Source organism: Triticum dicoccoides, chromosome 3A, assembly GCF_002162155.2.
Source record: "Triticum dicoccoides isolate Atlit2015 ecotype Zavitan chromosome 3A, WEW_v2.0, whole genome shotgun sequence".
Taxonomy (NCBI): domain Eukaryota; kingdom Viridiplantae; phylum Streptophyta; class Magnoliopsida; order Poales; family Poaceae; genus Triticum; species Triticum dicoccoides.
In genome coordinates this window covers 527,352,262-527,421,956 of record NC_041384.1, presented here as the reverse complement: position 1 = coordinate 527,421,956, position 69,695 = coordinate 527,352,262, and the positions used below count along the sequence as shown (strand labels likewise).

General features: G+C 43.4%; 4 protein-coding genes across 5 annotated transcripts; 2 read left to right on the top strand and 2 right to left on the bottom strand.

The window, feature by feature from the left end:
- The first annotated feature begins 25,736 nt into the window (after positions 1–25,736).
- Positions 25,737–30,488, top strand: LOC119268992 (probable sulfate transporter 3.5). Its single transcript, XM_037550728.1, has 12 exons — positions 25,737–26,420; positions 26,540–26,747; positions 26,859–27,030; positions 28,004–28,069; positions 28,183–28,296; positions 28,417–28,533; positions 28,627–28,753; positions 28,887–29,173; positions 29,296–29,486; positions 29,559–29,641; positions 29,724–29,800; positions 29,903–30,488. The coding sequence occupies exons 1-12, from the start codon at positions 26,084–26,086 to the stop codon at positions 30,071–30,073; spliced, it is 1,950 nt and encodes a 649-aa protein (XP_037406625.1). The 5' UTR covers positions 25,737–26,083; the 3' UTR covers positions 30,074–30,488.
- Positions 30,489–38,966: 8,478 nt separating this feature from the next.
- LOC119271997 lies at positions 38,967–39,629 on the bottom strand. The gene is made up of 2 exons (XM_037553609.1): positions 39,360–39,629; positions 38,967–39,224 (listed from the first exon to the last, which is right to left on the bottom strand). The coding sequence occupies exons 1-2, from the start codon at positions 39,601–39,603 to the stop codon at positions 39,073–39,075; spliced, it is 396 nt and encodes a 131-aa protein (XP_037409506.1). The 5' UTR covers positions 39,604–39,629; the 3' UTR covers positions 38,967–39,072.
- A 2,437-nt stretch (positions 39,630–42,066) lies between these two features.
- On the bottom strand, positions 42,067–42,922 carry LOC119271998. Its single transcript, XM_037553610.1, has 2 exons — positions 42,612–42,922; positions 42,067–42,490 (listed from the first exon to the last, which is right to left on the bottom strand). The coding sequence occupies exons 1-2, from the start codon at positions 42,856–42,858 to the stop codon at positions 42,348–42,350; spliced, it is 390 nt and encodes a 129-aa protein (XP_037409507.1). The 5' UTR covers positions 42,859–42,922; the 3' UTR covers positions 42,067–42,347.
- A 2,436-nt stretch (positions 42,923–45,358) lies between these two features.
- LOC119271996 lies at positions 45,359–50,648 on the top strand. 2 transcript variants are annotated; one of them, XM_037553608.1, is made up of 12 exons: positions 45,359–45,500; positions 46,219–46,443; positions 46,564–46,999; positions 47,112–47,279; positions 47,406–47,699; positions 47,825–48,572; positions 48,666–48,906; positions 49,021–49,420; positions 49,530–49,652; positions 49,856–49,961; positions 50,071–50,143; positions 50,239–50,648. In XM_037553608.1, exons 1-8 carry the CDS (start codon positions 45,373–45,375, stop codon positions 49,226–49,228), a joined length of 2,448 nt encoding a protein of 815 aa, XP_037409505.1. In that variant the 5' UTR covers positions 45,359–45,372; the 3' UTR covers positions 49,229–49,420; positions 49,530–49,652; positions 49,856–49,961; positions 50,071–50,143; positions 50,239–50,648. The 2 variants fall into 2 exon arrangements, with proteins under 2 accessions (XP_037409505.1, XP_037409504.1); XM_037553607.1 differs by having other exon boundaries at positions 47,825–48,584.
- Positions 50,649–69,695: the final 19,047 nt, after the last annotated feature.

Genomic DNA, 69,695 nt, shown 5'->3' with positions numbered 1-69,695 from the left:
TTATGGGCAGCCCTATGCCTCACTATTTATAGGGGGAGAGGGGGCTGCGCCCCCCTCTAGGGTTTCCCACCCCCAAGGGGTGCGGCCAGCCCTAGATGGCAAAGGGGGCGGCGGCCAGGAGGGGGAGAGAGGGGAGGCGCCCACTAGGTGGGCCTTAAGGCCCATCTGGACTAGGGTTTGCCCCCTCCCACTCTCCCTTGCGCCTTGGCCCCTTGTGGGGGGCGCACCAGCCCACCTAGGGGCTGGTCCCCTCCCACACATGGCCCACGCAGCCTTCTGGGGCAGGTGGCCCCACTTGGTGGACCTCCGGGACCCTCCCGGTGGTCCCGGTACAATACCGATATCGCCCGAAACTTTTCCGGTGACCAAAACAGGACTTCCCATATATAAATCTTTACCTCCGGACCATTCCGGAACTCCTCGTGACGTCCGGGATCTCATCCGGGACTCCGAACAACATTCGGTAACCACATACAAGCTTCCTTATAACCCTAGCGTCATCGAACCTTAAGTGTGTAGACCCTACGGGTTCGGGAGACATGCAGACATGACCGAGACGTTCTCCGGTCAATAACCAACAGCGGGATCTGGATACCCATGTTGGCTCCCACATGTTCCACGATGATCTCATCGGATGAACCACGATGTCAAGGACTTAATCAATCCCGTATTCAATTCCCCTTGTCTAGCGGTATTTTACTTGCCCGAGATTCGATCGTCAGTATACCGATACCTTGTTCAATCTCGTTACCGGCAAGTCACTTTACTCGTTTCCGTAACACATCATCCCGTGATCAACTCCTTGGTCACATTGCGCATATGATGATGTCCTACCGAGTGGGCCCAGAGATACCTCTCCGTTTACACGGAGTGACAAATCCCAGTCTCGATCCGCATAAAACAATAGATACTTTCGGAGATACCTGTAGTGTACCTTTATAGTCACCCAGTTACGTTGTGACGTTTGATACACCCAAAGCACTCCTACGGTATCCAGGAGTTACACGATCTCATGGTCAAAGGAAGAGATACTTGACATTGGCAAAGCTCTAGCAAATGAACTACACGATCTTTTGTGCTAGTCTTAGGATTGGGTCTTGTCCATCACATCATTCTCCTAATGATGTGATCCCGTTATCAACGACATCCAATGTCCATAGCCAGGAAACCATGACTATCTGTTGATCACAACAAGCTAGTCAACTAGAGGCTCACTAGGGACATATTGTGGTCTATGTATTCACACGTGTATTACGATTTCCGGATAATACAGTTATAGCATGAATAAAAGACAATTATCATGAACAAGGAAATATAATAATAATACTTTTATTATTGCCTCTAGGGCATATTTCCAACAGTCTCCCACTTGCACTAGAGTCAATAATCTAGTTCACATCGCCATGTGATTAACACTCACAGGTCACATCGCCATGTGACTAATACCCAAGAGTTTACTAGAATCAGTAGTCTAGTTCACATCACTATGTGATTAATACTCAATGAGTTTTAGGTTTGATCATGTTGCTTGTGAGAGAGGTTTTAGTCAACGGGTCTGAACCTTTCAGATCCGTGTGTGCTTTACAAATCTCTATGTCATCTCCTAGATGTAGCTACCACGCTCTATTTGGAGCTATTCCAAATAACTGTTCTACTTGGAGCTATTCTAAATTATTGCTCCATTTTATGTATCCGGTCTCTCTACTCAGAGCTATCCGGATAGGTGTCAAGCTTGCATCGTCGTAACCTTTACGACGAACTCTTTTACCACCTCCATAATCGAGAAAATTCCTTAGTCCACTAGTTACTAAGGATAACTTTGACCATTGTCCTATGAGCCATTCTTGGATCACTCTTGTACCCCTTGACTGACTCATGGCAAGGCACACTTCTGGTGCGGTACACAGCATAGCATACTGAAGAGCCTACGTCTTAAGCATAGGGGACGACCTTCGTCCTTTCTCTCTATTCTGCCGTGGTCGAGCTTTAAGTCTTAACTTCGTACCTTACAACTCAGGCAAGAACTTCTTCTTTGACTGATCCATCTTGAACACCTTCAAGATCATGTCAAGGTATGTGCTCATTTGAAAGTACCATTAAGCGTTTTGATCTATCCTTATAGATCTTGATGCTCAATGCTCAAGCAGCTTAATCCAGGCTTTCCATTGAAAAACACTTTCAAAATAACCCTATATGCTTTCCAGAAATTCTACGTCATTTCTGATCAACAATATGTCAACAACATATACTCATCAGAAATTCTATAGTGCTCCCACTCACTTCTTTGGAAATACAAGTTTCTCATAAACTTTGTATAGACCCAAAATCTTTGATCATCTTATCAAAGCGTACATTCCAACTCCGAGATGCTTACTCCAGTCCTTAGAAGGATCGCTGGAGCCAGCATACCTTTTAGCATCCTTAGGATCGACAAAACCTTTCTGATTGTATCGTATACAACCTTTCCTTACGACTGGTAAGGAAACTCGTTTTGACATCCATCTGCCAGATTTCATAAATACAGCTAATGCTAACATGAATCCGACGGACTTAAGCATCGCTACGAATGAGAAAATCTCATCGTAGTCAACTCCTTGAACTTGTGAAAAACTTTTTGCCACAAGTCGAGCTTCATGGATGGTGACATTACCATCCACGTCCGTCTTCTTCTTAAAAGATCCATTTATCTCAATGGATTGCCGATCATCGGGCAAGTCCATCAAAGTCCATGCTTTGTTCTGATATATGGATACTATCTCGGATTTCATGGCTTCTAACCATTTGTCGGAATTCGGGCCCACCATCGCTTCTCCATAGCTCGTAGGTTCATTGTTGTCTAGCAACATGACCTTCAAGACAGGATCACCTTACCACTCCGAAGTAGTACGTGTCCTTGTCGTCCTACGAGGTTTGGTAGTGACTTGATCCGAAGTTTCATGATCAATATCATAAGCTTCCACTTCAATTGGTGTAGGTGCCACAGGAACAACTTCCTGTGCCCTGCCACACACTAGTTGAAGAGACGGTTCAATAACCTCATCAAGTCTCCACCAGCCTCCCACTCAACTCTTTCGAGAGAAACCTTTCCTCGAGAAAGGACCCGATTCAAGAAACAATCCATATTGCTTTCGGATCTGAATTAGGAGGTATACCCAACTGTTTTGGGTGTCCTATGAAGATGCATTTTATCCGCTTTGGGTTCGAGCTTAATCCTGAAACTTTTTCACATAAGCGTCGCAGCCCCAAACCTTTAAGAAACGACAACTTAGGTTTCTCTAAACCATAATTCATACGGTGTCATCTCATCGGAATTATGTGGTGCCCTATTTAAAGTGAATGTGGTTGTCTCTAATGCCTAACCCATGAACGATAGTGGTAATTCGATAAGAGACATCATGGTACGCACCATATCCAATAGGGTGCAACTATGATGTTCGGACACACCATCACACTATGGTGTTCCAGGCGGTATTAATTATGAAACAATTTCCACAATGTCTTAATTGTGTGCCAAAACTCGTAACTCAGATATTCATCTCTATGATCATATCATAGACATTTTATCCTCTTGTCACAATGATCTGCTACTTCACTCTGAAATTACTTGAACCATTCAATAATTCAGACTTGTGTTTCATCAAGTAAATATTCTCAACATCTACTCGAATCATCTGTGAAGTAAGATCATAACGATATTCACTGCATGCCTCAGCACTCATTGGATTGGACACATCAAAATGTGTTACTTCCAACAAGTTGCTATCTTGTTCCATCTTACTGAAAATGAGGCTTTTCAGTCATCTTGCCCATGTGGTATGATTTGCATATCTCAAGTGATTCAAAATCAAGTGAGTCCGAACGATCCATTTGCATGGAGTTTCTTCATGCATATACACCAATAGACATGGTTCGCATGTCTCAAACTTTTCAAAAACGAGTGAGTCCAAAGATCCATTAACATGGAGCTTCTTCATGCGTTTTATACCATTATGACTTACATGGCAGTGCCACAAGTAAGTGGTACTATCATTACTATCTTATATCTTTTGGCATGAAAATGTGTATCACTACGATCAAGATTCAATAAACCATTCCTATAGGTGCAAGAGCACTTATTCAGGTTTAATACTAATCTTGATGGTAGAGGGAGCGTGCGATGTTAGATCACATCAAACTTGGAAACACTTCCAACACATATCGTCAGCTCACCTTTAGCTAGTCTCCATTTCATTCCGTAGCTTTTATTTCGAGTTACTAACACTTAGCAGTCGAACCGGTATCTAATACCCTGGTGCTACTAGGAGTACTTGTAAAGTACACATTAACATAATGTATATCCAATATACTTCTATCGACCTTGCCAGCCTTCTCATCTACCAAGTATCTAGGGTAATGCTGCTCCAGTGGTTGTTCCCCTTATTACAGAAGCACTTAGTCTCGGGTTTGGGTTCAACCTTGGGTTTCTTCACTAGAGCAGCAGCTGAATTGCCGTTTCATGAAGTATCCCTTTGTTCCCTTGCCCTTCTTGAAACTAGTGGTTTCATCAACCATCCACAATTGATGCTCCTTCTTGATTTCTACTTTCGCGGTGTCAAACAACGCGAATATTTCAAGGATCATCATATCTATCCCTGATATGTTATAGTTCATCACGAAGCTCTAGCAGCTTGGTGGTAATGACTTCGGAGAAACTATCACTATTTCATCTGGAAGATCAACTCCCACTTGATTCAAGTGATTGTTGTACTCAGACAATCTGAGCACAAGCTCAACGGTTGAGATTTTCTCCCTTAGTTTGCAGGCTAAGAAAATCGTCGGAGGTCTTATACCTCTTGACGTGGGCACGAGCCTGAAATCCCAATTTCAGCCCTCGAAACATCTCATATGTTCCGCGACGTTTCGAAAACGTCTTTGGTGCCTCTACTTAAACCATTTAATTGAACTATCACGTAGTTATCAAAACGTGTATGTCCGATGTTCGCAACATCGACAAACGACGTTGGGGTTCAGCACACTGAGCGGTGCATTAAGGACATAAGCTTTCTACTGATCGCATAATCGCTACTATCAACTTTCAACTATATTTTCTCTAGGAACATATCTAAACAGTGAACTAAAGCGCGAGCTTACGACATAATTTGCAAAAGGTCTTTTGACTATGTTCAAGATAAATAAGTTCATCTCATGAACTCCCACTTAGATAGACATCCCTCTGGTCATCTAAGTGATCACATGATCCGAGTCAACTAGGCCGTGTCCGATCATCACGTGAGACGGACTAGTTTACGTCGGTGAACATCTTCATGTTGATCGTATCTACTATACGACTCATGCTCGACCTTTCGGTCTCCGTGTTCCGAGGCCATGTCTGCACATGCTAGGCTCGTCAAGTTAACCCTAAGTGTTTTCGCTGTGTAAAACTGTCTTACACCCGTTGTATGTGAACGTAAGAATCCATCACACCCGATCATCACGTGGTGCTTAGAAGCGACGAACTGTAGCAACGGTGCACAGTTAGGGGAGAACACTTCTTGAAATTTTGTAAGGGATCATCTTATTTACTACCGTCATCCTAAGTAAACAAGATGCATAAACATGATAAACATCACATGCAATCAAATAGAGTAGTGACATGATATGGCCAATATCATATAGCTCCTTTGATCTTCATCTTCGGGGCTCCATGATCATCTTGTCACCGGCATGACACCATGATCTCCATCATCATGATCTCCATCATCGTGTCTTCATGAAGTTGTCACGCCAACGACTACTTCTACTTCTATGACTAACGTTTAGCAATAAAGTAAAGTAAGTTACATGGCGTTCTTTAATGACACGCAGGTCATACAAGAAATAAAGACAACTCCTATGGCTCCTGCCGGTTGTCATACTCATCGACATGCAAGTCGTGAATCCTATTACAAGAACATGATCAATCTCATACATCACATATATCATTCATCACATCCTTTTGGCCATATCACATCACATAGCATACCCTGCAAAAACAAGTTAGACGTCCTCTAATTGTTGTTTGCATGTTTTACGTGGCTGCTATGGGTTTCTAGCAAGAACGTTTCTTACCTACGCAAAACCACAACGTGATATGCCAATTGCTATTTACCCTTCATAAGGACCCTTTTCATCGAATCCGTTCCGACTAAAGTGGGAGATACTGGCACCCGCTAGCCACCTTATGCACCAAGTGCATGTCAATCGGTGGAACCTGTCTCACGTAAGAGTACGTGTAAGGTCGGTCCGGGCCGCTTCATCCCACAATACCGTCGAAACAAGATTGGACTAGTAACGGTAAGCATATTGAACAACATCAACGCCCACAACTACTTTGTGTTCTATTCGTGCAAAGAATCTATGCAATAAACCTGGCTCTGATACCACTGCTGGGGAACGTAGCAGAAATTCAAAATTTTCCTACGCGTATCACCAAGATCTATCTATGGAGAGACCAGCAACGAGTAGAAGGAGAGGAGAGTTTGCATCTACATACCCTTGTAGATCGCTAAGCGGAAGCGTTCAAGTGAACGGGGTTGATGGAGTCGTACTCGTCGTGATTCAGATCACCGATGATCAAGTGCCGAACGGACGGCACCTCCGCGTTCAACACACGTACAGCCCGGTGACGTCTCCCACGCCTTGATCCAGCAAGGAGAGAGGGAGAGGTTGAGGAAGACTCCATCCAACAGCAGCACAACGGCGTGGTGGTGATGGAGGAGCGTGGCAATCCCGCAGGGCTTCGCCAAGCACCATGGGAGAAGAGGAGGAGGGAGAGGGGCAGGGCTGCACCAACGAGAGATCAAATCATGTCTTATGGGCAGCCCTATGCCTCACTATTTATAGGGGGAGAGGGGGCTGCGCCCCCCTCTAGGGTTTCCCACCCCCAAGGGGTGCGGCCAGCCCTAGATGGCAAAGGGGGCGGCGGCCAGGAGGGGGAGAGAGGGGAGGCGCCCACTAGGTGGGCCTTAAGGCCCATCTGGACTAGGGTTTGCCCCCTCCCACTCTCCCTTGCGCCTTGGCCCCTTGTGGGGGGCGCACCAGCCCACCTAGGGGCTGGTCCCCTCCCACACATGGCCCACGCAGCCTTCTGGGGAAGGTGGCCCCACTTGGTGGACCTCCGGGACCCTCCCGGTGGTCCCGGTACAATACCGATATCGCCCGAAACTTTTCCGGTGACCAAAACAGGACTTCCCATATATAAATCTTTACCTCCGGACCATTCCGGAACTCTTCGTGACGTCCGGGATCTCATCCGGGACTCCGAACAACATTCGGTAACCACATACAAGCTTCCTTTATAACCCTAGCGTCATCGAACCTTAAGTGTGTAGACCCTACGGGTTCGGGAGACATGCAGACATGACCGAGACGTTCTCCGGTCAATAACCAACAGCGGGATCTGGATACCCATGTTGGCTCCCACATGTTCCACGATGATCTCATCGGATGAACCACGATGTCAAGGACTTAATCAATCCCGTATTCAATTCCCCTTGTCTAGCGGTATTTTACTTGCCCGAGATTCGATCGTCGGTATACCGATACCTTGTTCAATCTCGTTACCGGCAAGTCACTTTACTCGTTTCCGTAACACATCATCCCGTGATCAACTCCTTGGTCACATTGCGCATATGATGATGTCCTACCGAGTGGGCCCAGAGATACCTCTCCGTTTACACGGAGTGACAAATCCCAGTCTCGATCCGCATAAAACAATAGATACTTTCGGAGATACCTGTAGTGTACCTTTATAGTCACCCAGTTACGTTGTGACGTTTGATACACCCAAAGCACTCCTACGGTATCCAGGAGTTACACGATCTCATGGTCAAAGGAAGAGATACTTGACATTGGCAAAGCTCTAGCAAATGAACTACACGATCTTTTGTGCTAGTCTTAGGATTGGGTCTTGTCCATCACATCATTCTCCTAATGATGTGATCCCGTTATCAACGACATCCAATGTCCATAGCCAGGAAACCATGACTATCTGTTGATCACAACGAGCTAGTCAACTAGAGGCTCACTAGGGACATATTGTGGTCTATGTATTCACACGTGTATTACGATTTCCGGATAATACAGTTATAGCATGAATAAAAGACAATTATCATGAACAAAGGAAATATAATAATAATACTTTTATTATTGCCTCTAGGGCATATTTCCAACAAATACGTGCCTTGCTTCCCCTTCTGTCACTGGGTAAGGACACCGCAAGATCGAACCCAAAGCTAAGCACTTCTCCCATGGCAAGAACTACCAATCTAGTTGGCCAAACCAAATGGATAATTCGAAGAGACTTGCGAAGATAACCAATCATACATAAAAGAATTCAGAGAAGATTCAAATATTATTCATAGATAGACTTGATCATAAACCCACAATTCATCGGTCTCAACAAACACACCACAAAAATAAGATTACATCGAATAGATCTCCACAAGAGAGGGGGAGAACTTTGTATTGAGATTCAAAGAGAGAGAAGAAGCCATCTAGCTACTAACTATGGACCCGAAGGTCTGAGGTAAATTACTCACACTTCATCAGAGGGGCTAGGATGATGTAGAAGCCCTCCGTGATGACGGCCCTCTTCCGGCGGAGCTCCGGAACAGGCCCCAAGATGGAATCTCGTGGATACAGAAAGTTGCGGCGGTGGAATTAGGTTTTTGGCTCCTGTTCTGATCGTTTGGGGGTACGTGTGTATATATAGGAGGAAGAAGTACGCCAGAGTAGCAACGAGGGGCCCACGAGGCAGGGGGCACGCCTTAGGGGGGCGCGCCCCCACCCTCATAACCGCCTCTTTTGTTTCTTGGAGTAGGGTCCAAGTCTCCTGGATCACGTTCGGTGAGAAAATCACGTTCCCGAGATTTTATTCCGTTTGGACTCCGTTTGATATTCCGTTTATCTAAAACACTGAAATAGGCAAAAAACAGCAATTCTGGGCTGGGCCTCCGGTTAGTAGGTTAGTCCCAAAAATAATATAAAAGTGTAAAACAAAGCCCAATATAGTCCAAAATAGTAGATAATATAGCATGGAGCAATCAAAAATTATAGATACATTGGAGACGTATCAGGGAGTACATATTTCTCACCGACATTACATTCATGTTCACACACTCATGCCAGTTGTCAGTGCTCATACTTTTTCATTGTATCATCCATGCTAGTTTATTTTCTTTTTAAGCTTTCTTCTTGTGTGTTTGAAAAACCTTGAGAAAAAAACAAAAAAATTAGTTGTAGCTTGTAGTTAGTTTACTTGCCATGCATGTAGTAGTAGTAACTAAAAAGAAAACCCAAAAACATTTCTCGTTCTTATTTTGCTTGTTGGGAGCTTTCCCATGTAAATAGTTTTATTTCCTTTCTTTTCTTTGGGGGTCGAGAGGAGAAGACCATGATGAAAATGTTGAGTGGCTCTCATATGCATTATTGTTGATCTAACAAAGAGCCATATTACCTTGTCTTCTCCCATGTATTGAATGCTTGTAGATTCTAGCTTAGTCCAATGCACGTGCACTCTTATTATTATCCACACCATTTGGTCGTGCAAGTGAAAGGCAATAGCGACAATATAATATGAACTGATTGAGATGAAAAAAGTTGGTATGAACTCGACCTCTCTTGTTTTTGTAAATATGATTAGTTCATCGTTCCTAATTCAGCCTATTATGAATGAAACATGTTTGCAATGAAAATTAGAGATCATAGTTGCTCATGCCATGCTTAATTTGCTAGGAGTTTATATTGGTTTACCTTGCGTGCCAACATGCTATTACAATGGTTGTGATGTGGTATGATAGGGTGGTATCCTCCTTTGAATGATTCAAGTGGCCTGACTTGGCACATGTTCACGCATGTAGTTGAAACAAAATCAACATAGCCTCCACGATATTTATGTTCATGGTGATTTATATCCTACTCATGCTTGCATTCAGTGTTGATTAATTTTAATGCATATTCATGACTATTGTCGCTCTGTAGTTGGTCGCTTCCCAGTCTCTTTCTAGCCTTCACTTGTACTAAGCGGGAATACTGCTTGTGCATCCAACTCCATAAACCCCAAAAGTTATTCCATATGAGTCCACCATACCTCCCTATATACGGTATCTACCTGTCGTTCCAAGTAAATTTGTATGTGCCAAACTCTAAACCTTCAAATAAGCATTCTGTTTTGTATGCTCGTATAGCTCATGTATCAACTAGGGCTGTCTATATCTTCCATGCTAGGCGGGTTATTCTCAAGAGGAGTGGACTCTGCTCCTCACTCACGAGAAAATGTCTGGTCACCGGGATGCCCAGTCCCATGCTATAATCAAATCAAAATAATTGCAAACAAAACTCCCCCAGGATTGTTGTTAGTTGGAGGCACCCGTTGTTTCGGGCAAGCCATGGATTGATGCTTGTTGGTGGTGGGGGAGTATAAACTTTACCATTCTTATTGGGAACCACCTATAATGTGTTTAGCATGGAAGATATCGAGATCTCTCGGTTGTTATGTTGACAATGAAAGTATACCGCTCAAAATATTATTCATTTCTATTTCAAAACCGAGCTCTGGCACCTCTACAAATCCCTGCTTCCCTCTGCGAAGGGCTTATCCATTTACTTTTATGTCGAGTCATCACCCTCTTATTAAAAAGCACCAGTTGGAGAGCACCCTGCCATTTGCATGTATTATTATTAGTTTACATTGAGTATGACTTGACTGGATCTCTTTTACCCTTAATTACAATTTCGAGTCAGCCCTTGATCTTTAAGGGTGCTCTGCATTTATGTTTTGCGGTCTCAGAAAGGGCTAGCGAGATACCGTCTTGTTATATCATATTACGATTGTTTCGAGAAAGTGTTGTCATCCGAGATTTATTATTATTGATCGCTAGTTGATTATGCCATTGATATGAGTAAACATGAGACCTAAATGTTATTGTGAATATGGTTAGTTCACAATCTTTGCTGAAAACTTGAATGCTGGATTTACATATTTACAACAACAAGAGCAAACAAAGTTTGTAAAAGTTTTTCTTTATCACTTTCAGTTTATCAACTGAATTGCTTGAGGACAAGCAAAGGTTTAAGCTTGGGGGAGTTGATACGTCTCCATCGTATCTACTTTTCCAAACACTTTTGCCCTTGTTTTGGACTCTAACTTGCATGATTTGAATGGAACTAACCCGGACTGACGCTGCTTTCAGTAGAATTGCCATGGTGTTATTTTTGTGCAGAAATAAAAGTTCTTGGAATGACCTGAAAATCAACGGATATTATTTTTGGAATATATAAAAAATAACGGCGAAAGAATCAAGGCCAGGGGGCCCACACCCTGTCCACAAGGGTGGGGGCGCGCCCCCCTGCCTCGTGGGCCCCCTAGTGCTCCTCCTACCTCAACTCCAACTCTATGTATTCATGGTCGGGGAGAAAAAACCCAGAGAGAAGGATTCAGCGCGTTTTACGATATGGAGCCACCGCCAAGCCCCAATCTCTCTCTGGAGGGCTGATCTGGAGTCCATTCGGGGCTCCGGAGAGGGGAATCCATCGCCATCGTCATCATCAACCTTCCTCCATCACGAATTTCATGAGTAATTCCATCATAGGCTTGCTGTACGGTGATGGGTTGGATGATATTTATCATGTAATCGAGTTAGTTTTGTTAGGGTTTGATCCCTAGTATCCACTATGTTCTGAGATTGATGTTACTATGACTTTGCTATGCTTAATGCTTGTCACTAGGGCCCGAGTGCCATGATTTCAGATCTGAACCTATTATGTTTTCATGAATATATGTGAGTTCTAGATCCTATCTTGCAAGTCTATAGTTACCTATTATGTGTTATGATCCGTTAACCCCGAAGTGACAATAATCAGGATACTTACCCGTGATGACCGTAGTTTGAGGAGTTCATGTATTCACTATGTGTTAATGCTTTGGTTTGGTACTCTATTAAAAGGAGGCCTTAGTATCCCTTAGTTTCCAATAGGACCCCGCTGCCACGGGAGGGTAGGACAAATGATGTCATGCAAGTTCTTTTCCATAAGCACGTATGACTATATTCGGCATACATGCCTACATTACATTGATGAACTGGAGCTATTTCTGTGTCACCCTATGTTATAACTATTGCATGAGGAATCGCATCCGACATAATTATCCATCACTGATCCATTGCCTATGAGCTTTTCATATATTGATCTTTGCTTTTTTACTTTTCCGTTGCCACTATTACAATCACTATAAAACCAAAACTATTACTTTTGCTACCGTTACCGCTATTATCATACTACTTTGCTACTAAATACTTTGCTACAAATATTAAGTTTCCAGGTGTGGTTGAATTGACAACCCAGCTGCTAATACTTGAGAATATTCTTTGGCTCCCCTTGTGTCGAATCAATAAATTTGGGTTGAATACTCTACCCTCGAAAACTGTTGTGATCCCTTGTACTTGTGGATTATCAATGTTGCACAATCATGGGAAAGAATGAAACTTATCCTTAAAAATTGTCCCACACACTCTCCCACACACAAATTAAGTCTTTGGATGGTAGCGCAAAATTTCTATGCAGGACTAAACTTTGTATCCAGAAACCTTCTATATGTTGCAGGTGGAAAATTCATGGGGATTACACCGGTGAAGCCACCAAGCTTCTCGGCAACAAGACGACAAATTATTCCCAATGGCACACCGAGCGCACTCCAATTGGTAAGAAGGTAAATTCTGTCGAGGAAATTTCCTCTCTTAATGATAAAGTTGATGTTATTATGTCCATGCTTGCTACTAAGAGTGGTACTATTGATCCAAATCATGTGCCTTTATCTACTTTGATTGAGCAAAATAAGGATAATATTGATGTGAATTCTTTTTCAAGGAGAATGCTTATAGAGGGAACTTTAATAATAATCCTAGACCGTATCCCTATAATCCCTCAAATAATTATGATAATTCCAATGGTAATTCTTATAATAATAATAATAATAATAGGATACCAATTGAACTTGAGAATACTATTAAATATTCCAATGGTAGAAGCGAAATTGAGTAACTTTGATACTATGTCTAGAAATATGGATAGCTTGTTCGTGATGTGGATATGCTTAAAATTAAAATTTTGCCACCAAATAAGGATGAAATGCATGAATCATTGAAAGCTAGTAAAGTCTCCATTTATTAGAATAGAAGAATGATTGATATGCTTAGAACTAGACAAGAATGAGAGGAAAGAGAGGCTGAATTGCGTTGTCTTGCTAATAATGATGATGTTAAAATTATTGGTGTATCTACTATTGAATCATTATTTAGAAATATTAGAGTTGATAATTATGGTACTAGAGAAGAGTTAACTTATTTAGAAGGCATCCATATTGTTAGGAGGGTGATAATCTTGATGCTAAAGATGATAAAATTGTGTTTGGACAGGTAAAAACTTTAGGTGTGTTGCACCCACTGAATGTATTTCCTTTCTTCAATCCATGATTAATTCACCCAACACTTATGATCAAAACAAGGCTTTTACCAAACATATCGTAGAAGCCCTTATTAAAGCTAACGAGGAAAAACTTGAGCTTGAGGCTTCCATCCCTAGGACCTTGCATGATGAGTAGGAACCTACTATTAAACTTAAATTAATAATTTTGAATGCAATGCTTTATGTGACTTAGGAGCTAGCGTATCAACTATTCCCCAAATCATTATGTGATGTTCTCGGTTTTGTTAATATGAGTGATTGTTCTTTAAATTTGCACCTCGCGGATTCCACGGTTAAAAAGCCTATGGGTAGAATAAATGATGTTCTAATAATTTCTATTAGAAATTGTGTGCCCATAGATTTTACTATTCTGGATATTGAATGTAATCCCGCATGTCCTATTATACTTGGAAGACCCTTTTTGAGAACTATAGGTGCAATTATCGACATGAAGGAAGGCGATGTATGGTACCAATTCCTCTAAAGAAAGGTATGAAACATTTTACTAGAAAGAAAATCAAACCTACTTATGAATATACCACAAAAGCCACATATGATCCATCTCTAAAAGATGATAAAACTTGATAGATTGGGTCATGCCTAGCTAGAGGGCATTAAACAAGAACGTTTGTTGGGAGGCAACCCAATATTTATCTTAATTTTCTAAACAGTGTGCCAGGATGATTATTGCTACCGTACTAATTGTTTTGTATCTTTTTTTTTATTTTTGTGTTAAGGTAGACCTTGAGATGTTATAAATGCTTGTTTATTAGGTTCTGTGCGGAAACATAAACTTTTGCCTCTAGTGCTGAATTTTCATTCTATACTAGAATGTGATCAATTGCTGAAATTTTTGCACAGTACTGATTTGTTAATTGTCCGCATTTTCCTACTTTTTTAGACTTTTTGGATTTACAGAAGTATGCTAATTAATTAGATCTTTATGTATTGTTCTATTTTTTACAGATTCTGTTTTCTTTTCCTTGTTTGCTTGTTTTAAGTTTCCATGGCTTATATTGGGGAATATAAATTGTGGAAATGATAGGATACATTAGACATCATTTGGGAATAATTATGAATCTTGTCTTGACAGTACATGAGTGGATGATTTATTTTTATTATACTAATTTATCTCACGAATTCTGTTAGGTTTTGTGTGAATGAAGTTTTCAAGTTTTGGATGATTGTTTAAAGGTTGTATCTCCTTCAAATCCTACAGTTCCTTAGTAAAACCAGCCTTGTTCTTCGAAACATGTACTCCTAAATCCCACTCCCCCACCCCATCCTATGAGATATTTGCTTAGTTTTAAGCTTAATCTGAAACACCGAAGCAATCCATTGCCTTCACAGGTTTAGAAGAGATTTTAAATACTTTGCCAAAGAAATCATCTCCCTTCACCCAGTTGAGCTCAAATCTAAAGGACTTTGGCTTAGGTTCCATATGTTTCACACTACTTCAGAATGCTGCTAACGCGACACTACAACCAGAGACCCTTTCACGAAACTGTGTGCGATGCATTAATCACAAGCGGGGTGTAAAAACCAGTCAAAAAGGTGCAAGACATTTGCAATGAAGGATGCATCAAACACGGTTCAGATTTTAGTTGCGTGTGCGATCCAAGGCATATGGTTCAGTCCAATGAACTATTTGCGATGAGGCGGAACAAAAAAAATGGGCAGCCTGATGAAGGCGTGTGCGATATAGAGAATACGGTCCACTCGGATGAACTGTTTGTGATTAGGCAACACAAAAGAAACGGGCAGCCAAATGAAGGTGTGTGTGATATACAGCATACGGTTCACCCGGATGATTTGTTTGTGATTAGGAAACACAAAAGAAACGGTCAGCCAGATCAAGGTGTGTGTGATTGAGGGCATACACTTCAGAAGGATTAACCGTTTGCGATTAGGCAACAGAACAGAAACGGGTAAGCCAGATCAAAGTGTCTGCGATTGATGGCATACACTTCACATGGATGAACTATTTGCGATTAGCCACAACAAACTAAAACAGTTAGATAGATCAACGTGTGTGCGCTAGACGGGCACACCCATTCTAATTAAAAGAAGCGTGTGCGATGGTAATAACGAGCGCGCACGGTTGTTGGAACAAGACGTGTGCTGACATTGCCTATTGCGGTGCACCCTATGGTGCAAACGCCACGTACGTGGCCGAGAAGGCGTACGTGCCCATGTTACGCCTTCCGGAAATAGTGCCGCACTTATAACCATCAATAAATTTTGAGCATGCGTCCCATCACATTCCAAATTGCAAACCCGTTCACACCGATCAAAACCTAAATGATTTCCCACTTAGGACCGTATTACTACGCGGTTATAAATACTACTACTCCAAGATGACTGCACATTCCTCCTCAACTCCTCATCCACAAAAAGTCAAAAACAAACAAGTCATTCATCATCGTTCCCTTGCGTCCGCCATGGCCAGTGTGAGTTCTGGGTCGAGAGATTGCCACCAGGGAGAGGCGAACCTGGAAGCAGGAGCACGAGAGATGTCCCGCCTTGCCGTGAAAGCAGTCAACATGTCCTACCGCACGGCAGTAGCAGCAGAGAGGTCCCGCCGCGCCACCGAACAACATGGATGACCCGCCACGCCGTCGATGCAGCATACTCGCACGGCCGCGCCGCGGAAGCAGAAGAGATGTCCCGCCGCGCCACGAATGCGGCAAAGATGTCCTCCCGTTCCGCGGCGGCCTGGGAAAATGCCTCACGGGCAGGCAAGGACTCTTACAGGCGCATGCGTGCCCTCGTCCTTAGGAAGATGGATCAGATCTCTAGGTGGGCGAGGTTGCAGGATGACCAAAGCCTCGTTTGAACAGTCTACCAACGTCATCCGACAACTAAATGAGAGCAATGCGAAGCTCCGGGCCGAGCACGACCTGCTGAGGGCGAAGATCATCGGAAGTGCGGAGCAGCAGGAGCAGACCACTGCCTTGTTGAAGAGGACCGCCGTCATCATCGAGAAACTTATGGACGAGAATGCCATGCTGAACATCAAGCGCAGAAGGCTGGTGGAGGAATCCGTGGATGCTCTCAACCGGCATCTTGAGGACAAGAAAGAGCTCGTCGCCGCCCGCTATGGAGACTAGTTCCCGCGGTCTGCAGCAATGCATCAAGAAAGTAGAGATCAGCGAGCCAGATCGTTGTCTTCCTTCTTCTTTTGCCCTTGTGTATATCGGGCGTTGCCGCATGTGGCTTTTTTATTATGTTTATAAATATGTAAGACAATTATTATCCAATGTCATCGTCCTTATATTCATCATGCTTGCTATAAGTCACAGTCGATGCTATATAGGTCCGTCGGATCTTACATCAAGATCCATGCAAAACTTTCTTTTCAGATTTTCATTTTTCTCTCTTAAATCTCAGTCCAGTGAGACATATAGTCACGCCGTAGAACAGGTGCTCGGGCGCCATTAATAGAGACGTTGGGAGGGAGGTGCGCGGCGGGTAGCGGTCAAAAGGGCTCTCCTTCCAATGAGCACGCGCAGGGGTCTGATCGCACGCCTCCCGTACTCAAATAGCTACCCCATACGGCACCTCCTAGCCAATAAAAAAAGAGGGGGCATGGCCGCACGTAATTGGTAAGTCGAACGCCCACGGTTTCAATAATACTTGTGTTTCCGATTTGTAACGTGACAACGCTTGTTCCAAAATGACTTTGTTGATTGTTAATGTGTGCGCCTTCGCAAATCGGATAGAAAAATTACCACAACATGTTGGTGCCATGTCATGAGACAATGCCAAGTTTCATGATTTTCAGGCGTGTTTTGGAATTACAGGAATTAAAAAACCTAGTTTCTTAATCTTTCCGGTCGAGCCACGACGCCTAGATATTTGAATTTCACTCGCATCTCTTGCATGGGACCTAGAAATTCACCCAAGGACACACATGTGATTTTTCAAACAACTTTGATGCATTGAAGCATGTGCTTGTAGTTCAAATTTGAATTATGCACATTAAATGCTCATAAACTCAATTAATGTATAAAAAAGGCCATACGAACCTGGAATAATTTCAAAATTTAGCACAGTACTTCTATTTGGTCTAATCTGGTTGTGTAAAAAAATTAAGGCGGGAGAAGGCAGTGTACGTATGTCGTTTCGCACACGGAGGTGACGCGTTCCCTATCGAAACCACGAGCCTTCTTGAGGGAAGCTCCGGTTTGCAAGAAGGTTACACCAAAACTTGTCTCAATTCAGCCAAAAAATGATGTGATCACCCCTAGCTATGTAGCTAATATTATTGCACCATCAGAGAAGGTCAGGGCTGAGAAGGATGCATGTGACTCCGGCTGTAGAAAATGTATCATACCAGCACAACATGGAGTAGCAGCTGGCACGAGGAGAACATGCGCAGGTATACTTGGGTCCGTACTGCGAGCATGTCAGTCAATGCTACAACGTTCAGTTAAATATCAATCGCCAGCGACACCACCAACGAAAGATATCAGGCCAAACTTTCGGACTCCACCTTGTTGGAATTAATTAAACCATATATGTGAAGGTCTCCTGGTTATATGGAGAATTTACTATATTAGTTTTGCTCCTCTTAGTTAATTAGTTTTTTCAAGTCCGTTCATGTCCTTGTGAGTTACGGGCTTAGCCCAGGTTGCCTGTGTGCACCTATATAAATAAAGGTCGTGTGGCCATGTAAAGGGAGGTGGGAGTTTGAGAAGAAAACACAGAAACCGCATCTAATGGATGTGCATCTGTACTGCCGCGTCCCTATTTAGGGTTTGATATTTGCGTGTGTTTTGGCGACGTTGATCGCCAAGGTACATGCTTCGTTTTGGTCCTTAATCCGTAAGGGTCGATCCAGCTTCCTGTCTTCTCCATCTACTTCTACTAGTTCTAATCTCCTCTCTTAATTACTACGTCGCCGTCGCCACCGCTGATCATCATTAGCATAATCCATCCATCTAGTCTAGCTCTAGTACTACTACACCACGTCCACCACTCCATATATCTCCGTCTTTCTAATTCATCTGCATGCGCTCAAGTCTAGTCCTCTAGCTGCTACGTATACTTCTCTGTTTCTGTTTTCTTAGCCACTGAATAATTCTTTCACATAAATCTTTTAGCTGTTTGCATGAATGAAAGATCAGGGCCACTACATTAAATTGTCTCAAAGCTACTTGAGGCGTATCAAAAAAATTTACCGCAACATGTTGATGCCATGTCATGAGACCATGCCAAGTTTCATAATTTTCAGACGTGTTTTGGAATTACAGGAATTAAAAAACCTAGTTTCTCAATCTTTCTGGTCGAGCCATGACGCCCAGATGTTTGAATTTCACTCCAATCTCTTGCATGGTACCTAGAAATTCACCCAAGGACACACATGTGATTTTTCAAACAACTTCGGTGCATTGGAGCCTGTGCTTGTAGTTCAAATTTGAATTATGCACATTAAATGCCCAGAAAATCAATTAATGTATAAAAAGGCGAAACAAATCCAGAATAATTCCAAAATTTAGCACGATACTTCTATTTGGTCTAATCTGTCCGTGTAAAAAAATTAAGGCGGGAGAAGGCAGTCTACGTATGTCGTTTCGCACACGGAGGTGACACGTTCCCTCTCGGAACCACGAGCCTTCTTGAGGGAAGCTCCGGTTTGCAAGAAGCTTACACCAAAGCTTGTCCCAATTCGGTCAAAAATTTACCGCAGCATGTTGATGCCATGTCATGAGACCATGTCAATTTTCATGATTTTCAGGCGTGTTTTGGAATTACAGGAATTAAAAAACTAAGTTACTCAATCTTTCCGGCCGAGTCACTACGCCCAGATGTTTGAATTTCACTCCCATCTCTTGCATGGGACCTAGAAATTCACCCAAGATCACACATGTGATTTTTCAAACAATTTTGGTGCACTGAAGCCTGTGCTTGTAGTTCAAATTTGAATTATACACATTAAATGCCCAGAAACTCAATTAATGTATAAAAAAGGCAAAACGAATCCGGAATAATTTTCAAAGTTTAGCACGGTACTTCTATTTAGTCTAATCTGACTGTGTAAAAAATTAAGGCGGGAGAAGGCAGTGTACATATGTCATTTCACACACGGAGGTGACACGTTCCCTATCGGAACCACGAGCCTTCTTGAGAGAAGCTCTGGTTTGCAAGAAACTTACACCAAAGCTTGTCCTAATTCGGCCAAAAAAATTACCGCGACATGTTGGTGCCATGTCATCGGACCATGCCAAGTTTCATAATTTTTAGGCGTGTTTTGGAATTACAGGAATTAAAAAACAAGTTACTCAATCTTTCCGGCCGAGCCACGATGCCCAGATGTTTGAATTTCACTCCCATCTTTTGCATGGGACCTAGAAATTCACCCGAGGACACACATGTGATTTTTCAAACAATTTTGGTGCACTAGAGCCTGTGCTTGTAGTTCAAATTTGAATTATGCACATTAAATACCCAGAAACTCAATTACTATATAAAAAAGCCAAACGAACCCAGAATAATTCTAAAATTTAGCATGGTACTTTTATTTGGTCTAATCTGGCTGTGTAAAAAATTAAGGCAGGAGAAGGCAGTGTATGTATGTCGTTTCGCACACGGAGGTGACACGTTCCCTCTCGGAACCACGAGCCTTCTTAAGGGAAGCTTCGGTTTGCAAGAAGCTTACACCAAAGCTTGTCCCAATTCGGCAAAAAAAACTACCGCAGCATGTTGGTTCCACGCCATGAGACCATGCCAAGTTTCATGATTTTCAGGTGTGTTTTGGAATTATAGGAATTAAAAAACTAAAATTTTCAATCTTTCCGGCCGAGTCACAATGTCCGGATGTTTGAATTTCACTCCCATCTCTTGCATGGGACCTAAAAATTCACCCAAGGACACACATATGATTTTCCAAACAACTTTGGTGCACTGGAGTCTGTGCTTGTAGTTCAAATTTGAATTATGCACATTAAATGCCCAGAAACTCAATTAATGTATAAAAAAGGCCAAACGAATACGGAATAATTCCAAAATTTAGCACAATACTTCTATTTGGTCTAATCTACCAGTGTACAAAAATTAAGGCGGAAGAAGTCAGTGTACGTATGTCGTTTCGCACACGGAGGTGACACGTTCCCTCTCGAAACGAGGAGCCTTCTTGAGGGAAGCTCCAGTTTGCAAGAAGCTTACACCAAAGCTTGTCCTAATTCAACCAAAAAAATTACTGCAGCATGTTGGTGCCATGTCATGACACCATGTCAAGTTTCATGATTTTCAGCCATCTTTTGGATTTACAGGAATTAAAAAAATCAAGTTTCTCAATCATTCCGGTCGAGCCACGTCACCCAGATGTTTGAATTTTATTCTCATTTCTTGCATGAGACCTATAAATTCACCCAAAGACACACATGTGATCTTTCAGCAAACTTCGGTGCATTGGAGCATGTGCTTATAGTTCAAATTTGAATTATGCACATTAAATGCTCAGAAACTCAATTAATGCATAAAAATGCCAAACGAACGCGGAATAATTCTAAATTTAAACACAACACTCATGTACTAGTTGCATGTTCATTGTATGTAAATGTTCTAGCAATTCAAACACCATCCTTTCCCTCCGTAACACCATTTTGTCTTGCAAAACATAATGAAAAAATCAGGTATACCACAAGCAGTTTACTAGAAAGAATCATGTGGGATGCGATATAAAATATCTTGGCGCACCATCTTGTCTGGCTTACGCAGGAAGCTTCATCGTCTACAGTCCACCGCTCCCGCTTGAACCACACTTGCGCGCCAGTTTCTCGCGGCACCGAGCGAAATTTGTTGTCACCGCGGAAATATCTATCTCCCCACCCCCTCCCTCCTACCAAAAGCCATATTTTCACTGTTCCTCCTTACTTTCCAAATTCAAACCTTCACTGCTGCTTACTAGTAGCTCAGCCTCCTCGCCGACGACCCTTCTTCTTGCAGCTTCGTCTCCTCGCCGGCTACCCTTCATCTTGCAGTGTCGCCTCCTTGCCGGCGACCCTTCTTCTTGCAACGTCGCCTCCTCACCGGTGAATCTTCTTCTTGCTGCGTGGCCTTCTCGCCGCCGACCCTTCTTCTTGCTGCGCGGCCTCGTCGATATGGTCAGGTAATCCACACCCACCCACAGCATCCTCCTTCTTTCCTGTCCCACATGCCCCGACTGATGGAGCGACACCTTCCACTGAAATCACTGCCCCCTCCTCCAATTAAGCGCCGCCCACAGCCATTTTACACGCAGTATAACATGGAGCTGAGTAGCATGCGGCTGCACGCACGAACGAGGTCGTTATGGCTGCCATGCGTGTCCACCACCAGATCTTGGAGGAGCACCTCGTCTTCGAGGTCACGGTCGACACCGCCGCGTGGTTGTCTACTTTAAAGTACAGTTCGTGGTGTTTTCTCGAGGCCACCGCCAGTGCCTTGTAGTGATTTGTCCTCTGTAATGTTAATATGCAATCTGATGTTCAGTTAACAGTTTGATCCTCTGAAATGTAATGTTCAGTTAACACTTTGGTCCAACAATTACTTCATTTCATAGTACTACTCTCAAGCATTCTTTATTTTATTAACTGTCTTATCTTCTAGTACATGTTTTTATTCTGCAATGTCGTGCTCAGTTAACTATTTTGGTTCATTTGGGATGTTGTCCATTTAACTGTTTGGTTCAGTTCTGCAATTTGATTTTCATTTGTTGTGGGTACAATTTTGTATTGCTATGCATGTGACACCAATCGAATTTGGCTGTACTCAATACATATTCTACTGATAGTATGGCAACTCTCAGTTAACTTGATCAAGATCTTCCTTATGTGTGTTGCAGGGAAACAATGGGAGACACTAGGATTTACCATCGAGGTTTGTTCAAGCAGGGTCCTTTGGCTAATAGCACATTATTGTGCAGTTGCAGGAATCATTCTAATATTTATGTTTCTTACAATTTGGTCTTGCACATGTAGGTCCTGCTGTTGGAGGCTTAGACCCACTGTTCGACCCATTTTGCATACGGGGAAATGAGATGTTCATGAATATCAGTCAAGTCAAGAAACTCAGAAAGATTGTTAGGATGAAGAAACTTGCGACGAATAACAGCTAGATCTTTGTTTGCACAATGAAGAAGACATCAGTCAACTATAGGATGGTACCAACTCTTTTATCTTGTTTTTACCCCTTGCGTCATTTCAAAATTTACAACAGCGATTTATGCATAGCTTTATTTTCAGTACTTTTCAAAACAGTTCACCGATGATTACCTCTCAAACCACCTGCATGGTCAAGAGGCGAGGAAGGTATTCATTGAACACCCAAGATACAATATTGAAGTCTTGCTAAAGAGGGCGAAGGTTGGGCGGGAAATTATCCATAGCCACCGGCCTAAAGTTACAAGGACATTCAACATCACTGAAGGCTCAATATTTGCCTTCCGCTTCTGCAGTTTCCCAGATGAGATTCATCTGTCTATTTACCGTGTATGATGCTACTTTCCGAAGGTTTTTGATGCTGCATGTGAAACTTGGTGATGTTGTGTAATGGCGTAACTGAGTGCCGAAGCTATCTGATGTAATTCGATTATGAAATCCTGGTTGCTTTTATACGGATATGAAATATCTGGCGTGTTTTATAAGAAATATCAGTTTGATTAGTACATGGATTATCAATAATAGGCTAATTACCCTGCTTATTGGGGTTTTCTATTGCAAACGGTTACTCAGAAAGCACCGTGGGTGATGAACTCAAACAACCTGCACGGTTTCTAGAAAGTAGGAGTGTTCGATCAACTAACAATCCACACGGCTTCCGGCATCGAACTGTTTGCGTTAGGCCACCTTGCACAAATGTTTCCACACAAAGAACTGTGTGAGATGTACATACCTACGGAAATGATTTTCTAGGATTCACCACGTGGGATGTACATACCTACGGAAATGATTCTGGGATTCACCGTCTGGGATGTACATACCTACGGAAATAATTTCTGGGATTCACCGTGTGGGATGTACGTACCTACGAAAATGATTTCTGGGATTCACCGTATGGGATGTACATACGTACGGAAATGATTGGGTTTCCATGCCTCGCCCGATCGCACACGGCCCCAGCCTGGGTCCCAGGAGGGCCTATCCCCGACGATTTCTGGATCGTGTGGGAAGGACCCTCCTATCGCCCACACTCACTTGACGACGGTTCCAAATGCCGTCACGAAAAGGGGTTTTAAAACGTTTGTTTAGGACGTCGCAACCAGTGTCATAACATCTAAAGTTAATGGGTTATGGTAAAAAAATCTGGTTAAGTTATGAACAGTGGCTAAGGGTAGGCATTACTTGATTATTACATCAGTCGCTACATTTGGTTAACCCAAAACAAAAAAAGGTTTGTGCATCCATCGTAAACCTGGTACATGCACGCGCACATGCGGAGACTCCCGGTCGCTTTTGTTCAACAAATAGCTATATTGAACAAGAAATGTGAAACTGTATCACCGTGCCTCACACCCTTTAAACTGCAGAAATTCCTTCCCAATGTATTGTTGATCTTAACATTCAATTTCAGGGTCCTACCCTTCACAACTGTTTAAAACCATTTCATCGTGGCTTCATTAAATTCTCTCTCCTCCAAACTATGAAAGAGGAACTGTGGGTTTACTTTGTCATATACCTTTTTAAAATCCAATTTTAATACGACCTCCCGTTGTTTCTTCCTCGTAGACTCATGCAAAAATTTATGCAAAGACATCACACCATTGATGATGTTTATCCCTTTTATGAAGGCATTTTGACAAGGAGATGTCAGCTTATTCATATAAGGAGACCCTCATAATCATAGCTTTTGGAAAGATTAAAAAGAAACAAGCAGTAGACACATGGGTCTAAATTGGTGGATAGTATCAACATCATTCCCCTAAGACATCAGTGTTATCACACCAAAAATAAATTCTACTGAAGTCCAGCTTCCCTTCGTGGAATTCAAAAAAGCAAGCCATAACATCCTTCTTGATAAAAGGCCATCATGCTCGATAGAACTATAGTAAATCCATCGAGACCAACTGCCTTTTTTCTCCATGCTATCAATGACATATTATATTTCCTCCTCCTTAAAAGGTATACAAAGGTCTCTCATATCATTCTCAGAAAGTTTTTCCATGTCACACCACACATCACTCCCGGGCTTGCATTAAAAACCTTTTGCAGGACTAAGTAGTGTTTTATAATAAGCTGTGGTGTGTTGCAATAGATTAGTAGTCCCCTAGATGACACCATCACCCTCCTTCAGAGAGAACATGTATTTTTTTCCTCTTTTTCCACATTAACAATCTAGTGAGAGTAACTATATTATTATCACCTTCCAACATCTACTTCTTACCGAATCTCTTGTGGCAATATTTGTCCTCTTCTTCTTCCAAAGCCTGGCACAAAGCACCCTGAATAAAGCTAATTCTGGCCATTGTTCATTGTTTAAAGGTTGTATCTCCTACAAAGCCTTCCTCGGTGAAGCCACCTTGTTCTTAAGACCATGTCCTCTTTAATGCCCCCCCCCCCACCCCACCCCACCCCATCCTATGATATATCTGCTTACCTTTTTTGCTTGATCTGGACAACATCTAGGCAATCCCTAGCTTTCCCAGACCAGGCTATAAACACTTTGCCAAAGAAATCATCTCTCTTAAACCAGATGAGCTCAAATCTAAACGATCTAGGCCTTTTCTAAAATACAGTATGATCGAAGATGCTCTCATACACGCTTAGGGTTTTCTATGTTTCGTAGTATCCAGAATTAACGGGTCATGGTCAGGAATAATTCTGGTTAAGTTATGGGCAGTGGCTAAGGATAGGCATTACTTGATTATTTGATCAGTCGCTACATTTTGGCTAACCCAAAACGAATAAGATCCGTGCATCCATCGTAAACCTGGTACGCGCGCACATGCGGAAACATCCCGGTCGCTTTTGCACAGTTACTTGTACAACTTGATCCTAATTGCATGCGAGGGAGTAAACTCTTTTCCGGCCACAACTTCCCCGTGCCGTCGCTCGCGCATCAGGACAATTTCGCCTAATCCTCGTCCAAGTCGCAAAGTTAACTCGCGCACGTACGCTCAGATCCGGTGGTGCATGCAGCGAGCAGTCGCGTCACACATGCATATCGATCCACGGCGCCACCTCCAAAACCGCCGCGCCCGCCCCACGTCGTCGATCGGTTCCCTCCTCCCCCTCCCTCCCCGTCGTCGAGCGCCTCGCACCGTCTATATAAACCGCCATGCGCGCGCCCGATCGGAGCACAACTGACCCGGCGCACGTACGAGTACGAGCAGGGCAGGACACGCACCCGTCCCCTCCGCATAACCCACACTCGCTCCGCCTTCGTCTTGGCCTGCTCTGCCCCGCCGCTGGCACAACCCATAATTAGGCGAGAGAGGAGATCAGCCACACACCGAGCAGGAGCAGTTCCGACTGGACCGCGCCCACCCTCAGACCCTCTGGTTTATCCCCCCCTCTCTCTCCCTCTCTCCACCGCCGTCCCATTGGCGACTCACTCTGCTTCGCTCCCAAGGCCGTCCGACGCGATCTGGGCCTGGGCACGTACGTAGTGACAACACGGTGACATGGGGACGGCGTCCGGCGACGACGACCGGCACGTGATGCACCATGGCGGCGGCGTGAACCTGTCGGCGCGGCGACCCTTCTCGGAGGCGCTGCGGTCGGGCCTCGCCGAGACCTTCTTCCCCGACGACCCGTTCCGCGGGTTCGGCGCGCTGCCGCCCAAGGCGCGGGCGTGGGGCGCGCTCAAGTACTTCGTGCCGGCGCTGGAGTGGGTGCCCCAGTACGGCTTCGACAAGTTCAAGTTCGACCTCCTCGCCGGCATCACCATCGCCAGCCTCGCCATCCCGCAGGGCATCAGCTACGCGCGCCTCGCCAACCTCCCGCCCATCATCGGCCTCTGTACGTTCTTCCCGGATCGCTTCGCTCGTCACGCACGGCCGCGTATATACGGTTGAGGTTTGTTGGTTGCATGCGCGCCGACTAATTCGTGCTCGATCCATCCATGGGTGTGTTTCCAGATTCGAGCTTCGTGCCGCCGCTGCTGTACGCGGTGTTCGGGAGCTCCAACAACCTGGCGGTGGGCACGGTGGCGGCGGCGTCGCTGCTGCTGGCGTCCATCATCGAGGACGAGGTGTCGCCCGAGGACGACCCGGAGCTCTACCTGCACCTCTTCTACACCGCTGCCTTCTTCACCGGCATCTTCCAGACCGCCCTAGGCGTCTTCAGGTATACACCACCGCACTTGGTTACGACCGATTTTCAATTCCCATATCATCAGTCGTTCAGTCATGACGATCGTTTTCAACTAACTGACTGTGGAGAGTTTGGGTGGTGAAGATTAGGGCTGATAGTGGATTTCCTGTCGCGGTCGACGATCACGGGGTTCATGGGCGGCACGGCCATGATCATCATAATGCAGCAGCTCAAGGGGCTTCTGGGGATGAAGCACTTCACCTCCAAGACCGACATCATCTCCGTCGTAGGCTCCATCTTCAAATACAGACACGAGGTGAGCTCACTTTCAATTCGCTCATCCCACCACTGCGCACTTCTCCCTCTGCCGCCGGCCGGACCGATTTCATTTCGAGGCTTTTTCTGGTCCGGTAGCTTCTGCTCCATTTTTAGCGCCCCCGTCTCGTGAATGTGCCAACTACCACAAGGAGCATGCAGCCGCACCCTAAGGAACTAGAAAGGCGTGACTGCGCTAGCATATCGCAAGGAAGTTGCCGCAACCGCCTCTGGAACTTCTCCGAGGAATAACCATGTATAGCAAGAAAAAAGAACTTCTTCCCATGTAAGAATAATAACCGTGAACGTATGAATTTCCTTTTTACTCCCTCTGTACCGAAATACTAATTTCGGTACAGAGGGAGTAGAAAAGAAGGATCGCCGTCGGCCTCTGCATCATGATGATGCATACACCCATTTACTATAGTATTTATTTTAAGTATAAGAGGGTGTTTGTTTCCAGGGACTTATTGGTCTAGGGACTTAAATAAGTCCCTATAAGTCTCATCTAAACCAAACAGGAGGGATTTATAAGGACTTAAAATGGGCATTTAAGACTTATGAAATAAGACTCTTAAGGAGGGACTTATAGGGACTTATAGTTGTAATATGGTCTTATAGAGACTTATAAGTCCCAGGAACCAAACATGTAGAGACTTGGACTTGGGACTTATAAATTGGGACTAAAAAAATCCTAAGACTTATGAACCAAACAAGGCCTAAGTAACCTACGAACAAACAAACAAACAAAAAAAATTAGGGAAACAAAGAAGCAATATTAGCGTGTGCCTAGGAAGCGGCGTGCTCGTTTTGGACAGACCTATGACCATGTTCTACGCCCATTTGTGCGCATGAGAGGTCGACGTGTATCAGTGCCACGTTGTTGCTTTTGAAGGAAACGATCTCTGATGGCAACTGCACCAGCCATGGGATTCTCAACTGAACCATCTGTCTCCTCTTTGTTTTTTTGCTAGTGGAGATGGCAGAGTGCAATTCTCGGCGTATGCTTCATCTTGTTCTTGTTCTCCAGTAAGCATCTGGTAAGTGGGAATTTTACTCGGACGATGCTCGAATCTATTCAAAAGCAGTATATGCTACCCTAATCCACTGCTGATTTCCTCCATTTTTTTCCTTCTGACTTGCAAAACTTCAGAAAAAGAAAATGCCACATCTATTCTGGGTGTCGGCCATTGCGCCGTTCATGGTTGTCGTCATCGGAGGCGTCTTTGATTTCCTTGTCCACGGAGATGAGCACGGCATCCCAATCGTAAGTCGTCGCCCTCCATTTACCTACTTTTACATATGCTGTCAAGACTTGAGAGCCAGGATCTATTTCAGTTTCTGCCTGTCCTAACTGCACCATGTCTTTGCTCGCTGCGTGCAACAGGTTGGTGACCTCAAGAAAGGGGTCAATCCCATCTCCATTTCGCAGTTGAGGTTCAACGGCAAGCACGTAGGGGTAGTTGTGAAAGCAGGGCTCTTGTCTGGGATCCTAGCGCTCGCGGTACGTTTAATCATCACCAATTCTCCAATCGTTTCGCCACGCCAAGCGTTTCTCGTGGACTTATATATGTATATATACGTTGATCATTTTCAGGAAGGAATAGCCGTGGGACGAAGCTTGGCCATGATCAAGAACGAGCAGATCGACGGTAACAAGGAGATGATCGCGTTCGGCATGATGAACATCGTCGGTTCTTTCACCTCCTGTTACCTCACCACAGGTACGTACTACCTAGGATTAAACCAGCCAGCCTCTGCATTGCAGATTCTCTTAAGAGACAGAGAGCGACATGTCTTGTCTGATGAATCTGTTACTGTTGGCAATGACAAGGCGGCGTTTGTTGTGCGTTGCAGGGCCCTTCTCCAAGTCGGCGGTGAACTTCGACGCCGGGTGCAAGACGCCCATGTCCAACGTGGTGATGTCGGTGTGCATATTGCTGGTGCTGCTCTTTCTGGCCCCTCTGTTCAAGTACACCCCGCTGGTGGCCCTCTCTTCCATCATCGTGGTCGCCATGATCGGGCTGATCAAGGTCAAGGAGTTCATCCGCCTCTACAGGGTCGACAAGTTCGACTTCTGCATCTGCATGGTCGCTTTCGTGGGCGTCGTCTTCTTCACCATGGTCATAGGCCTCAGCGCATCAGTAAGGATCTCATGCTGCTTTCTACCCTGATCATCATCGCCATTTTTTCCAGCTAGTGCCGTGGTGACCATGTTTCCCTGCACAACGCCGATCGATTGGTTGTGCAAACGTCGCATTTGCAGGTCGGCTTGTCTGTGCTCAGGGCACTGCTGTACGTGGCTAGGCCGGCAACCGTCAAGCTCGGAAACATCACGGGGACCGAGGTCTTCCGCGACGTAAAGCAGTACCCGCATGCCAAGAGCGTCCCCAACATTCTCGTCTTGCAGCTGGGCTCTCCCATATATTTCGTCAACGCGGGCTACTTGCGAGAGAGGTGAGCAGAGCACGACAGCGCCTTGTAGGATTGAGATGTTATAGTACTTATTACTACCACGGTGCCTTGTAGGATTTTGAGATGGGTTGAAGACGAGGAGCACATTTGCAAGGGGCACGGGCAAGACTTGCAATGCCTGGTTCTTGATCTGGGTGGTAATTAACATTTAACCCTCCCATTTCATCTATTTTCTTCGGGCGTCGATCGTTAACTTTTTGACATAACTGAACACGGCAGGCGTGACCTCAATCGACAACACGGGGATCGGGATGCTAGGAGAAGTTCACAAGGGCCTGGACCGGAAGGGGATCATGGTAACTAAACAAAAAACCCAACACTACAAGTTACTGCTAAGTACCAACTCTGAATGTTTGGTTTCAAAATTTTGCTGATGTCGTGCTCTTGGTGATCGTCAGATAGCTCTGGCGAATCCCAGGCTGCAGGTGACGGAGAAGCTGGTGGTGTCGGGGTACATCAAGGACACCATCGGGGAGGAGAGCGTGTTCCTGACCATCACGGACGCCATCGCGTCGTGCCGATACGGGCTGCAGAGGTTCAGAGGCAAGGAGGGAGGCAGCGAAGTATAGCAGCGTTTTGAAAGTGTGAATGTAGATATTGTGGAGTGGCACAAGGCAGGACGAAGAAGAATCATAAGTAAAAGAAGGTTGAGAGCTGCGAGCAAACACGAAGGATTCGACCGCATGGATTGGGTGCCTGGATGGTCTCTTGATGTGCTCAAAACTGCATCACAAAGGGTTCGGGGTAGGCTCATGGTCCTTGTAAGGGCTTGGGCCTCGGGGGAGAAGATAGCGAGGCGGGCGAAAGAATTGCTCTCTTGTGTATAGACCAATTTAGATTTCTCGGAGGTTACCGTGAACCTCACAGATTTGCTTGTATCGGGTTTACGTTGTAGAATTCGTAAGGAAAGACTGTTCCATTGCTAGATGATGAATAAATCGTACTTCCTCTGCTACAAAGTGATGGAGGAAGTCATGCATCTAACTAGTACTCCCTCCGTAAACTAATATAAGAGCATTTAGATCACTATTTTAGTTATCTAAACGTTCTTATCATGGTGTCAAAAAATGTCTTATGTTTTGATACGAAGGGAGTATCATATAGTAGATGGGTTCATGTTTTACTGCAAGACCGTTGCCAACAAGAGAACTAGTGCCCAGTGCCGGCGAGCCATCGATGGTGTTATGCTGCTGCTGTTGTTATTTTCTCGTCAGCTTATTTGGATCTCCTGTGTCCAAACGTATCTCCAGCCCCCTATCGAAAAAGAAAGAAAAACGTAACTCCAGCAATCCTTAACTGACACAAGAGATAATCCTTAACTGACACAAGAGATAAACTCATGACTAAGAAGCCAAGTCTTTCTCATTGATTGATCATATCATCATCATATATAAAACGACAGGCACATGCTCAACTTCAAGTTAAGAGATGTATAACCAGGACCGCAAACGTTCTCAGTGGCAGGGCATTCAGGGCCGCAAGTTGATCAGTATGAAGGAAGGATGAAGTAGACGCGTAACTGAAGAACAGCTCAGGAACGATCAGTTTCAGATCAGTGCACATTTTAGCAGTATTCCACAGACAGACGTATCTAAGAGCAGGTTGATGGACAAAATGCCTTGGACGCATCGATGGGTACGTACGTGATAATGTTCTGCGCGTTACATGTGATTTCCGGTTTCAGGATGGCACTGAACTGGTGATCGATCACCGATGCCTTGGGTGTGGTTCATTGAAATGATCAGCTGATTCACGGCGTTGAACCCCTGCAGACAAGGTCGCCATCGGCCAATTTTGTACTACTCCAACATTACCCAAGCTGGTCTTTGCTGAGCGGCGTCTTCTTTGAAATCCGGTTGGTAAGGGCATCTCCAGCCGCGCCCCCAACAAGTCTTCCTCAGGCGATTTTGCCGCACCGGCGCCAAAAAAACGGCCCAGTCGCGCCTTAGAAGTCCGTTTTTCGCCGGCTCGGGCCAAAACTGGTGCCGGTGGACCCAGGCCGAACCCGGCGCCCTGGGGGGCGCTTGGGGAGCCGGCACAAGCGAAAAAGGCGCGTGGGCCCGCCCTGGCGGCGACCCGAGGGACTTTTCCCGCCGCTTCTTGACGCTTTTCCCTCGCATCTCTTCCGCTCGCTCGCCTTCCTCCCGCCATTCCCTCCCTGAAAGATCGTGGATGTCGCCTAGAGGGGGGGGTGAATAGGCGCTTTAAAATAATTACGGTTGAGGCTTGAACAAATGCGGAATAAACCTAGTGGTTAATTTGTCAAGCACAAAACCTACAACAACTAGGCTCACCTATGTGCACCAACAACTTATACTAAGCAAGATAAACTACTAGGTGATAGCAAGATATATGACAAGAAACAATATGGCTATCACAAAGTAAAGTGCATAAGTAAAGAGCTCGGGTAAAAGATAACTGAGGCACGCGGAGACGATGATGTATCCCGAAGTTCACACCCTTGCGGATGCTAATCTCCGTTTGGAGCGGTGTGAAGGCACAATGCTCCCCAAGAAGCCACTAGGGCCACCGTAATCTCCTCACACCTTCGCACAATGCAAGATGCCGTGATTCCACTAAGGGACCCTTGAGGGCGGTCACCGAACCCGTACAAATGACAACCCTTGGGGGCGGTCACCGAACCCGTACACTTTGGCAACCCTTGGGGGCGGTCACCGGAACCCGTCAAATTGCTCGGGGCGATCTCCACAACCTAATTGGAGACCCCGACGCTTGCCCGGAGCTTTATACCATAATGATTGAGCTCCGAACACCACAAAGGTCACCATGAAGCTTCACCACAATGAAATATGGCTCCGAGCTGACCTCAACCGTCTAGGGCGCCCAAGCACCCAAGAGGAATAAGCTCAAGGGTACCAAGCACCCAAGAGTAATAAGCTTCTCAACTTGTAACTTCCACGTATCACCGTGGAGAACTCAAACCGATGCACCAAATGCAATGGCAAGGGCACACAGAGTGCCCAAGTCCTTCTCTCTCAAATCCCACCGAAGCAACTAATGCTAGGGAGGAAAATGAGAGGAAGAAAAAGAAGGAGAACACCAAGAACTCCAAGATCTAGATCCAAGGGGTTCCCCTCACTTAGAGGAGAAAGTGATTGGTGGAAACATGGATCTAGATCTCCTCTCTCTTTTCCCTCAAGAACTAGCAAGAATCATTGGAGGGATTGAGAGTTAGCAAGCTCGAAGAAGGTCAACAATGGGGGAAGAACACGAGCTCAAAGGATAAGGTTCATTGGGGAAGAAGACCCCTTTTATAGGTGGGGAAAAATCCAATCGTTATGCTCACAGCCCGCACAGAGCGGTACTACCGCTCCAAGGAGCGGTACTACCGCTAGGAAGGAAGTACCCCTTTAAAAAACAATAGTGAGGAGGAAAAATGCAAGAAAAACCGCCGGAGCGGTACTACCGCTCGTCCTCACGGTACTACCGCTCGACCTCACGGTACTACCGCAAATGGTAGCGGTACTACTGCTTGCGAGCGGTACTAAAAAAACATCCGGGCCTACCACCGCAAGACTTGGGACGAGTTTTTGGTCCGGAGCGGTACTACCGCTATAGGAGCCGCGGTAGTACTGCTCTGGAGCGGTAGTAAAAAATTACATCCGCTCCAATTCGCGGTAGTACCGCTGCAGCCTTTTCAGAACACCAAAACTGCCACAACTTTTGCAAACGGACTCCAAATTCGATGAGACCAAGTTTGTTGGAAAGTTAGCGACAAGGGCTAACACAATCTTCAAAGAAATATCAATAATAGGCAAATGAGAAAAGGCCCATAAGAAAATGGTGAGAACCCTTCCTCGGAAAAGACCGGTAAAACCTCCAACACCGAAAACATCATAGAAGACACATGCGAACTCCGTTTTCGATGAAACCAAGTTTGTCATCAAGATGACCATAAGCTCTAAGAATCACAAAGAGAACCAAACAAGAACCAAGAAAGATGATGCAAGGATGCAATGGTTTGAGCTCTCTACTAACGATACGATCAAGCTACCAACTTGAGAGCCCCCCTTGATAGTATGGCAAACGATCCTATAACCCGGTCTCCAAACTACCACCATGAGACCGGTAAAATAGAAAACCTATCAAGGGCAAACATTTGCCTTGCACATGGTCCACTTGAGCTAGATGATGACGATTTTGACTCCCTCAAGTTGGACCACCTTTCTTGATTGCGTTGGCTCGATGAAGACTAGATGATTGCTCCCCCATAGTCCACTATGGGTGAGCCACTCTTCGGCACATCTTCACAAGTCCATTGTCACCACAATGGACGGCAAGCTTCAAGCACTTGATCTCTTCGCGATGATCCACTTGAACTTGCACACGGCAATCTTGATGACGATCACCACTTGATGTCATCCTCTCCATGGGTTGAGTGATATCTTCCCCTTGACACAAGCCCATGAACACGTACCTAACCCCACGTAGAACTCTCACATAGACCATGGGTTAGTACACAAAGCACAATGGACAATGCTTACCAAACCATGGGATCACTTGATCCCTCTCGGTACATCTTCTACGCTTTGTGAGTTGATCAACTTGATTCATTCTTGACTTAGTCTTGATCAACCTTGAATCTTTCCAACTCTCTTCATTTGGATGATGTCTTGAAGGTAAACATGAATGATCACACAATCTTCTTCTTCAAGACATGCTTGCAATAAGCTCAACTCTCACATGACCAAGCTTTGGATAATTCCTTAATAGCACCTTGGTCAACCCATAAACTCCTTGAAACCAACACATGGACTCCAAGAAAAGTCTATGGACAAAACCTTCAAATATAACTCAAGGCAATCATTAGTCCATAGAGATTATCATCAATTACCAAAACCAAACATGGGGGCACCGCATGTTCTTTCAATCTCTCCCATTTTGGTAATTGATGACAATCACTTTCAAGAGAGTTTATACAAGGAATTATGCATCACCATGCAATGCAACAACCAATGATGCATGAGTATGATATGCAAATGCTTAGGAACAAAACCAAAGCAAGAAGAAAACTCTGAAGACTTCTCCACGAAACTCTCTAAAACTTCTCCCCCATTGGCATCGATTGCCAAAATGGGCAAAAAGCTTAGAAGACCAATATAAAAGGTGTTCCTCCAAAAAATTGTGTATTTCTCAACAATAGAGTGGAATGCCATACACATATCCAAAGGTAATACTTGGAGGAAGACCAACTATATTGAGTCACAAAGATTGCTAAAGGAAGATATGCCACAAAGACATAACAGAGAGAAACACAAGCAATCAAGCAATCAAAAGATACCAATTGAAGCAAGCAATCAATGGATATCAATTGAACCAACTAGACCAAAGATCCTATGATCCACAAGAAAAAAGGATATTATGATATGAGCATAGGAGTGTTCTAAAGAAACTAGAGAGGCTCCCCATGATTTGTGGACACATAAGAATATTTGTATTTGGATAAAAAGTGCACAAAATAGGATCATAGCTCCCCCAAAATCAATAGAAACTTACAACAAGTGCAAGTGAGCATATAGGAAACTAAGCCTAGTACTTGCAACAAACACATGGTTGAGCAACAAGTAAAAGAGGCAACTTAAGAATGGGCTCAACCAAAATTATGTGTGTGAGTCAAGGCAATGCACTTGAGAAGACTAATGTACGGATGAGCATCAATCATCAATAAAGTCTTGAAGGAATGAGGCAACACGGTGCAAGGCCTATCATTCCCACACACAACAAGCAAATGGGTTCACAAGCTTACTAATAAGCATAAAAAGAACCTATGCTTGTGACAACCCGTGGTGAAGACAGAAGATGAAAGCCTCATCAAGACGAGGGATACCAATTAAGATGGCAAAAGCCTCGTAAAGATAAGCATGAGGAAAGTAATCTTCACCACACAAGAGTGCATCAAGATGCAACGAGATAAGACATGCACTCAAGGCAAAAGCTTTCACGGAGCCACCAAAGAAATAACAAAAGAAAGACAAGGTGGACGTGAAAGAAAGGATATCATGTAGAGATGTAATTTCTCTCAAGTGTATAAGGTTCTAGGTAGACGAAATCATGATGATATATATCTACAAAGAAGGATGTACACCCGAAATAGTTACAACATGAAGGAACAAGATATCCAAAAGGAAGTCATACATATACCAATAAGATATTTGCTTGAGAGCATAGCACAAGGCTAGATATGGTCTTATTGCATATAAATGAATTCCAACCACACGAACATCAAAGACATCACAACTAGCAACAAGACATCATTGTTGGGATGCTTTGAGAAAGGAAACAAGTATCACAAGAGAGAATGGATAACATGCCATGATACAACCTACGAAAGGTTGATGCAAGAAATGTGTGCATGAAGTAGATGATGATACTTGTTACCGAGATACCATTGGATGGAAGTAGTAGATGCCAATTAAAGGTAGATAGTAGTTCATTAATCATCCTAGCTTGACTCCAATAAGCACATGGTGACACCACCTTCCTTGTGAGTGAGCCGAGCATTCAATGCATCTTCACTTGTTCCTAGAACAACAACACAAACAAAATGGTACCCAAACTCATTGGGACCAAAGAGTTAGAGAACCAACGACACATAGGACAAACTCCACACAAACATGTGCATATGGATATGAAAATGAATTACATGCACATCTCATCCAATTTGAGACATGGAGGAGTTTCCCCTATATATTGGGTCAAAGAAAGAAAGCATGCCAAAGATACTACATGAAGTTAATATGCATGCTCAAGACTTTCAAGAACCGATACCAAAAGACAAAGAAATACCAAGGAAAGAAAAGATACCAAATGAATAAATCATCACTTGGAGGGTATCCATAATGGATACAACAAGGAATGAGATATCCATTGATATACACAAAGAAGAGACATCAAACTCCCAAAAGAGAGGATGGTCCCAAACAAACCAAGCTCTCTACAAAGTTTCATGATGGCACAAAGTACCAAAACGAAAACGGCTTGCCTTCCACCAACACACACTTGACAAGGATCGCAAGATGAGTGTTTTATAGAAAATAGGATAGCTCCCCCAAGACTAGTGCATTATAGAGAATTTGCATTTGAATACAAAATGCACAAGGTGGGATCACCACTTTCATTATATCTAGAAAACACTAGACTAGATCAAGAAACAAGATCCACAAGTGGTATGGAAGACAAAGGGACTTGATACAAACCTTGGCAAGAGAAAGGGAAAATAAAAAGCAAAGGCCAATGTAAAGATGATCAATAGATTCTACCACAAAAGTTATATTGCCTTGTGACATTCAAATACAATTATTTATTGCTGAAACAATAAAACATAAAAATCGTAATGTAGATGACTTGCATGTAGTGGAAAGTGGAACGTGAAATGGTTGCATGCTCGCTTGGTGATGTGGAGGGTTTGCATGTGGTGAAAAATGAAACGTAGATTTGTTGCATGTGCATTTAAATGAGATCACTTACTTAGATATATACGTGGTCTTGGTGATATTGAGATAGCTCTGGCGAACCCCAGGCTGCAGGTGACGGAGAAGCTGGTGGTGTCGGGGTACATCAAGGACACCATCGGGGAGGAGAGCGTGTTCCTGACCATCACGGACGCCATCGTGTCGTGCCGGTACGGGCTGCGGAGGTTCAGAGGCAAGGGGTGATGCAGCGAGGTATAGCAGCGTTTAGAAAGTGTGGATGTAGATATTGTGGTGTGGCACAAGGCAGGAAGAAGAAGAAGAAGATGCATAAGTAGAAGAGAAGATTCAGAGCTGCGATGAAAGAGGAACTATTCCGTTGGAAGAGGATTTTCTATCATGCCACCGCATTATTTATTACTATGTGGGACCACTGACATTATCTATAATGTTTTCTCTCTCATCTAGCATACATTCACATGTTATTCTACTCATCAAGTTTCATCCAAATAAATAGATGCATATTGTATGTTGAAATAAAAGTTTGATTTACATTCTATTTGCATAATTGTGTTTTTTCTAACAAGATCTTTCAAACAAGACCAATATTGAATATATTTTTAGGAAATATTTTCAACAAGTAAACTACCATGCTTCAAACTTGTTTCATACAAATTTATTAGTTCGATGCAAAAATTCAACAGTGAGTTATTCAAACAAAACTTTGAACTTTAATTGTGTTTGACAAAGTATCTCATAGTTGTGTGTACTTTAAATAGTGTTTTAGTGTGTTCTAAAATTTGATTATTTTTAGAACATGCTGAAACACGTTCAAAAGTGGTATAGTTTTAAAGTTCTTCTCGTCATAAACACAAATATGCAAACAGATCATAAATTATACATTTGGTTTAGAAGATAAAATAGTTTTAACCTTGGAAATAAAATAACAAAGCATGGGATGGTGAAGCATATGCTTGCATGTGGTCAGAGGAAGATCTGACAAACTACAAAGAGCATTAACGCACAACATCAAATCTCCAAGAAAAATGAACGACCCTCCCATGCACAGGACCTCCGTGCACGTGCACGGGAGAAATGCTTTTCTCCTATTCCGTTGCATGATGGATTGGGCCTTGGTGGAGATTGTGCCTGGATGGTCTCTGCATGTGCTGAAAACTGTAGCAGGGAAGGATTCGGGGTAGGTTCACGGTCCTGGTAAGGGCTTGGGCCTTGGGGGAGAAAATAGTGCTCTCTTGTGTATAGACCAATTTAGATTTCTCAGAGGTTACAGCGAACCTCACGGATTTGCTTGTATTTTTTTTTTAAGAAATGGAGGACGGATTTGCTTGTATGGGTTTACGTTGTAGAATTCGTAAGAAAAGACTTCCATTGCTACATGAATAAATCATGCTCCCTCTGCTACAAAGTGATGGAGGAAGCCATACGTAGTACTCCCTCAGTCCCTAAATATACTCCCTCCGTTCCAGAATAGATGACTCAACTTTGTACTAACTACAAAGTTGAGTCATCTATTTTGGAACGGAGAGACAAAGCTGAGTCATCTATTTTGGAACGGAGAGAGTAATGGTGTAAAAAATGATCTTATGTTTTGGGACGAACAGGAGTATAAAGACGTTCTAGATCACTATTGTTTACGGAGGTAGTTCCATATAGTAGATGGGTTCATATTTTACTGCAAGACCGTAACAACATTAACAAGACAACTCGTACAAAAGAAAGAAAGAAGATAACACGTCAGAGGAAGACTGACAGTGTCACGGAATTATCGCGATTCATTGTGTGTGTGTGTGTGTGTGTGTGTGTGTGTGTTATGTTGCTTTTTTTTCTCTCGTTAGCTTATTTGAATCTCTTCTTTGTTCAGACGTATTTACAGCCCCTTCTCGAGAAAGAAAGAAAAAACGTATCTCCAGCAATCCTCTGGACGTGCGGGATAAATACAGACATGCAGACGTGCAAACTCTTTATCATTGATTGATCATATATAAGACGGCAAGCACATACTCAAGTTCATATATAACCAGGACAGCAAAGGTTCTCAGTGGCAGGACATTCAGTCATAACAAGCTACTAGTATGAAGGAAGGATGGTATGGCATTATTTATTCTACGTAGTTATGATCATATATTCTCAGCCTGGGCTGCGGCCGAATATTTCTTGTCCTCCAATCCAACATACCACCCTGATCCTCCAGCAGTCGAGCTCTCATGGAGCTGTTTTCTCTCGCTGTGGTTGCGACCACCGGCTGCAGCTGCAAAGGCCGCACCCATGTCTGCCAAGATTCAGCAGCAAGATGGTCAGTCAAAGAAACAGTTACTCTGAATTAATTTGCAGAGAGCAGATGGCCTGGCTAAGCTCACGAGTCAGGCAGGCATAATCTCGAAGACGGGGAGGAAGGAGAACTCACCGGGGTCAGCACGCTGCTTGCAGCCCGACTTGGGGCAGCCATGCTTGAAGGCAGCCCTGCAGTCCTTGAAGGATTTCAGGATGCAGTAGTTGTAGCCTTCTTCAGTGGGCTTGCGGCGAGGGTTGTTCATGCACTTGCGGTACACACGGCAGTGGCAGCATCGGAATTCCCCGAGGCCCCCCTGGACCAGGAGCAAGGAGATGAGCATGGCTACGACCAGGGCCTTCCCGCCGCGAACCGCCATTGCGCGATCAGTCCATGGTTACTAGCTTTGGCACCACCAGACAGGCATGCAACCTCTGAATGTCCATGAAGTGGACGCGTAACTGAAGAACGGCTCAGGAACGGCCACTTTCAGATCAGTGCACATTTCAGCAGCGTCCCACGGACAGACGTATCATAAGAGCAGAGGTGGACGGCGACAAAATGTCTTGGACGCATCGATGGGTACGTACGTGATAATGTTCTGCCTAATCTATTCTAATTCTAATCTGATCGAGCCTGCGCGTTAGTACAAGAGATTTCCGGTTTCAGTATGGCAGTGAGCTGGTGATCACTGATGCCTTGCGTGTGGTTCATTGAAACGCCTGCAGACAAGGTCGTGGTCGGACAATTTTCTACTAGTAGGTGCAAGTTTTCCGAGGAAACACTGGTTCTCTTGTCTTGGCCGAGTGGTGTCTTCTTTCAAATCCAGTTGGTAACTGAGACCATCTCTTATGCAAGGTCTTCTCGTTTTTTCTTACTACCTCCGTCTAAGTGAATAAGTCATTCGCGTAGTTCTAGGTCATCGATTTAAGGGATTAAATATGTGTTATTTGTCATGAAAAGTATATCACTAGATTTCTACACGAATATAGTTTTTAAATATATATTTTTTGTCACGTATAATACATATTTAGATAGTTAAATCGTCGACCTAGAACTACGCGAATGACTTATTCACCGAGACGGAGGTAGTACTGGGAAAGGAGAGTGCGCCAAGTTATTGCAGACGGAATTGATTATATCATCTTCTTTTTGGCGGGAGGAATCGATTCTGATTTACGTTTGGTGTTTCCTGAATTTGTTCAACCAAAAAATTTCATGACCAAGCCTCAACCATGAGTAAAGCATGAGCAACATCAAAATACCATAGGTGTAAAGGACTTATGTAATATCTAGATTATTGACTGGTGTAAGTGAAGACAGTCAGAAATATACTCTAGAGGAAATAATACAATTATTGTTTGTAGATATATTGCCTTGTGACATTCAAATACAATAAAACATAAAAATCGTAATCTAGATGACTTGCATGTAGTGTAAAGTGGAATGTGAAATGGTTGTATGTTCGCTTGGTGATGTGGAGGGCTTGCATGTGGTGAAAAATGAAAAATAGATTTGTTGCATGTGCATTTAAATGAGATTTGTGTAGTAAAACGTTCACCCTGTATGTTAAATTCTAAATCGTGCTTTTCAAAATGTCATCGTGTATTTTAAGTGTTCATACTGTTTGAACAAATGTTCGTCTATTTTTACTACACAAAATGGTCATAGTGTGTTTTAAAAATGATGTTCGTCTATTTTTAGTTTTTTACAAGGTTTACCATGTACCAAGTACTCCCTCATAGTGTGTCATAGTTGAGTCACTTATTTTGGGACCGAGGGAGTAGTTAACAAATAACAATGTGTATTTCAAAATTTTCATCGTATATTAAAAAAATATTCAACATGCATTTCAGGTGTTCAAAAGATGCTCACATGTATCTAAAAAAAGTTCAATAAGTATTTTTTTTATTTACTTTCTAATGTAAACTTAAAAATATTCAATAAGCACTTGATAAAATCAACCAAAAACAAGAAAAATGTGAAATAAAGCATAAAAGAATGGAAGGAAAATAAATAAATATATATTATGTGTTAAAAATGTCCACCATGTGTTTTTTTAGAAATCAAGTACTTAAAAGATGTTCATATAAAAACAATTAAAAATAGTAAGAGAAATAGAAAGCACAAAAAATAAATAGAAAAAATGTAAAGAGAAACCAAAAGGGAAATTGATGAAAAGAGAAAAGAATCAGTCAGTCAACAGAAAAGAAAACATGTTAAACATTCTTTAAACAAGGCAAACATTTTTGCAAACACTATGAAGAAAAAAGAACCAGAAGATTGTAAAAAAAACAAGAAACAAAAGGGGGGAAAGGGGACTGGAAACAAAATAAGAAAACGAAAACAAAGAGGGATTGCATATTTAAAAGAGAATTGCTTGTATCAGGTTGACGTTGTAGAATTCGTAAGAGAGGAGAGGATTCGATTGCTAGATGAATAATTTGTACTTCCTCTGCAAGTGATGGAAGACGCCATATAGATGGGTTTGTCATTTACTGCATCAACGTTCTTCGAAATATCTTTTAAACTTTGAAATAGTAGTTAGAGAACTAATCCAATAGATTGTCTCGAAAAAGAAAAAGAAAAAGAAAAAGAACAATCTAAAAGCAAAGACCATAACTCATCGTAGAAACAAACGTATCCCCGTGTGATCTTCCACCAACAATTTCTTTTGGACGAGACTGCAAACGAAGCTGTAGTATTAACGGAACTAGTGCGCGTTGATAATTTGCTGGTTTTGTTTATACCTTACCCAACATCCCTACCGAAATATGGGAACGAACGACGTGCAGCTTGACCAGATATCAGCACATATATACAAGGAAAACACGAGCAAACAAATTCAGACTAGTATAAAACCTCTTGAGTTTTGTCCAAGCAGCATATGCAACATCAGTTCATCATGTTTTGAACATCCGGGGCTTACAACAAGATGACAAGCATATACTAGTACGTAATTATGTTTGTTATGTTTATTTATTGCCAGAGCCAGAGATCTTGTACAGTGCATGACAGACAGACTTTCACTACGAGAAGGCTTTTATTCTGAAGAGTTTCTCGGCCTATACCGCGGCCAAACTGTGTCTGTCCTCCAAGTCTCCAGCCAGCCTCTCGCAGCCCTCATGGAGTTGCATCCTCTTCAGCGGCGTTGAACTCGCCGTGATCGGCACCCCGGGCAGGAGCCTCCACGCTGCCCTCAGTGATGTGGAACTCGCCGTGATCGGCACCCCCGGCAGGAACGGCCATGCTGCGCTCGTCTGTAACTGTAAGCATTCAGCAGCAAACCACGGGAAACGCGACAAGTCAGACAAACAAATTTGCAGAAAACACACGAACCATATGTACATGCTCAGACACCTGACATTGCGGGAAAAGATAACTCACCGGGGTTGACAAGATCGGCCAGTGGCGTCACGTAAGGAGTAGTAGCAGTACGCGGGCATCCCTTGAAACAATGCTTGAGGCTTTTCTCCATGCAGATGAGGTGGTCGCGTGGCTTAGGGCCAATGTTAAAGCACCAATTGTAGAACACGCAGTAGCAGTTTGCCGTCAGTTTCCCCGTTGTCCCCTGGACCACAAGGAAGGAGATCAGCATGGCCAAGGCGAGGGCCTTCCCAGTGCGAGCCGCCATTGCGCGATCGAGCTCGCAAGTCACACCGGGAGAGCACTACTGGTAGGGGGTGGGGATCTGGATGATGTGTAGGGGTGTGCAGCGGGGGGCCTGAATTTATAGCCCAGCGAGGCCGCACTGTTCATCCACTCAGTTTCGCGGACTGATCGATCAGTGCGCATCGGATCCTCGATCAATGGCAGATGGCAGCGATGCACCGCACTAGCTTTGTTACTGCTTGCTATTTTACAGGGTTATAAGCCACCCCGAGTGTTCAAGTTGGATGAACCTTTTACTTGTTATAAGTGGGACCGGGTGGGCGAGACGTCCATTCATCCTGCTCTTCTTGGCAAGGGCAGGGCGTCCCGGGTTACCACCTTTGGCACCACCGCACAGGCATGCAACCTCTGCATGTCACAAGCGAACGCATGAAGTAGACGCGTAACTGAAGAACAGCTCAGGAACGGCCACTTTCAGATCACTGCACATTACAGCAGTCTCCCACGGACAGACGTATCCTAGAAGCAGGTGGACGGCGACAAAATGTCTTGGAGCATCGATGGGTACGTACGTGATAATGTTCTGCCTAATCTAATCTAATCTGATCGAACTTGCGCGTTAGTACTACAAGAGATTTCCGGTTTCAGTATGGCAGTGAGCTGGTGATCACTGACGCCTTGCGTGTGGCTCATTGAAACGCCTGCAGACAAGGTCGCGGTCGGACGATTTTGTACTACTCCAACATTACACCGTACTGGTAGATGCAAGGCTTTTGATGAAACACTGGTTCTCTTGTCTTGGCCGAGTGGTGTCTTCTTTGAAATCCAGTTGGTAACTGAGACCATCTCTTGTGCAAGGTCTTTTTTTTTTGTTTATGACAGGGAGAATGCGCCAAGTTACTGCAGCCGGAACCGATTTGATCTTCTTCTCTTTCGCGCGAGGAATCGGTTTTGATTGGCATTTGGTGTTTTCTCAATTTCTTCAACCAGAAAATCGCATGGCGAAATACTTATCATCCAAGTGTGTGGTCGCTGTTGTACTAAAGTAAGAGACACTTAATATGGAACCGGGGGGGATGCATACGCATCTACACAATCCTTGTATAAATTTCTAGTGTTTTCCGATTAAAAGAACTTGTATAGGATTTTGAACAGTTTTATAGGTCATTTCATCAGCAGGAAATTTATTTGGATAGGTAAGATAATGGCAATCTCGATTCCCTGACTATCTTTTTTTAGAGAAAAGGCATAGCGTCTGACTTTATAAATAAAGTCAAACGAATGAATCATCCAACAAACGACACAAAGTATCAGTTAAGTCATCAGCATACAAGCCAAGAATAAACCGCAAGGGTCGGGTAAACAGGCACATAGGCCACGCAAAGTCTCAGCAAAAAAAGGAAAGTTACATCTGGGAGGAGCAGACGAAGCAGGTGCTAGACGAACAACACTACACCTGCGTAAAATATTTCCTTACGAAGGATCTTAGCTGGAAAGATTTTATTGGTTAAGAAAAGTGAGGCAGGCCCACCCCCCGAAAATGGAGGGAGTGTATTAGTTAGGGATGGAAGGTTTAGTAGCTTTTAGTAAAAATTACGTGGGTATAACATTTTTGGGTGCTAGACATAGGTCAACAGCAAAGTCACGGGACTTGGAGATAATCATAGAGATGACATCATGATGTATGCCGGTAACAGATGCCATGGCTATCTTGTTGAAAAAGAAAGCTCCGCCGAAAAAATGCTCCTCTCCCGCGTCGTTCCCCATGGGCGACATGGGCGATGACCTAAACCTACCTTCACTGCCAACTCTCCCTCCTCCTCACATCTTGTCGTCGCCAAAGAGGGCCTTTTCGGTATCTTACTGAAAGAACCAAATCAAAGGAGGTTTTACTAAGAGATCTACGCAGACTTTAAAGATGGTAATGCAAGAAGCAAGCGAGAAAGCACAAAATGAATGAGAGAATTCTAGATTTGATTAATATGCCTTTTGATTCTGAGAATGTCCGCTTGTTTTTTTTCTCGAGAATTTCTGTTTGTTGCCTTACTTTCAATCATACTTGTGTTGTGTGCACGTTTTAAATTTCTTTAAATGCACTCCATTTGTAAGTAGTACTCCAAAATTTCTTTCTATAATTTATTCATTTTCAACATTGTATCAACACTCTTGCCCCCTACAGATCTCTAAATTAATACAGTATGATTCAAGAACATACTAAAAAACATAAGATCTTCCTCATGTCGTTTTTGCTTTTTCTATGTCAAGAATGGGGCAATTTAACACACACAGGGAGGAGTACTCACTTGGAAAACACTCATTCTCATCCGGATGCACGTAGCTGTCCAAGCGACCATCTTGCATGCCGTCGGATCGCGGCGCATCATACGGTCTAGATGCTTTCTGACCAGGGGTGTGGACGCACGTGCCCTAGGTATTTTTTTGCTCCCACCCCCGTGAGCTCGGTCGTCCCATCTGCTTTCATCCCCATCCCTCTCTAGCTTTGGCAACAGCGCAGGCGACTACGAGATCCAGAATCATGACGGGGGTGGGGGAGCTGGATGCTGCCGGGACGACAAGGGAACCAGAGGTTCAGGCGGCAGCGAGCACCGTCGGCCACGTCGCCGAGCTACATGACCCCCCTATAGTTGCAGCGGCAGACGAGAGGTATGGTGCCCTGCAGGTCGCATCATTTTTTTTCCCCGCCTGCATGATTTCCTTTTAGTGGTTCATTTCACAGTTAATCCCAGCAGTTCCCAGCGTTGGATGAGTACATCTGGGTCGAATGCATAGTATAGATGTGTTGTCTATTCAGGGGTTTCATTTGAGCCGCTACTCCCTTCCTGCCGCCAAATTCATCCCCCATTTCACCTAGGGTTTGTTGTGTAGATCGGATTAATTTGGTTCCATGTTGTAGCTAGGTTTTATAGTTGAGACTTTTATAGGTAGGGGATGAGATTTCAGAGTTGGAGGACTAGATTCTCAGTGATCTTTTTTGTGATGCTGCTATTTGGTTAGTCAAGTTATGGGTTTCTTGATGTATTTGTTGTTTAGATTAGGTTTTTTAGATGAAAGTCAGTTCAGAGCCTTACTGTTTGTTTTATTTCTATACTCAGACAAGATTTTTCCATCTTATAGCGTTTTGCTGCATGTAATTGCTTTAGACTTTTTTCTTTGAGCTGATTGTGTCGGGCGGCTAATTGTTTAGTTTTTCTGGATTTACCCACTCTTAAGTAATTGCAAGAAAGGAATGCTCATTTTTTGCTTCATTGTTATGCTTGGTAGATGTTGAGTATGCTGGAATCCGAATGCCCATCGCTTTCTGTAGTAATTGTATAGTGGTGTTTGTACCCAATACATTTTTTATTCATTTTGATTTTTGCAGCTACATGTCAGACGAAGAAGTAATGGAGTCTGACATTGCATTCAACCAACGTTTCGCAGCAAAACACTTGCGCGAAGTTGCAAAGACAAAACTTAATCCTAGCAAGAGGCGCTACATAAATGAAATTGGCTTCGGTGATCTCACGAGCATCTCACCTTTCGCAGCGCCACATGATCTGATGGAATGGTTAACAATGAACATTGACACTGACAGTTGTGAGCTCAGGTATTGCACCCACCTCCTTTCTTATTCCTTTTTTCTCATGCATCATGTCTGCAACATATACTTTCTTTCTTTTTAGGTCATGTTGATAGCAACCAATGAATACATTTTTTGGGGTTTCAGGCTGAGTCAGAATAAGGTCATTGTGTTTACTCGAGACATGGTGAAGAAGGTTTTCAATATCCCATCAGGCAACAGACCAGTTGAGCTTTTCAAGAGACATGAGCATTGTGAGCTCCACAACATTTATCACAAGAATGGTAGGGCTCCAATTACGCATACAGTGGATGTGCTTCATCGAGCTAGGAATGATGATGGTGATACTACAAAGAGGTCATGGGTGCTCTTAGCGCTTGCAACAGTTTTAACTCCAAGCACTGGCAACATGGTGCCGCTAGAGTACTTGAAAAGCCTTGAAGAAATGGACAAGGTTACTGAATTCGCTTGGGATGAACACGTTTTAAGTGTTGCAATGAGAGAGGTCAAGAAGTGCCAGGACAAGATAAAATCACAGGCTACTTCTTCATTCTGGGTTGGGGGCTGCTTCTCTATGCTCGCGGTATACTTCTTTCTTTTTGGAATTTTTCTATCTATCGCAACATGTTTTTGTTTTCTGTAAGCACATTTTTTCTTATTGTGTCTGATATATTATTTTTTGTCTTCTTATTCAGGTTATTTACATGGACCATTTGATATTTCCTCAAGCTGCCATCAACAAGCACCAATTGAATTATTCTCTTCCAAGGGCTTGCTTCGTGCATCAGATTGACTTTGATCTTGTGTTGGACTTTGACAAGAATAAGCTTTCTTTGGGCAAAGCCTCATTCAGGGAGTGTCGTGTAAGTTTTTGTGTGGTTTACTTCCCTCATCCATTGCAACATTGTTTCTCCCAATTTTTACCTTCTTATTTTTGCTTGTGTACTCATGGTTTTAATTCTTGTTTCTTTTTGTTTTGTGTCCTATAGTTTCGCTCTCTGTTAGAGACACCATACGCAGCATTGCCTGCCCAAGGCCCGGTAGGCAACAACAGCGAAGTTGCTCAAGATCAGCAGGTTTTAGACAGCCCGGATTGTGATGATACTCAAGATTGTGGAGCTGGAAATATCAACATTAATGATAACCAAGATGATGTGGCTGTGAAAGAGAACCCTACGAAAGGTAGCAACCCAACGGATAATGGCAAAAGCACCGACGAAGATGTGTGTGGTTCGCTGGATGATTGCCTTCAAAACCCGGCACCATTTGGGGCAGAGCTTGAGGTGAGATTTTTTGTTGTTTAATTTTGTCAAATACCTTTCTACCTTTTCTATTTTTTAGTTCCATCATATGGTAAGTTGCATCCCTATTGACGACTGTCACTTTATTTTTCCATACATTTTTTCAGCTCCCATCACATATGGCTGCAATCTACGACAAGCACACAAAACTATATAACGCAAAGTTAAAAGGGTCTCCAAGTTCTTACGGGCAAATGTTGCAAGCAATACATTGCAAGCGAATGGAGCAGCTTCTCAAAGATGTTCATGTTGCTTCGTCAAGTTCTCAGGAAGCAGCGGATGTTACCTTTGATGTGTCGCCTCCTCACAGCAATGTTGTAGGCAAGTCAGATGGTCATGGTTGTAGAAAGGAAAGTTCTAGGGAGAAGGTCGTAGATGAGCCAACAACTGACAAGGTGTTTGAGCCAGCTGAAGGAGCTCGAAGCAACTGTGCAAGTAGCATTGCTCATGAGCCTAATGGAGGAGACGTGGTTGAGCTGGGCACAAGAACTAGTGCTTTTGTCAGTGAGAACCTTGCACGATGTTTTGAGACTACAAAGGAGAAATTGTCCAGTGGTGAAGATATTGAGCATGGTCACCAACTCAGCCAGCGCAATCACTCTATGCCGACTAGTGTGGCTGGACATTGGAGTGATGTGCCATCAATGAGTGTGTTCCAAGAGGGCACTGAGGAATATGAGTGGTGGATCAGTGTCCTAAATGTAGATGCGAACTCCAATGCTCCAACCCATGGCAACACTGTTACAACACCAAAGTCTTGTGATGTTTTTTATGTCACTCCTCAGGCTCCAATCTCAACAGAAGCAGAAGTTCTAGTGTATGATGTCACACCAACCTCTATGGCTCCATTATCAAGTGAGACTGCCGGTATGCCCTGCCATGTTTTATCTTTGAACAAATCTCTCCTCACAACATTTTCTGGAAAATCTTTTTTTATTGTTTTTTCAGATGGACCATCAAAACCACAAGAAGAGCCAGTTGTTCTAGTTAGCAACAGGGAACCAAGTCCCGACCTCAACGAGGAGAAGTTGAAGAGCAAGGATGAGAAGAAGCTCAAGGGCAAGAAAAGAGTAGGGAGTCCAATGTCGGCCGGATCAAAGTACAAGAAAATCAAGATAGATTCGAAGACGGAAGCAATGTACCAGTACTATGTCATGAAGAGGTACAAGATGAAGAGAGGGGAAATTGAGTAAGTATCATCTTCTCAAAAATTTGCTTCCACCATTTTGTTATCTCCTATTTATTACATTTTCATCTTTTCAAACGCTCCTAACTACTGTGGTTTTCATCCTTCTTGTTGCAGGCCTCCTTTCATTAGGATTGGTGATTTCCACATTACCTACACCAACTTTCAGAAGTCGTTGAAGCCACATGCTCAGATATGCAACGAAGTCATGTCTTTATTCGTTGAAACCTTCAACATTGACCAATTGTCGTCTTCAAATAAGCAGAAGAAATTTGCTTTCTCTATTTTAATGAGCGTTACTTCATCTTTTGTTGCTCCCATTTAGTGCCACCATTTTTCTAGATTTTTTTAGTATGCCCTATTGTAAAAGTTCTCCATCACTTTTTCTTATGTTTTTCTATGCCCCTGTGTGTTGCAGCTTCAACTCTCTGTCCACCCAGAAGTTTTTGATCCAAGTGTTTGTGCAAGAGAGCTAAGGAGGGTGTGCCAAAATTTCTAGATTTCAGTTTTTGACCTAGTATGTTTGCTCCCAACAATTTTTTACTCGATTTCTATGTTTCCTTTAGTTTTTGTGCTTTAAAGTTTATTCCATTTAACCTCTATCTTGTCTTTACTACTTTTTCTAGCTTTTCTTCACCATCCTCCGTGATGGCCACTGGATTGTTTGTGTCGTTAACCTCTTGCACAAGGAGTTCAACATGTTTGACTCATTGGATAATGGAAAATTTGATGTTGCTGCAAGGAATCTGGTAAGTGACATTTTATCCTTTTATCTGTAGTTTTCATTGTTCATTATTTGAAAAAACCAGATCCCCAATGAACATGTGTTCAAAATCTTGATAGTGAACCCGAATGTGTCTGAAGTTTTAGTGGTTGTAGCATTTTCCCCCATCACTCTTTTATGTTTGACAAAGCCCGTGCTTTTTTTGCCACTGTTTCCTATTTCTGCCAGTTTACCAATTTCAAGAGGATTGTATAGAAGAGCCAGATTTCAAAGTGGATTTATCTTCTTTCAAACCAGTCTGGCCCCTGCTTGACTACCCACAGCAGGCAACTCAGTGAGCTCTAATCACACACACCCCTCCATAATAGTAGTGTTTACATGTCCTTTTATGTAGAAATCTTTAACTTTTTTCTACTCATTTTTTGAATGGCACCACGAAACAGCTTTGATTGTGGATTGTTTTCAACACTATACTTGGAAAATTTCGACGGCAAGAGGATGAAAGATTTTAAGAAGGTAAAAATAGATAATCATGCTTTTTGGGTACTTTTTCATGTGTTGCATGTATGATATACGTTTGTTCTCTTTTCACTATTTTCTCTCTTATGCAGCAAAGTATGCTTGATGTGCGGAAGACCATTGCTTCGAAGCTGTTTTTCCATCCGCTGAACAAGGTCTGCCCCACTGATGTGCACAAGGCGATCATAGTGGCTTGAAGAAAGTGATCATCAAGCATTGAAGAAGGCGATTGCAAAGGTTTTGAAGATGCAACTTTGCATTTTTTGTTAATACATTATTGCCAGTAGTGTGATATGTTCTTTTTTGTGTCAAATGAACTCCATGTAAAGCAATTGCTTGGCTGGAATGATTCTTAGTAGTTTGTAGTAAGGAAACATAAGTATATGTTTCAGTGATTTTGTTGGAAGCTATAATCGTGCAGTGGTTTGTTGGAAGCAAGTTATAACAGTTTTGCTGCTTCGTACTCAACCTTTTCAAGTTTTATGGAATCCTTCTCAGTTTTTGTTACAAATGTTTTCATGTGTGTTTTTCTAGTATGTGTTGCCTTATCTTGTCACAAATTGTCCGACAACCACTTTTTGTCAGCAACAATGTTAAGGAATTATTAGAGGAAGCATGCTCATGAAACATTTTTGTACATTTTCTTTTTTGGAGCAATAGCTTGTGATAATTGTTGCTGGAAGAAGCATTTTGGCAGCTTTGACATAATACTAGAAGCATTTTAGCTTGCTAGAACAAGCATTCTCATTTTTTGTCCAATGCCTTTGAGCAATCAGCACATTTTGAGAAACACATTTTTTCTTAATAACTGAAATTGTGTAATATTTCTTTTGAAATACATGCTCTCTTAATTTCCCACAAAACACAATATCAATGCTTCATTTTTTTTCACCCTCACTTCTGCAGCAATATCAACTTTTTTAGCATATGCGGTTTTAATGAGCAGTAACATGAACCAAAATCTCAGATAAAGTTGACAGAAAATTCAGTAAAACTACACAGTACAAATATGTCTTTTTCGAAAGTAGGCTTCAAGTTACTGATACATGAATTGAACTGCAGCAGTATAATCTAACTATTGAACATGTCCCTCGACTTTCACCATTGCATCTTTAAACTGGATGCATGATTGCATTGTGTGGCCTTCCTCGGAGCAAAACTGACATTTTGTTGTAAGATTAACAGCCATCTTAGCTTGTACTCAAGGAATGACTCACGGGTTTTGATAGTGTGTTCTTCTTCACTGCAAAATGAACAAGTAACTTTCCTCTTGGGTTTAGGCTTGCTTGATGACTCCACATTGTCTTCTTTTTTTGCTTTCTTTCTTGGCTTCTTTTTGAAGCTTCTTCTTATGCTCGTCTTCTCGCTGCTCTGATAATCCCCAAGTGCAAGGAATCATCATAGCAATTTTCAAAGATGGAAGCGATAAGTATGGAGTGTCGAACCCACAAGGAGCTAAATTTAAGATCAATATTCTCTCAAGCCCAATCTGCCACTGATACAGCTCTACGTACACCGAGCGTTTGCTTTCATATAGAAACGAGAAATAAAACTATGTTGTGGGTATAAAGAGGATAGCTTTGCATGGTATTAGAGAGCTAAAATATAGAAATAGGTGTTGTTAACATAAAGTTAGAATATATTGTAATATATTACAAATAGCGAGTGTGGAATAATGATGGATCGATGCACGGAATTATCCTAGGCAATTGTTAACAAGATCGGTAATTATTAGTGCAATTTTATGTGAGGGAGGGGCATAAGCTAACATACTTTCTCTACTTGGATCATATGCACATGATTGGAACTCTAGCAAGCATCCACAACTAATCATTAGGTAAAACATAACCATAACATTAAAGTATCAAGTCCTCTTTACTCCCATACGCAAAAAAAACCTTACTCGGGTTTAAGCTTCTGTCACTCTAGCAACCCACCATAAGCGGACCATGAATATATTGCAAACCCTACAGCGGGGATCCCTCATGTGTGCGCGGCACGGAGGGCGCCATAGGACATCACCAATATAAAACATACAACTCAAACCAGTCAAGATCATCAATCAACCCAAAGAACAAAAGAGATCTACTCAAGCATCATAGGATGGCAACACATCATTGGATAATAACATGTGGCATAAAGCACCATGTTCAAGTAGGGGATTATAGCGGGGTGCGGGAGCATGGACTGATGACCCACAAGTGTAGGGGATCTATCGTAGCCTTTTCGATAAGTAAGAGTGTCGAACCCAACGAGGAGCAGAAGGAAATGATAAGCAGTTTTCAGTAAGGTATTCTCTGCAAGCACTGAAATTATCGATAACAGATAGTTTTGTGATCAGGTAATTTGAAACGAGTAGCAAGTAATAAAAGTAAATAAGGTGTAGCAAGGTGGCCCAATCCTTTTTGTAGCAAAGTACAAGCTTGGACAAACTCTTATATGAAGGAAAGCGCTCCCGAGGACACATGGGAATTATCATCAAGCTAGTTTTCATCACGTTCATATGATTCACGTTCGGTACTTTGATAATTTGATATGTGGGTGGACCGGTGCTTGGGTACTGTCCTTACTTGGACAAGCATCCCACTTATGATTAACCCTATTGCAAGCATCCGCAACTACAATAGAAGTATTAAGGTAAACCTAACCATAGCATGAAACATATGGATCCAAATCAGCCCCTTACGAAGCAACGCATAAACTAGGGTTTAAACTTCTGTCACTCTAGCAACCCATCATCTACTTATTACTTCCCAATGCCTCCCTCTAGACCCAAACAATGGTGAAGTGTCATGTAGTCGACGTTCACATGACACCACTAGAGGGATGACAACATATATCTCATCAAAATATTGAACGAATACCAAATTCACATGATTACTTATAGCAAGACTTCTCCCATGTCCTCAGGAACAAACGTAACTACTCACAAAGCATATTTATGTTCATAATCAGAGGGGTATTAATATGCATAATGGATCTGAGCATATGATCTTCCACCAAGTAAACCAACTAGCATCAACTACAAGGAGTAATCAACACTACTAGCAATCCATAGGTACCAATCTGAGGTTTGGATACAAAGATTGGATACAAGAGATGAACTAGGGTTTGAGATGAGATGGTGCTGGTGAAGATGCTGATGGAGATTGACCCCCTTCCGATGAGAGGATCGTTGGTGATGACAATGGCGATGATTTCCCCCTTTCGGAGGGAAGTTTCCCCAGCAGAACAGCTCCGCCGGAGCCCTAGATTGGTTCCGCCAAGGTTCCGCCTCGTGGCGGCGGAGTTTCGTCCCGTGAGCTTGCTTATGATTTTTTTTCTCGATGAAAGACTCCATATAGCTAAATGTGGGCATCAGAGGGCCACCAGGGGGCCCATGAGGTAGGGGGCACGCCCAGTGGGTAGGTCGTGCCCCCACCCTCGTGGACGGTGGGTGGCCCCCCGCTGGTACTTCTTTCGCCTAAATTTTTTTATATATTCTGAAACGTGCTCCCATGAAGTTTCATGACTTTTGGAGATGTGCAAAATAGGTCTCTAATATTTGCTCCTTTTCCAGCCCAGAATTCTAGCTGTCGGCATTCCCCCTCTTCATGTAAACCTTGTAAAATAAGAGAGAATAGGCATAATTATTGTGACATAATGTGTAATAACATCCCATAATGCAATAAATATCGATATAAAAGCATGATGCAAAATGGACGTATCAACTCCCCCAAGCTTAGACCTCGCTTGTCCTCAAGAGAAAGCCGATATCGAGAAATATGTCCACATGTTTAAAGATAGAGGTGTCGATAAAATAAAATACTGACATGAGGGCATCATGATCATTCTTAGAACAACAACAACATATATATATATATATATATATATATATATATATATATATGACTCCTCTTCTGTACTCCTCGGAGTATGTACTCTCGTTCTCAATATACCTCATATACGCATTAATTATACCTTTTTATTATTCTCAATATACTTCATTAAATATTCTAAGATACCCAAATACGAGTTTTGTTGAAAAAATATCATCAGCGATGTACTTTTTGTAATATATTTTTTTCACGTACAAACACATCAGTATATACGTAACATTTAAAAATATGTAGACTCACATGAATTTTTTCATGGAACTCATTTTGGGGTATCTAATAATTACTAATGAGGTATATTAAAAATAATAAAGTGGTATAAAAGATTCATCTATGTGGTATATGAGAAGCGGGAGTACGTACTCCCAGGAGTACACAACCATTTTCCTATATGTATATATATTGTCATATGATCTCCCATGCTAAAGTAACAATTCATTCACATACTCAAGTATGAATCAGAAGCTTCATTGACAACTAACAAACTATAATCTCAGTCATTGAAGCAATTACAATTTATCATAACATAGGAAAGAGTTAATATAAGAGCTTCTCAGCAAGTCCATATACTCAACCATCATTTAGTCTTTCACAATTTCTAACACTCACGCGATATTTATGGTTATGAAGTTTTAATCGGACACAGAGAAAGACAGGGGCTTATAGTTTTGCCTCCCAACTTTTTACCTCAAGGGTAATGTCAATAATAATAGTTCATGAAAACCCACATCCAATTAGCCATATATATCAGGATCTTTCCAACACATTGTGCTTGCCAAAGGATAAAATGTAAAAAAGGAAAGGTGAAGATCACCGTGACTCTTGCAAGAAGTATAAGACAAGAATAAAAGATAGCCCCTTCGCAGAGGGAAGCAAAGGCTGTCATGTGCTTTTATGGTTGGATGCACGAAATCTTAATACAAAAGAACGTCACTTTATATTGCCACTTGTGATATGGACCTTTATTATGCAGTCCGTCGCTTTTATTTCTTCCACATCACAAGATCGTATAAAGCTTATTTTCTCCACACTAATAAGTCATACATATTTAGAGAGCAATTCGTATTGCTTGCAATGATGACAACTTACTTGATGGATCTTACTCAATCCATAGGTAGATATGTGATACGTCTCCAACGTATCTATAATTTTTGATTGCTCCATGCTATATTATCTACTGTTTTGGACATTATTGGGCTTTATTATCCACTTTTATATTATTTTTGGGACTAACCTATTAACCGGAGGCCCAGCCCAGAATTGCTGTTTTTTGCCTGTTTTAGGGTTTCGAATAAAAGGAATATCAAACAGAGTCCAGACGGAATGAAACCTTTGGGAACATGATTTTCTCAATGAACAAGACCCGGGAGACTTGGACCCTACGTCAAGAAAGAAAAGAGGAGGCCACGAGGTAGGGGGCGCGCCTATCCCCCCACCCACCCACCCCAGGCGCGCCCTCTACCCTCGTGGGCCCCCTGTTGCTCCACCGACGTACTCCTTCCTCCTATATATACCTACGTACCCCCAAACAATCAGATACGGAGCCAAAACCCTAATTCCACTGCCGCAACTTTATGAAAGCACGAGATCCCATCTTGGGGCCTGTTCTGGAGCTCCGCCGGAGGGGGCATCAATCACGGAGGGTTTCTACATCAACACCATAGCCCCTCCGATGAAGTGTGACTAGTTTATTTTAGACCTACGGGTCCATAGTGTAACACCCCGGATGTAACTTTTCCAATTTGTACTCCAACTCTTGCCGTTTCCGGTGTTAAGTTATTTTATTTTCTCGGGTTTGGGTCTTTGTCTCTGTGTGTTGTTGTCGTTGTCATGCATCTCATATCATGTCATCATGTGCATTGCATTTGCATACGTGTTCGTCTCATGCATTCGAGCATTTTCCCCGTTGTCCGTTTTGCATTCCGGCGCTTCGTTCTCCTCCGGTGGTCATTTCTACCTTTCTTTCGTGTATGGGGATTAAACATTTCCGGATTGGACCAAGACTTGCCAAGCGGCCTTGGTTTACTACCGGTAGACCGCCTGTCAAGTTTTGTGCCATTTGGACTTCGTTTGATACTCCAACGGTTAATCGAGGGACCGAAAAGGCCTCATGTGTGTTGTAGCCCAACACCTCTCCAATTTGGCCCGAAAACCCACCAAAACCTTCTCCATCATCTAGATCGTTCGATCACGATCGCGTGGCCGCAAACCGCATCTCATTTGGACTATCCTAGCTCCCCTACCTCTATTTAAAGCCCCCTCCCGAAATTCGCGGATCTCCTCTCTCCCAAACCCTAAAAAAAATTGCCCGCCGCCACCGGACACGTCCGCCCCGCTGCCGGACAAATCCCGCCGCCACCTCCAGCCAATCAGTGGGCGCCAAGTGGCATCGCGCCCACTTCCCCGCCGCCGGCCCGGGAGGCCCAGGTCGGGCCCCCGAGGCCCATCGCGCCCCAGCCGCCATCCTTCCTCCGTGCCGCCCGAGCTGGACGGCTCCTCCAGCCCGACGCCGCCGCCGCCATCTCCGGTTGCCCGGAGCTCGCCGCTCGGCCGCGCGCCTTGCCGCCGCAGGCTTCCGCCGACACGGGCCACCGCGAGCCGCCGACCCCGCCGGCCATCCTCTACCTCGCCGGCGTCACCCCGTCGTCCTCTCCGATCTCCCTCGTCGTCCGGCAAGCCGTCGGCCTCCTCCATGCAAGTCCGGCAAGAACACCGGAGAGGACGGCGTCGAACCTCGGGAACCGTGTTCCCAGATCCAGATCCAAATTTTAGGGTTGACCCCGTTTTTTTCCCCAAGTCCCTAATATTTTTGCTCATATTCATAGCCTTGTAACTTTGCATCCGTAACTCCGTTTTTCGCATATAGCATATCAAAATGTTCATCTCAGAGAGTAAATCATTTCATTCCATTGCATCATTTTCATTTGAGTTCATCTTGATACCCAAAATGCTGTTAGAAGAGGGCTACTTGAGATATTTGTCAGATCTGCTACTCCATTTAGATATTTGTCATTTTTGCCATGATTAATGTGTGCATGATATGCCCATGAGCTCTACATGTGTTTTGTTAAGGGCTTTGTCATCTTTCCAGAGGTGCAACCCATGTATTTTTTTGATGTGTGTGGCGACTAGCACAAGCTTGCAAAGTGAGGCACTTGGTAATTCTGATTTCAGGGACTTAGCATTTCCACTAAGTCCTTGACCTGTTTATCTCATATGGCCATATGTTCATGTTGTTTCCTAGTGATCCGTGCCTCTTTTGAGGATGATCAGTAAGTATGTTTTATTAATCTTGTAGTTCTCTATCCATCCATGTCTTTGTTTGCATTTATGGAGCATCCTAGCTTGAGTCAATCGAGCTCTACTTTTGCTACTTTGTGAATCTGGGCAGATTGTCTACTTGTTAGCGATTTTGCCGATGATGTTGTAGTTGATCCATGCATGCTATGTTATTGTTCTTGCCATGTCTAGCTTGTATTTTGTGTGTTCTTGTTAGATGTATGCTTAGCTTATCATGACTTGCTCCGTAGTGAGTGCATCGAGCTCGTAAACATGCCTACTTGAGTTATGTTTCAGCATGTGCCAGTTTTCACTAAGTCTGAAAACTGATTATGTTTTTGCTATGTTCACATGCTTGCAATTGTATTTTCTGTTCCCTTTTAGCTCAAGGTCACTAAGGGACTTTTGTTAAGCTCTTTGAGTAGATCCATGACATGCTTTACTTTGCCATGTTCAGGTCCTGTAGCATGTAGTTTTGTTGCTCCGAAGAGTGCTACCTGACCTGAAATTCCAGACAAGTGTTGATTTCACTAAGTCTGAAATCTGTTTACCATATGCATTTTTGCCATGCTTGTTTGAACCTGTTAATGGATGAATTGGCTGTAGCTCAGTGCTAGACTTTTGTTAAGCATCTTGAATGCATCCCTGCCATGTATTTTGTTGTCATGTTTGGGTGCTGTAGCTCGTTCATCTCATTGCATTTAGATGGCTACTTGCTGTAAATTGCAGACCGGTGTCATATTTGAATCGCTTGCCATTTTCAAACCGTAACTCTGTTTCCGGCGTTCTTTATATCGTTTTCAAGCGATTCCATCTCTTCTTTCCAGTGGCACACTTGGATTCCCAAGTTGAGGCCAGGTTCATGCATTCCTTATCACATCTTGCATATGCATCACGCATCGCATCCCGCATAGCATATCATCTTTGCATCATTTTGTTCGAGCTTGCACGTGGTTGATTGTGTCCTTGTTGATTGTTTGTCTTGTTTGTGTAGAGCCGAGAGACGAGTTCGCTATCGAGGAGCCCGTTGAGTTTTCTTTCGAGGATCCAGTCAACTCTGACAACTGTGCAGGCAAGATGATCATACCCTCGAAATCACTACTATCTTTGCTATGCTAGATTGCTCGCTCTTTTGCTATGCCATTGCTACGATGCCTACCACTTGCCTTCAAGCCTCCCAAATTGCCACGTCAAACCTCTAACCCACCATTTCCTAGCAAATCGTTGATTGGCTATGTTACCGCTTTGCTCAGCCCCTCTTATAGCGTTGCTAGTTGGAGGTGAAGATTGGAGGCCATTCCTTGTTGGAACATTTATTTACTTGTTGGGATATCATTATATTATCTTGTTATCTTAATGCATCTATATACTTGGTAAAGGGTGGAAGGCTTGGCCTCTCGCCTAGTGTTTTGTTCCACTCTTGCCGCCCTAGTTTCCGTCATATCGGTGTTATGTTCCCGGATTTTGTGTTCCTTCTGCGGTTGGGTTATAATGGGAACCCCTTGATAGTTCGCCTTGATTAAAGCTTTTCCAGCAATGCCCAACCTTGGTTTTACCATTTGCCACCTAGCCTCTTTTCCCTTGGGTTTCCGGAGCCCGAGGGTCATCTTATTTTTAAACCCCCCCGGGCCAGTGCTCCTCTAAGTGTTGGTCCAACTCGTCAGCCGCCGGTGGCTACCAGGGGCAACTCTGGGCTGGCCTACCGGAAGTGTAGACAATTTGAGTGTGCCCTGAGAAAGAGATATGTGCAGCTCCTATCAGGATTCGTTGGCATGTTCGGGCGGTGTTGCTGGTCTTGTTTTAACCTGTCGAAGTGTCTTGAAGAACCGAGATACCGAGTCTGATCGGTACATCTTGGGAGGAGGTCTATTCCTTCGTTGACCGTGAGAGCTTGTCATGGGCTAAGTTGGGACTCCCCTGCAGGGATTTGAACTTTCGAAAGCCGTGCCCGCGGTTATGGGAAGATGGGAATTTGTTAATGTCCGGTTGTAGATAACTTGAACCTTAACTTAAAAAAGAAATCAACTGAGTGTGTTACCGTGATGGCCTCTTCTCGGCGGAGCCCGGGAAGTGGACACGGTGTTGGAGTGATGTTTGCTCAGGTTGCTCTCTAGTTTTCCGCTCGCGCTTTGCCTCCTCTTCTCGCTCTCTTTTGTGAATAGGATAGTCACCATTTTTGCTAGTCGCTTGCTGCAGCTCCACATAATTACCTTGCCTTACCTATAAGCTTAAATAGTCTTGATCGCGAGGGTGCGAGATTGCTAAGTCCCTATGGCTCACAGATTACTATTACACCAGATGCAGGGCCTGATGATTACGCTCCAGGAGACGCGCTTGAGCTCAAGTGGGAGTTCGACGAGGACTCTCAATGATACTATGTTTCCTTTCCTGATGATCAGTAGTGGTGCCCAGTTGGGGTTGATCAGGACCGTGTCGCATGTTGGGTTATCTTTTATTTTGGCGCCGTAGTCAGGCCACGAGTGTTTGGTTGATATAATGTTATTTATGTACCTTGATTGACGTGGCGAGTGTAAGCCTGATCACGTTGAAATGGACTTCGTGACTGGGTTTCCAAAGTCCAAGCGTGGCAATGATGCTATATTCGTTGTCATCGACAAACTCACCAAAGTGGCTCACTTTCTGCCTATCAAAGAGTCGATCACTGTAGCTCAATTGGAGGAACTCTATACCTCTCGGATTGTCTCTCTGCACGGTATTCCACAAGTGATCTCTTCAGACCGTGGCAGCATCTTTACCTCAAAGTTTTGGGATTCTTTTCAAAAGGCCATGGGCACCAACATCCGCTTCAGCACAGCTTTTCATCCTCAAACTAGCGGTCAAGTCCAGCGTGTCAACCAGATTCTTGAAGATATGCTCTGGGCTTGTGTGATCTCCTTCGGCATGTAGTGGGAGGATTGTCTTCCTTATGCTGAATTCTCCTACAACAACAGTTTTCAAGCAAGTTCGGGCAAGGCCCCATTTGAAATTCTGTATGGCAGGAAGTGCCGTACCCCTCTCAACTGGTCTGAAACCGGCGAACGTCAGCTTTTGGGTAATGACTTAATCACAGAGGCAGAGGAGATGTGCAAAGTCATTCGTGATAACCTCAAAGCAGCCTAATCCCGCCAGAAGAGCTACTGCGATAGTAAGCACCGTGATTTGGCTTTCGAGATCGGAGATCATGTTTACCTCCGTGTCTCTCCTATGAAAGGTACTCATCGCTTCGGTATCAAAGGGAAGCTTGCCCCCAGATACGTGGGACCTTTCAAGATTGTCAGCAAGAGAGGCGATCTCGCCTATCAACTCGAGCTTTCTTCAAACTTTGCAAATGTTCACGACGTGTTCCATGTCTCTCAGCTTCTAAAGTGCTTCAAGACTCCTGACCGCACCGTCAACTTCGAGGACATTGAGCTCCAAGAAGATCTCTCCTATCGTGAGCACCCAGTTGCTATTCTTGAAGAGACTGAACGCAAGACTCGCAACAAGTCAATCAAATTTCTCAAAGTCAAGTGGTCACACCATTCCGACCGTGAAGCTACCTGGGAACGCGAGGATCACCTCCGTTCTAAGTACCCGGCGTTCTTCCAGTCCTAGATCTCGGGACGAGATCCTTTCGTAGTGGTGGAGTGTTGTAACACCCCGGATGTAACTTTCCCAATTTGTACTCCAACTCTTGCCGTTTCTGGCGTTAAGTTATTTTATTTTCTTGGGTTCGGGTCTTTTTCTCCGTGCGTTGTTGTCATTGTCATGCATCTCATATCATGCCATCATGTGCATTGCATTTGCATACGTGTTCGTCTCATGCATTCGAGCATTTTCCCCGTTGTCCGTTTTGCATTCCGGCGCTTCGTTCTCCTCCGGTGGTCATTTCTACCTTTCTTTCATGTGTGGGGATTAAACATTTCCGGATTGGACCGACACTTGCCAAGTGGCCTTGGTTTACTACCGGTAGACCGCCTGTCAAGTTTTGTGCCATTTGGACTTCGTTTGATACTCCAACGGTTAACCGAGGGACCGAAAAGGCCTCGTGTGTGTTGCAGCCCAACACCTCTCCAATTTGGCCCGGAAACCCACCAAAACCTTCTCCATAATCTAGAGCGTTCGATCACGATCACATGGCCGCAAACCGCACCTCATTTGGACTCTCCTAGCTCCCTCTACCTCTATTTAAAGCCCCCTCCCAAAATTCGCGGATCCCCTCTCTCCCAAACCCTAAAAAAAATTGCCCGCCGCCACCGGACACGTCCGCCCCGCCGCCGGACAAATCCCGCCGCCACCTCCGGCCAATCAGCGGGCGCCAAGTGGCATCGCGCCCACTTCCCCGCCGCCGGCCCGGGAGGCCCAGGTCGGGCCCCCGAGGCCCATCGCGCCCCCGCCGCCATCCTTCCTCCGCGCCGCCCGAGCCGGACAGCTCCTCCAGCCCGGCGCCACCGCCGCCATCTCCGGCTGCCCGGAGCTCGCCACTCCGCCGCGCGCCTCGCCGCCGCAGGCTTCCGCCGCCACGGGCCACCGCGAGCCGCCGACCCCGCCGGCCATCCTCTACCTCGCCGGCGTCACCCCGTTGTCCTCTCCGGTCTCCCTCGTCGTCCGGCAAGCCGCCGGCCTCCTCCACGCAAGTCCGGCAAGAACTCCGGCGAGGACGGCGTCGAACCTCGGGAACCGTGTTCCCAGATCCAGATCCAAATTTTAGGGTTGACCCCGTTTTTTTCCCTAAGTCCCTAATTTTTTTGCTCATGTTCATAGCCTCATAACTTTGCATCCGTAACTCCGTTTTTGGCATATAGCATATCAAAATGTTCATCTCAGAGAGTACATCATTTCACTCCATTGCATCATTTTCATTTGAGTTCATCTTGATGCCCTAAATTCTGTTAGAAGAGGGCTACTTGAGATATTTGTCAGATCTGCTACTCCGTTTAGATATTTGTCATTTTTGCCATGTTTAATGTGTGCATGATATGCCCATGAGCTCTACATGTATTTTGTTATGGGCTTTGTCATATTTCCATAGGTGCAACCCATGTATTTTTGTGATGTGTGTGGCGACTAGCACAAGCTTGCAAAGTGAGGCACTTGGTAATTCTGATTTCAGGGACTTAGCATTTCCACTAAGTCCTTGACCTGTTTATCTCATATGGCCATATGTTCATGTTGTTTCCTAGTGATTCGTGCCTCTTTTGAGGATGATCAGTAAGTATGTTTTATTAATCTTGTAGTGCTCTATCCATCCATGTCTTTGTTTGCATTTATGGAGCACCCTAGCTTGAGTCAATCGAGCTCTACTTTTGCTACTTTGTGAATCTGGGCAGATTGTCTACTTGTTAGCGATTTTGCCGATGATGTTGTAGTTGATCCATGCATGCTATGTTATTGTTCTTGCCATGTCTAGCTTGTATTTTGTGTGTTCTTTTTAGATGTATGCTTAGCTTATCATGACTTGCTCCGTAGTGAGTGCATCGAGCTTGTAAACATGCCTACTTGAGTTATGTTTCAGCATGTGCCAGTTTTCACTAAGTCTGAAAACTGATTATGTTTTTTCTATGTTCACATGCTTGCAATTGTATTTTCTGTTCCCTTTTGGCTCAAGGTCACTTAGGGAATTTTGTTAAGCTCTTTGAGTAGCTCCATGTCATGCTTTACTTTGCCATGTTCAGGTCCTGTAGCATGTAGTTTTGTTGCTCCGAAGAGTGCTACCTGACCTGAAATTCCAGACAAGTGTTGATTTCACTAAGTCTGAAATCTGTTTACCATATGCATTTTTGCCATGCTTGTTTGAACCTGTTAATGGATGAATTGGCTGTAGCTCAGTGCTAGACTTTTGTTAAGCATCTTGAATGCATCCCTGCCATGTATTTTGTTGTCATGTTTGGGTGCTTTAGATCGTTCATCTCATTGCATTTAGATGGCTACTTGCTGTAAATCGCAGACCGGTGTCATATTTGAATCGCTTGCCATTTCCAAACCGTAACTCCGTTTCCGGCGTTCTTTATATCGTTTTCAAGCGATTTCATCTCTTCTTTCCAGTGGCACACTTGGATTCCCAAGTTGAGGCCAGGTTCATGCATTCCTTGTCACATCTTGCATATGGATCACGCATCGCATCCCGCATAGCATATCATCTTTGCATCATTTTGTTCGAGCTTGCACGTGGTTAATTGTGCCTTGTTGCTTGTTTGTCTTGTTTGGGTAGAGCCGAGAGACGAGTTTGCTATCGAGGAGCCCGTTGAGTTTGCTTTCGAGGATCCAGTCAACTCTGACAACTGTGCAGGCAAGATGATCATACCCTCGAAATCACTACTATCTTTGATATGCTAGATTGCTCGCTCTTTTGCTATGCCATTGCTACGATGACTACCACTTGCCTTCAAGCCTCCCAAATTGCCATGTCAAACCTCTAACCCACCATGTCCTAGCAAACCGTTGATTGGCTATGTTACCGCTTTGCTCAGCCCCTCTTATAGCGTTGCTAGTTGCAGGTGAAGATTGGAGGTTGTTCCTTGTTGGAACATTTATTTACTTGTTGGGATATCATTATATTATCTTGTTATCTTAATGCATCTATATACTTGGTAAAGGGTGGAAGGCTCGGCCTCTCGCCTAGTGTTTTGTTCCACTCTTGCCGCCCTAGTTTCCGTCATATCGGTGTTATGTTCCCGGATTTTGTGTTCCTTCTGCGGTTGGGTTATAATGGGAACCCCTTGATAGTTCGCCTTGATTAAAGCTTTTCCAGCAATGCCCAACCTTGGTTTTACCATTTGCCACCTAGCCTCTTTTCCCTTGGGTTTCCGGAGCCCGAGGGTCATCTTATTTTTAAACCCCCCCCGGCCAGTGCTCCTCTGACTGTTGGTCCAACTCGTCAGCCGCCGATGGCTACCAGGGGCAACTCTGGGCTGGCCTACCGGAAGTTTAGACAATCTGAGTGTGCCCTGAGAAAGAGATATGTGCAGCTCCTATCGGGATTTGTCGGCACGTTCGGGCGGTGTTGCTGGTCTTGTTTTAACCTGTCGAAGTGTCTTGAAGAACCGAGATACCGAGTCTGATCGGTACATCTTTGGAGGATGTCTATTCCTTCGTTGACCGTGAGAGCTTGTCATGGGCTAAGTTGGGACTCCCCTGCAGGGATTTGAACTTTCGAAAGTCGTGCCCGCGGTTATGGGCAGATGGGAATTTGTTAATGTCCGGTTGTAGATAACTTGAACCTTAACTTAATTAAAAAGAAATCAAATGAGTGTGTTACCGTGATGGCCTCTTCTCGGCGGAGCCCGGGAAGTGGACACGGTGTTGGAGTGATGTTTGCTCAGGTTGCTCTCTAGTTTCCCGCTCGCGCTTTGCCTCCTCTTCTCGCTCTTTTTTGCGAACAGGATAGTCACCATTTTTGCTAGTCGCTTGCTGCAGCTCCACATAATTACCTTGCCTTACCTATAAGCTTAAATAGTCTTGATCGCGAGGGTGCGAGATTGCTGACTCCCTGTGGCTCACAGATTACTATTACACCAGATGCAGGGCCTGATGATTACGCTCCAGGAGACGCGCTTCAGCTCAAGTGGGAGTTCGACGAGGACTCTCAACGATACTATGTTTCCTTTCCTGATGATCAGTAGTGGTGCCCAGTTGGGGTTGATCGGGACCGTGTCGCATGTTGGGTTATCTTTTATTTTGGCGCCATAGTCGGGCCCTGAGTGTTTGGTTGATGTAATGTTATTTATGTACCTTGATTGACGTGGCGAGTGTAAGCCAACTATGTTATCTCCCCTTTTATTATCTATATTACATGGGATGTTGTGAAGATTGCCTAACTTGCGACATATGCCTTCAATGCGATTATGCCTCTAAGTCGTTCCTTGACACGTGGGAGATATAGTCGCATCGAGGGTGTAACACATAGTTAGTAGCTAGATGGCTTCTTCTCTCTTTTTGGATCTCAATACAACGTTCTCCCCCTCTCTTGTGGAGAACTATCCAATGTAATCTTCTTTTTGCGGTGTGTTTGTTGAGATTGATGAATTGTGGGTTTATGATCAAGTCTATCTATGAATAATATTTGAATCTTCTCTGAATTCTTTTATGTATGATTGGTTATCTTTGCAAGTCTCTTTGAATTATCAGTTTGGTTTGGCCTACTAGATTGATCTTTCTTGCAATGGGAGAAGTGCTTAGCTTTGGGTTCAATCTTGCGGTGTCCTTTCCCAGTGACAGTAGGGGCAGCAATGCACGTATTGTATTGTTGCCATCGAGGATAAGAAGATGGGGTTTTCTTCATATTGCATGAGTCTATCCCTCTACATCATGTCATCTTGCTTAAGGCGTTAATCTGTTTTCATTAACTTAATACTCTAGATGCATGCTGGATAGCGGTCGATGAGTGGAGTAATAGTAGTAGATGCAGGCAGGAGTTGGTCTACTTGTCTCGGACGTGATGCCTATATACATGATCATACCTAGATATTCTCATAACTATGCTCAATTCTGTCAATTGCTCAACAGTAATTTGTTCATCCACCGTAGAATACTTATGCTCTCGAGAGAAGCCACTAGTGAAACCTATGGCCCCCGGGTCTATCTTTATCATATCAATCTCCTACTACTTAGTTATTTCCTTTGCTATTTACTTTGCCTTTATTTTACTTTGCATCTTCATCATAAAAAATACCAAAAATATTATCTTATCATATCTATCAGATCTTACTCTTGTAAGTGGCCTTATAGGGATTGACAACCCCTATTTGTGTTGGTTGCGAGGATTTATTTGTTTTGTGCAGGTATGAGGGACTCACGCGTAGCCTCCTACTGGATTGATACCTTGGTTCTCAAAAACTGAGGGAAATACTTACGCTACTTTGCTGAATCATCCCTTCCTCTTCGGGGAAAACCAACGCAGTGCTCAAGAGGTAGCAAGAAGGATTTCTGGCGCCGTTGCCGGGGAGGCCTACGCAATAGTCAACATATCAAGTACCCATCACATACCCTTATCTCCCGCATTACATTATTTGACATTTGCCTCTCGTTTTCCTCTCCCCCACTTCACCCTTGCCGTTTTATTCGCCCTCTCTCTCTATCCTCCCTCTCTTTCTCTATTTGCCTCTTTTTGCCCGCTTGTTTTTTGTTTGCTTGTGTGTTAGTTTGTTTGCTTGTCGTTATGGCTAGTCCTTTACCTTCTACCTCTATGTCTGAAATTGGGGAAACTATTTTCGATAATAATTCTGATGATCCTACTAAAGAACCCACTATCTCACATACAAAAAGATTCCGTGTTGGTAGTGGTAATATTATTGGAAAAGGAGTTATTCAAGATTTCTTTACTTGTGCTGGTGGTTTACCCTCTATGGGTAGTTCTATCCTTCATAGAACTAGTATTCTTGCAGACGCTATTGCCATGCTTGTAGTTGAACTTGAAAGACAATTCATGCACATGCATCCTTCCATACAAAGGATTTTTCTGGAATTTTCTAATATTGAGCATTCTTCTGTTAAGCGTGCCGCTACTATCTTTTTGGCTCATGAGTTTAGATTCATAATAAAAGAGGCCAAATAAATCTTTGCACATTATAGGGTGGATGCTTGCCGTCCTCCCATAGAGGCTATCCTCTTTGATCAAGAAGAAATAATGTGTTTTCAATCTCTAGACTATGTTGCTTTCAATGAAAATCTTAGAAAAATGGTTCCTACCAATGTTTTAGTTGATAGAATTTCTGAACTTAATGATGATTTGGCTATTCAAAATAACGAGCTAGGATATTCTCTTGAATATAGGCTCACAAAGTTCTGTCAAAAGAATGCTTATAATGATGAATTGGTTGTGCAATATGAAGGACCAAAGGAGGAACCTATACCTCCCTAGGTTGATCTTGGAGACTTTTGTCCCATTAAATTTAGCCCTTTTGATTACTTTTGCTTGCCTCAAAGAAAACTTGATGCAAACGTAGAGAATAAGAAATGAGTTATAATAATCTATCTTACTATTATGGCAATACCTAGATCTATTCTTGCTTGTTATGCCTAGCTAGGGGAGTTAAACGATAGCGCTTGTTGGGAGGCAACCCAATTTTATTTTTATTCCTTGCTTTTTGCTCCTGTTTAGTAATAAATAAATTATCTAGCCTCTGTTTTGGTTGTGTTTTTTGTGTTTAATTAGTGTTTGTGCCAAGTAGAACCGTTGGGAAGACTTGGGGAAAGTCTTGTTGAACTTGCTGTAACAAACAGAAACTTTAGCGCTCACGAGAACTGCTGTCATTTTTATTTGGAAAGTTATATTTAGTTAATTATTTTTGAAGATGATTAATAGATAAATTTCTCACGTCCATCAATTTATTTTAGAATTTTTGGGGTTCCAGATCTTGCTCTAGCTACAGATTACTACAGACTATTCTGTTTTTGACAGATTCTGTTTTTCGTGTATTGTTTGCTTATTTTGATGGATCTATGGCTAGTAAAATAGTTTATAATCCATAGAGAAGTTGGAATACAGTAGGTTTAACACCAATATAAATAAATAATAAGTTCATTACATTACCTTGAAGTGGTCTTTTGTTTTCTTTCGCTAACGGAGCTCACGAGTTTTCTACTTTAAGTTTTGTGTTGTGAAGTTTTCAAGTTTTGGGTAAAGATTTGATGGATTATGGAACAAGGAGTGGCAAGAGCCTAAGCTTGGGGATTCCCATGGCACCCCCAAGATAATCTAAGGACACCTAAAAGATAAAGCTTGGGGATGCCCCGGAAGGCATCCCCTCTTTTTCGTCTACTTCTATCGGTAACTTTACTTGGAGCTATATTTTTATTCACCACATGATATGTGTTTTGCTTGGAGTGTCTTTTATGATTTGAGTCTTTGCTTGTTAGTTTACTACAATCATCCTTGCTGTACACACCTTTTGAGAGAGCCATACATGATTTGGAATTTGATAGAATACTCTATGTGCTTCACTTATATCTTTTGAGCTTTATAATTTTGCTCTAGTGCTTCACTTATATCTTTTAGAGCATGGTGGTGGATTTGTTTTATAGAAACTATTGATCTCTCATTCTTCACTTAGATTATTTTGAGAGTCTTAAAATCATGGTAATTTGCTTAAAATCCTAATATGCTTGGTATGCAAGATTAATAATAAAACTTTCGTATGAGTGTGTTGAATACTAAGAAAAGTTTGATGCTTGATGATTGTTTTAAGATATGGAGGTAATAATATACTAGTGGGAATTTTTCAATATAGAACTTGGCTTGTATATTCCAACAATGGGCCTCCTCAAGTGCCCTAGGTCTTCGTGAGCAAGCAAGTTGGATTCACACCCACTAGTTTCTTTTGTTGAGCTTTCATACATTTATAGCTCTAGTGCATCCGTTGCATGGCAATCCCTACTCCTTGCATTAACATCAATCGGTGGGCATCTCCATAGCCCATTGATTAGCCTCGTTGATGTGAGACTTTCTCCTTTTTTGTCTTCTCCATATAACCCCCTCATTATATTTTATTCCACCCAAGTGCTATGTCCATGGCTCGCGCTCATATATTGCGTGAAAGTTTATAGGTTTGAGATTACTAAAGTATGGAACAATTGCTTGGCTTGTCATCAGGGTTATGCATGATGAGAGCATTCTTGTGTGACGAAAATGAAACATGACTAAACTATATGATTTTGTAGGGATGAACTTTCTTTGGCCATGTTATTTTGAGAAGACATAATTGCTTAGTTAGTATGCTTGAAGTATTATTATTTTTATGTCAATATGAAATTTTGTCTTGAACCTTTTGGATCTGAATATTCATACCACAATTGAGAATAATTACACTAAAATTATGCCAAGTAGCACTCCGCATCAAAAATTCTGTTATTATCATTTACCTACTCGAGGACGAGCAGGAACTAAGCTTGGGGATGCTTGATACATCTCCAACGTATCTATAATTTTTTATTGCTCCATGCTATATTATCTACTGTTTTGGACATTATTGGGCTTTATTATCCACTTTTATATTATTTTTGGGACTAACCTATTAACCGGAGGCCCAGCCCAGAATTACTGTTTTTTGCCTGTTTTAGGGTTTCGAAGAAAAGGAATATCAAACGGAGTCCAAACGAACTGAAACCTTCGGGAACGTGCTTTTCTCAACGAACAAGACCTGGGAGACTTGGACCCTACATCAAGAAAGAAAAGAGGAGGCCACGAGGTAGGGGGCGCGCCTACCCCCCCTCCAGGCGCGCCTTCCACCCTCGTGGGCCCCCTGTTGCTCCACCGACATACTCCTTCCTCCTATATATACCTACGTACCCCCAAACGATTAGATACGGAGCCAAAACCCTAATTCCACCGCCGCAACTTTCTATATCCACGAGATCCCATCTTGGGGCCTGTTCCGGAGCTCCGCCGGAGGGGGCATCGATCATAGAGGGCTTCTACA

What these genes read in the sequence shown, in the direction of transcription:
- LOC119268992 (XM_037550728.1), top strand. Translation starts at nt 26,084, where the DNA reads ATGGGGACGGCGTCCGGCGACGACGACCGGCACGTGATGCACCATGGC. An exon ending in TGTTCTCCAGTAAGCATCTG is followed by an intron (nt 28,070 to 28,182) that starts GTAAGTGGGAAT and finishes GCAAAACTTCAG; the next exon opens with AAAAAGAAAATGCCACATCT. An exon ending in CTGGGATCCTAGCGCTCGCG is followed by an intron (nt 28,534 to 28,626) that starts GTACGTTTAATC and finishes GATCATTTTCAG; the next exon opens with GAAGGAATAGCCGTGGGACG.
- LOC119271997 (XM_037553609.1), bottom strand. Translation starts at nt 39,603, where the DNA reads ATGGCGGTTCGCGGCGGGAAGGCCCTGGTCGTAGCCATGCTCATCTCC. An exon ending in CAAGCAGCGTGCTGACCCCG is followed by an intron (nt 39,225 to 39,359) that starts GTGAGTTCTCCT and finishes GAATCTTGGCAG; the next exon opens with ACATGGGTGCGGCCTTTGCA.
- LOC119271998 (XM_037553610.1), bottom strand. Translation starts at nt 42,858, where the DNA reads ATGGCGGCTCGCACTGGGAAGGCCCTCGCCTTGGCCATGCTGATCTCC. An exon ending in GGCCGATCTTGTCAACCCCG is followed by an intron (nt 42,491 to 42,611) that starts GTGAGTTATCTT and finishes GAATGCTTACAG; the next exon opens with TTACAGACGAGCGCAGCATG.
- LOC119271996 (XM_037553607.1), top strand. Translation starts at nt 45,373, where the DNA reads ATGACGGGGGTGGGGGAGCTGGATGCTGCCGGGACGACAAGGGAACCA. An exon ending in GTTGCAGCGGCAGACGAGAG is followed by an intron (nt 45,501 to 46,218) that starts GTATGGTGCCCT and finishes TGATTTTTGCAG; the next exon opens with CTACATGTCAGACGAAGAAG. An exon ending in ATGAAGAGAGGGGAAATTGA is followed by an intron (nt 48,907 to 49,020) that starts GTAAGTATCATC and finishes TTCTTGTTGCAG; the next exon opens with GCCTCCTTTCATTAGGATTG.